The 72089-nt window shown below is 37.8% G+C and overlaps 5 protein-coding genes across 5 annotated transcripts; all 5 read right to left on the bottom strand.

Annotated features, from left to right (window-relative positions):
• Positions 1 to 9024: 9024 nt before the first annotated feature.
• LOC110214581 (olfactory receptor 13C8-like) lies at positions 9025 to 9974 on the bottom strand. Its single transcript, XM_020995567.2, is given in 2 exon segments — positions 9025 to 9672; positions 9675 to 9974. Coding segments are annotated over 2 exon segments (948 nt in total).
• A 6956-nt stretch (positions 9975 to 16930) lies between these two features.
• On the bottom strand, positions 16931 to 17893 carry LOC110214574 (olfactory receptor 13C7-like). The gene has a single exon (XM_020995560.1). It carries the CDS (start codon positions 17891 to 17893, stop codon positions 16931 to 16933), a length of 963 nt encoding a protein of 320 aa, XP_020851219.1.
• Positions 17894 to 38444: 20551 nt separating this feature from the next.
• On the bottom strand, positions 38445 to 39401 carry LOC110214573 (olfactory receptor 13C3). The gene has a single exon (XM_020995559.1). It carries the CDS (start codon positions 39399 to 39401, stop codon positions 38445 to 38447), a length of 957 nt encoding a protein of 318 aa, XP_020851218.1.
• An 8564-nt stretch (positions 39402 to 47965) lies between these two features.
• Positions 47966 to 48907, bottom strand: LOC110214570 (olfactory receptor 13C9-like). Its single transcript, XM_078151920.1, is given in 3 exon segments — positions 47966 to 48147; positions 48150 to 48469; positions 48471 to 48907. Coding segments are annotated over 3 exon segments (939 nt in total).
• Positions 48908 to 60324: 11417 nt separating this feature from the next.
• Positions 60325 to 61408, bottom strand: LOC110214568 (olfactory receptor 13C2-like). The gene is given in 2 exon segments (XM_020995552.2): positions 60325 to 60806; positions 60809 to 61408. Coding segments are annotated over 2 exon segments (930 nt in total). The 5' UTR covers positions 61337 to 61408; the 3' UTR covers positions 60325 to 60404.
• Between the last annotated feature and the right edge of the window lie 10681 nt (positions 61409 to 72089).

Below are 72089 nucleotides of genomic sequence, written 5' to 3'. Positions count from 1 at the left end.
GTCTGGAAACCACCACAGCTGCCTACGATTCAGTCCTCTGAGGCCTGCTCCAGGTTTGCTGCGTCCTGCGCGCCCATGCCATGCTGCGCTGCGCTCCCAGCCCGGCGCGATACACCTTTCTGATCAATCTTCCAGGTTGTCTTGGGCTGGAAATTTGTTTCACTCTGTCTTTTTGTGGGTTCTGCTGCTTCAGAATTTGTTTAGAGCCATTTTTTATGAGTATTTGGAGGGGTTTGGGGAGAGCTCAAGCAAGTCACTGCTTTCACTCCGTCATCTTGGCTCCGCCCCCCTTGAATAGCCTTGTTTAAAATATGCCTATCTGTCTATGGAGTGGATGGCAGTTTGTACTGCAGGATTAAATGTCGTATTTTTGAGAAATGTTCTACTGTCATGAGTTTGGTGATATGCCACTACAAGGGGATTAAATCTGTTGTCATCGATTCTTGACCACAGCACATTGTTCCAATAGTTGTAGGAGCCATATCTTTTGTCATGGGTACTTGTGTCAGGGTCTTTTTATATCCTGCCACCTATTACAGTCTTAAACATGATACTTGACATCCTTTGTCTAGTCAGGATTCCAGTAATGCTATTGGATTAAATTCTTGGTCTTTGTTCATTTTGGCTACTCCATCAACTGGTATTCTAATAAGTCCACAAGATCTCCTTTCAGTAGTGGTGTAGTTTTCCAATAGATAAACCCTTGGAGCAGATGATGTACAAACCCCAAGGACAAATAAACTCTTACTTGAGACCTTTTCCTTCTCAAGTTTCAAATTTTGTGTTGATATTGAGGGTGTTCCTTATTCCAGGCACATGAACTACATAGAGGGAGAAAACTAAAAACAAATAATACCTTTTAGACTTTTTCTGGCAAGATCCAGACTTCTTTAGAGTCAATTACATTCCTGTAGTTTATAAAAGTCATGATGGGGTACATGGTTTCTCAAATGTCCCATCAATTCTGTAGGGAAGATATTTTATATATAGGAGGCAACTACAGGTCCGTGATTGTGTGATTTTTCTCCACTGAAGCAAACTCGTAAGAACAATGTTCAATTGGAAAGTGTACAGTCTTGGGCACTTATCCATTCTACCTTTCCTATAGTTTTTAAGTCAGGAGGTCATAATGGTGACCCCTGAGATATCTGTCTCCATAAGGAATGAGAAATGTGGGTTCAGATGTCATAGCAAAGATGCTGTCATGAAAACTTTCTTCAATGCTAAGATAACTCCCTCTTGCTTGGCCTGTTACACATATGACATCTTTATCCCTAACATCCCCATGATGAACTATTGGTCAGTCTGCCATCTCTAAGAAACTTCCAGGACTTGACCTCCTAGTTATGAATTCTAGTCCTATTATGGCTAGTTTTGCTGTATATAGAGTGGCTTCATTTGTAAACTTTCTGGACTCAGCACAAATTCTGGAAAGGTCCTTTGGCTTTGGGTAAGATATGCTTCTCATATGAAATTTTGCCACATGATGGGCTGAGTACTTCTTAAGTCTCTGTGACATGCTTTTGTACACAAAGGGAATGTTGAGTGAATGGGACACGACCTGCTGATTAGAAGATATGCCAATCCTTCATTTCTGGAATATTGCAAATCCATGAGAAAACATGAAAATTATGATAAAATATTAATGATGCTCAAACTATGTTAGACAGAGTTTCTTTACCAATCCCTAGTTAAACTTAAGAGTGAGCTATGGGTCCTTTACTAATCCAACTGGATGTACCTTCACACTCCATAGATCTGAAGCCCTAAACTCTCAAATATTGGAAGGAAGTAATAGTTATGGATGGTGATTTTATTCAGGCCTAAATAGTCAATCATTGGGCCTGCCCAGGTAGTTCTTGCATGAGATGTCTACAGAAACCTGAGCACCATTCTATACTGGAATTATATTGTCTGAGCCACAGGCACCAAAATATGGCAGCTCCAGTCATGCCTACTAACAGTAAATCCACCTGCCCTTTATAAGTTTCTTTCTGCCTGCTATCTATGGGAGTTAATTGCAAACTTTACCACCCTCACTTAATCCCCAAAGGTTGGTCTTTCACCATAATCACTTTCTTGGATATGGCTGTATGTTGATGGAACTCCCTATATTCTGATTTGTTTTTATGAAATATGGTTGCCCTTGCCCCCTAGTCAATAAACCCTTTGATCCTCCCTCTTTCCCCGTGGAGAAGACATACACTACACTTACACCAAGGATAAACATGACAGGGAAGTATTTCTTCCTCTTCTGCTTCTGTTCTAATTTCCAAAGGGACTCTGCCTCTGGACTATAATTTCGTAACTCATCATCTCATTCCTCTCTATCCCCATCTCTCTCCATTTCCTAAAGTTTAACGATTTTCCTGTTTGAAAGTTTCAAGTCTCTAGTGATTGAACAAAGGCCAAGATGGAGCTAGTGATCCTATAGCCTGGAAACCATAGACCATTTCTTATCTGTATTGAATTGGTTCAGAACTCTATTATCCAACAACTACTTCTTCTCTATTTTCCCCAAAACAAGTCTATGTCTTACTTTTTTCTTATTGTATTGTACTTATGAACTGATGAAAATGATTACTTTGGCTATCTCCAAAAAAAAAGTAAATGCTATCTGAGTCCAAATCCTGATTCTAATATTTGCTACCTGCAGGCATAGGATCTCCAATTAAGAAAAGGGAACAGAGCTGTGTTTAATTGAGCAGTTACTCTGATGAAAGAAAAAGGCTACCTGTTGAAAGATTATAGGGCATAGATTTAGGGCTAGAAGGAAGTGTGAAGGTCATTAGGTCCAACTTCCTCATTTTACAGATGAGGAACTGAGGCCCAGAGAGATAAAATAACTTTGTCTAAGTTTATGCAGGTAGCAAATATTAGAATAAGGATTTGGACTCAGATCTTCTGACTAAATCCAACACTCTTTTCATTACACTACCCCAGATGCTTTATGGGCAAAATTCAAAGAGGTGTTTTGGTATAGCTATCACAAAAATAATGCAGTTACTGCACTGTTCAAATCACAACAATGGAAAGTCTTGCATGTTGTCCACATCAGTGAACTTCTTGAATTAGGAAAGAAGCATTCTGAGTTTAGAAAAGGCAATTGTAGTAGAAATATTCATGAAAGGAAAGAGTTCTGAATCTGGAATCAGAGGACTTAGGTTCAAATATTGGTTCTGCTATTTACTACCTTTATGATCTTGGGAAAGTCACTCAATCATCTGTAATGTGAAGGGTTGCACTAGATGACCTCCAAGGTCACTACCAGCCCTCATTTGATGATCCCATGAACTAGTCAAAAATATTATGAGTGATGCTATGTAACTACTCTTGAGGGTGATGGGACAGACTGTCAGGAAGTATCACATCAGAGATATGGCCTGGGTTGTGTCAGTAAGGCCTTATTATAAAAATTCACCTACTGAAGGCTGGTCCACAGGCAACAGTGAGGTACCAAGTGTAGACATAGCATACAGAATGCCTAGAGGAAAGGGAACATGATATACATGTGACTTCTCTTCAAAAGTTGGCACCCTGGCTGAGATAAATAAGATGCCATTTATGTTTGAAAGGGTTCCTGGGAATGTTGACAATGCAGTTCGACCCTTTTTGAATTTTGGAGCTTCACATGGGTTTGAAATCTTTTCCAAACATAGCAGACACCACTATGAGTCTCACCATAAGTGGCTAGCTTATTCTTTACCTGTAGTAATAAATTAGCGATAATAAATGTGTGCCTGCAGATAACAGACAGATGAGTTGTCAATGTGTTAAAGTTCAAAGAAGTGTCTACACTCTGTTGTCCCTCTATTTGACTAAAGATGTTTCCCTGAAGAATGAGAGAAACAACTTGCTATTGGTTGGCAAAAGAGTGGCCAATACCAGGACCTTAGAGGTTACCTAATCCAAAGTATTTGTCAGTCTGGGGAAGTCTGTGGATCACTTCTCAAAATGATGTTTTTAAATGCATAAGCTTACAGAGGAAACAAATCATATTAGCATAAATGTTTATTTCTTTACCTGCATAAATTCATGTCCTCTTCACCCCCTGAAATCTGTCTGCGGACTCCTTGGACATCCACAGACTCCAAGTTAAGAGTCCATGTCTTCACTGAGTAGGCTTTTGTGCCTGGCTGGCATGAGACCCTTATAATGGGTAGGGGCAGAGTCATAATCCTCTGAATATGCCCTCCACTTATATTATGTACATCTTTTATGTTCATAGTTGTTTGCATTTTGTATCCCCAATGTCAATGTGAGTTCCTTGAAGGTACGGACCATATTTTTGGCTTTTTTATATCCCCAGTACTTAGTGCCATGTCTGACATATATTAATATTTAAAAAATTATTGTTGAGTGATTGACTATATGCTTCCTCCAAGTGCTTTGTAAAAAGCAAGGGTGGAGAAAGTGGCAGGTGGGTGAGCATGGCAATGGGAAAGGCTAGAAAGACAGTGGTGCCATGTGGGAGTGGTGCAGAACTCTGGAGGTAGCGGTATCATGAGACATGGACTGATAGGAGACCATGGCACATGAAAATTATGGATTAGACAACTACTACAGAGAGAGAATATATTGCCTCACACCCTGCCTATACCTTTAGGCCAGCTCTAGTCCCCCTGTCCTGGTTATTTTCTGCTCTGGGATTACTGGTGAACATGTCAGTAAAATTCTCATTTGGACCACAGAACTGTTTGTGATGGGAGACCCTTTTGTGATCCCACTTCTATTGCTACATGGATAGAAATGACAGTTCATTTAGGGGGTTGTTTTCTTACAAAATCCTAGTGACATTTTATTTCTGGACTTTTGGCCACAAGAACATGAAATATAGTGATTACTCTTTGTTGGGTTATATCTCAAACATCGGACATCACTTCTTTCTGTAAGGCTAGTCATGGGTATTTATTTGTATGTATGTTGATCCTATAGAGATCCATAATTTCATCAGTATGGATACAAAACCTTTGGAGGGACCAGGGTGTTATATGATCATGTTAACTTAGAATTTATAAGGAGAGAAAGAAAAGATTTTAAGAAACAAGTTTATATGGTAAACCAGTATTTCCCTTGGTTGCTATATTTCTCTTCTTGATAAAGAGTTCAGGTATTTGTCGGTAGAAGCAATTTCTAGGTTCTTTTGGTCTCAGTGTGGCAACTTGTTTACATTAGTTGGGCTTTGTTAGGAAATGGAGAGCAGGCTGTGATGATAAATAACAAATTCTTTTTTTTCTATTTCCTATTTTCCAACATCAATACTTTGCTTAAGCTTATTAAGTTAGATTAGAGTTGTTTTAACTGTATGCCATAGCTTCTTATTTTGATTCTTTAGTCTAACTTGGTATTGATTTTGATTTTGTTCTAAGAAGTTGGCGGCTGATCTCTTTGGTAGATGTTTTGTAAAAATATGGGTTAATCAATGAAGTTCACTATGTATTAACATTGGTCTCTTTAGATACTTCCCTCTTTTTTCCTATTTGGAATTATCTTTGTTTATATAATTAAAAATTTATTCTTAAGATTCTCTCACATCTCTTAACCTAATTTTCAGTGTAGAATTTCATACCATGGTACCCTGTCTACCTTCTTCTGAACTCTTGGAAATATAGGAGGCCTGTCAGACTGTGTTCAGCTTTCCCCTCCTTTGATTCTTTGATGAGTTTATTATCTCATCGTTGTGAGCCATTCTTAGGATGTCTGCCCAATATTTTTGGGAGGGCCCTTCCTCTAAATAAGGAGGTAGTGAGTTTCTTGTCACTGGAGGTTGTACAGCAAATGCTGCATGACTATTTGGTAGAGATATTATAGAATAATATGGCAGCCAAAAAAAGCTAATGTGATTTTGAGCTACATCATTAGAAGTATAATACCCATACATAATACATGAGGTGATAGTACCTCTGTGTACTCAGATCATAACTGGAATATTGTTTATAGTATTAGGTACCTAACTTTAGAAATGACAATAACAGCCTGGAATCTGGCTGCTACAGTAGAAAAATATACTTGATTTGAATTCAGAGTACCTGGCTTCATATCCTGGCTCTGCTACTTACTCCCTGTGTAGTCTTAGAAAACTAACTTCACTTCCATAGGCTTCAGTTTTCTCATCTGTAAAATGAGAATATTCAGTTCGATTCTTTTCTAGGGTTCCTTCCAGGTCTGGATTTATAGTCATATTAGAGTGATCAGAATGGTGACCACAGTTGAAACCATGCAGTATGAGCATATGGTAAAGAAGCCATTGAATTTTGTCTTGGAGAAGAGAAGACAAGACTTGGGTCAGAGGAAGCTTAACTGTAGTTTTCAAATATTTGAAGGACTATTACAGTTATCCCCTCCACATTGAGGGGTTTAGGATTACGGTGCCCCAGCGATCTGGAAAATTCAAGTGAAATGTAGTAGCCCTTGTGTTTCATCTGCTGGCTTTTGCATTCTTTTCACAAACTTTAACAGTTTACTTATTTTAACTTTAAGAAAGAAATTGTGTATATTTATGGTATTAAAAGACAAAATATGTTGATATTATACCATACTATATATACATTTTATGCATTTCTTAGTTTCTAAGCTTTGTCTGTATCATCTGCTGGCCCTTGTGTATTTTCTGTGGCTTCTGCAAAATTCCCCCCAAACTCCTCTTTAACTTCTTATGGCAACCTATGATATGTCAAAACTGCATTGGGGTTAAGTCGCAATGTGGAAGGGACAACTGCATATGCATGAGGAATTAGCTTTGTCATACTTGACTTCAGAGGATTGTTGTAAATTGCAAAGAGCAAGACTTTAACTCAATATGTGGGAAAGGTTCCTAATGACTAGAGTTTGTCATAATGCAAGTCCCATGTCTTATATATTCCTCAAACTTCAAGACAGGGCGACTACTTGTTGGAGATACTGTAAAGAAAACTCATGTTTTGGGTATAGCCAGACTAAATTATCTCTGAGTTACACTCAAACTTTTTGATTATATAAATTTTAAAAGCTAGTCTAAAAACGTTTCATAGAACATTTTGCACTTTATGTTCTCCATCAGACTAGGCTTTTAAATTCAGGGAGCTTCTGTTGTTGGCAATTGGCAGATAACATTCTATAAACTGCACATGCAGATTTCTTCTTGAAAACAAGAGTAGGTATTTATCAAATACATAGGCCAGAACACATATTTATAATTTGAGGGACATTTATCTCCCTACACAAACAAAATACTGAGACACTAAATAATTTTTTTTTGCATTCGGTATTTTAATGCTAACACAAAATCCCAATTATCCACCCATGTGCAAATGAGCATAAGAAGGAGATGAGATGGATGGGAATAATACTTTTTCAAGTTCCCCAATAGATTTTTATCTAACTTGGGAACAAGCAGCTTAGAGAATATTTAGCCACAATGACTCAGCATGTAGTCTGCTATAGCAGCTTCGGAAATAAGCTCTTAGGGAGATTGAAACCATTTACCATGAGTATCTGTTGAAGGAGTCATGGCATTTTATCCTGGGGGAGAGAAGACTTGGGATGGCTATTTATTAGAGATTTTGTAAAGAGCAATATGGCAGCTAGAAAAGCTAATGCAATTTTGGGTTTCATTGATAGAAACATAATGCCCATAATAGATGAGGTGATAGTCCCCCTGTACTCTGCCATACTGACTACACCTTGAATATTATTTATTGCACTAGGTGCCACACTTTAGAAAGGACAATGATAGGCTGTAATGTGGCTGATACAAAGAAAAGTATTTTTCCCTTGGGGGAAAAAAACCTTCCTCTATTCTATACTTCTTTCTTCCATACAGGGGTCTTCTTTCTCTGGATTAATAGGTTGTGGATTCCTTGTCATTGGCTTTCTCATGGTGAGGGCTTTATGTCCAGTTACTGGAGATGTTGAGTGGGAAATGATATCCACCAAATTTAATGCCATTTTGGACTGAGTTAATAGAAGTATAATATCCACAATGAAGGAGGTGATAATCCCACTGTATTTTGCCATCATCAGAATACAGCTGGCATGTTTCTAGATCTAGGTGCCGTGCTTTATAAGGAACATTAATAAGACAAAATCATTCTCTTCCTGTCCAGTGCTCCTACTATTTCCAGCCTGGTTATACTCTTTTGGGATATCAAAGAGTATTCTTCTCCCCAAAGCTTTTGTTTCAACAAAGGTTTCTGTCTCAACAATTCCTTCCTCTGTCTTATGATTTCATTGAGGGATGTCAAGGAGAGAAATAGAGGAGACAAGGATGGATAGTATGGGTCCTCCATTTCTTTTACTCTTCTTATCACTAGATGCTAAATATTTTTCATTTCCTTTTTTATTTCCACATCTTCCTTAAAGAATTGGGGGATAAGTACTTGCCTTTTTTCTTTCTGGCCTCCAATTCATCAGGTTTGGAATAACATTGTTAATTTAAAGGGTTAAGGGTAAGAGGAACCAGAGAAACCTTCTTCCTCCTCAAAATCTCCTCCTGCCTTTGGCAAGCCACTTCTCTAGTTCAATCAAACTACCAAGGATCCCTATCTTGAGAACTTTACTCTGATGCTAACCCAATGTGTGTCTTGCCACTCACCTGAAGTGCAAGATATTAATCAATTACTTTATGGTTCCACTAGTGGCAAAAGGATTGCTAACATTTCTGCCTGGATAACTGCCTTTACCTAAAAAAATAAAAATAGCTGGCACTTATATATTGCTTTAATGTTTGCAAAGCTCTTTATAAATCTTTACTAATTTTATTCTCATGACAGCCCAGGGAGGTAGATGCTATTATTATCCTCATTTTACAGATGAGGAAAGAGCTAGACATCTGAATTTCTACATTCAAATGATAGATGATTCTTTCCACACATGAATTTTGGATAAGTAGTTATAAATTTAATCATTCAACACCCCAAATTTTGAAGAGAGAGTTTAAATACCTATCCACAATATGATTCTAAATGCTAACAGTTTTTAAAGAAAATTTAACCATTAGCAAATATATATTTTCTGGTGTAAGTCATTACACTGTATCCTGTAGACTCAGTGAAATGGTTTTTGACTTAAAATATTCTTTACAGCTGCCTTAACATCCTTGTTCCTCAAGCTATAAATGATGGGATTGAGCATGGGAGTCACCACACTATAGAACAACGTGATAAATTTGTCTATGATGTCACTATCTGCTCTAACAGAGCCCTTAGATTTGGGTTTTGCATACATGAAGAAGATTGTTCCATAGAATATAATCACCACAGTCAGGTGGGCTGAGCAGGTGGAAAAGGCTTTCTGTCTTCCTTTTGTAGAAGGAATCCTGAGGATTGCAACAAGTATGAAAATGTAAGAGATGGAAATTGATATCAGAGGAATAACTAGAAAGATGAAGTTTGATCCTGCCATGCTAAGTACATTGATGGAAATGTCTCCACAGGCCAATTTTAGGACAGCCAGGATCTCACAAATAAAATGATCAATGACATCCAAGCAAAATATTAACTGAACTACAAGAGATGTTTGTACTATTGAGTCAAGAACCCCAGCTGCCCAGGACGCAGATGCCATTGACACATAAGTACCCTTGCTCATGATGACAGGATATCTCAGGGGCTTGCAGAAGGCCACGTAACGGTCAAATGCCATCATGCTCAGGAGCACACATTCAGTTGCACCCGTGGCAAAGGATAGAAACATATTTGCATTGCACAGCTGGAGAAGGAAATGGCTTTCCTTGGAGTGAGGAAGCTGTCTAGAGTTAGGGGCACAGTAGAAGTTGCGTAGCAAATGTCCAGGAAGGAGAGATTACCTAGAAAGAAGTACATGGGTGTGTGGAGGTGGGAGTCATAAATGGCTACTATGATCAGTACTCCATTGACCACCAGGATTACCAGGTACATCCACAGGACCAGCACAAAGAAAATGGTCTCTAGCTTTGGATAGTCAGAAAGTCCCAGGAGGACAAATTCTGTCACAACGGTTTGATTGGTTCCTTCCATTTTAATGTTCTCTTTTAATTGTGTGAATTCTGAGGAAAACAGAACATAGTTTTGTTGTGTCAGTGCCAGGAAATACTTACCTTTTCCCAAGATTACATCTCCAGTAAACTGTTAGCTTTTTTTGAATATGGAAATATATTGCAATATAAGAGACCAAGATCCATTTCTCAGTGGTCAAAAAATAAGAAAAATAATTTTTCCAATAGAATTGTGATTATTAACAACCATATTGAACAGTGCACCAGATCATTATTTATGTGGAAAAGGCAAATCAAAACAACTTTGAGGTTTCATAGCATATCCAACTAACTGGCAAAAATGTTAAATGATGGGGGTATGCATTGCTTGAGGGGAAGAGGGAAGGTAGGGTAGTAGAGTTTCATAGTAGTCTAACCTTCTGGAAAGTAATTTGGAATTATGCTAAAAAAGTGAAGCAGAACTCTGACCTGGAGTTTCCATTACACTCCCAAGGAGGTCATAGAGAGAAAGAAAAGATTCATATACACCTAAATATCCACAGCAGACTTTCTGCAAAAACAAAGAACTGAAAACAGTGGCTACTTGTGAATTTCATTGTTGTTCAATAGTGTCTGACTCTTCATGACCCCATTTTGGGGTTTTCTTTGCAAAGAGACTGGACTGGTTTGCCATTTCCTTCTCGGGTTCATTTTACAGATGAGACAAATGGGGTTAAGTGGCTTGCCCAGCGTCACAGCTACTAAGTGTCTGCGGCCACATTTGAACTCAGGAAGATAAAAGTCCTCTTGACTTCAGATCCAGTACTCTGTCCACTGAGCCATCTAGCTGTCCCACTTGTGGATTAGGGAATGGTTAATCACATAGAGGTATATGAATATAACAAAATCTTACTACAGACTAACAAATGATCAATACGATAATTTCAGAGAAGTATGAGATGTGAACTGATGCAAAGAGAAATAATGATTGGAAAAAGAATATGCACAATGAATACAACAATGCAAATATAAGGAACCACAGTCTTCAGCAGAAGCTGAATCCTTTGTATTTATAATGTCTTTGCTTAGGCAGTGAAAGAGATAGAAAAACACAACTGTCTCTCTTCTTTGCAGAAGTGGGTATGGAACACTGGATTTACACATATACTTTCAAACTCATTTTATGTGTTGCCTAGTTTCACTGACCTGCTTTTTTTCTTTTTCTTTTAAAATCCTTATTATAAGGGATAGTTCACTGAACCGAGGATAGTAAAGGGATATATTCAGAAAAGAAAGTGACATAAAAACAAACGATATTAAGAAGATTGAAAATTTAAAAATACTGTAGCACAAAGCATGTTTGTTGTGATGATAACTAGCATCAGAAGATCCACTTAGAAATCCTAGAACAGAGATTTCAGATCTAAGACAATACCTCATTATTGGAGGGCCAGATTAAAGCTCACACATAATTGGGTTGAAGTAATGATTCACATATGTATTTGATTGATATTTTGGATGTAACTTCATTAATGAAGCTTAGACAATTAAGCAATTCAGGGCGAATAGATCGTTTAATAAAGACAGCCTAGATTTTGGAAGCAGAGAAGATCTAGATTCAAATTCTGGCTGTGTGACCATGGGAAAAATAAAATTAACTTCTTTGGATCTTATTTTTCTCATTTGTAAAGTGTAAAGTTTGTTTCAATAATCTCCAAGGATCCTTCTAAGTCATATGATTTATGATTATAAAGTATGTAAAAGTGTCAGCCAAACAAATTGGTTGACTGTCATAAACATTCAGACCACATCATATCCCACACCTTGAGAACAAAGGAGACTATTTCTAGCTATAGGAGATCATATAACCATTGATATTTGCATCAATCGTAGAATCATAGTCTTTCTTCCCTAGTTATTGAAATAGAATAAAATCCATGCCTATCTCTGCAGGATACATAGTGGTCCCAAGATTTGATTGGCTTTAAAGAGACATAAATAAATCAGAGTTCTGGCTCTGCCAAGAACTATGATCATGACCTAGATTGGATTCAATTGCTTTTGCTTCTCCGAACTTTAGTTTCACACACTTAGAGATAAAACAGGATGTATAAAACTTGTAAGGCTAAAAGGAATCATGGTTGTACATACTTAATAAGCCGTAAAGTGCTATGTAAGTAGAAGTGATTATGGCCAATGGCCTTAGTTTATGTATTGAATAAGAATCTATCATGAGATTAGCCTTTATAAGTAACACTTGTTTTTATTAGCTTCTTCTGTGCAAAATTCTGTAGAAAATTGAGGTACATTTGGAAGCCATTAGTATATTTTCCAAAGAAGAGTAACTCAGAATATCACTAATATTGGGCAGGTAGCTGGCACAGTGGATAGAGTGCAAGGCCTGGAGTCAGGAAGACCTGAGTTCAAATTTGACTTCAGACACCAGCTATGTGACTCTGTGTAAGTCACTTAACCCTGTTTGCCTCAATTTACTCATCTATAAAATGACTTAGAGAAGGAAATGGCAAACCACTCCAGTATTTTTGCTGAGAAAACCCCAAATAGTATCACAAAGAATTGGACACGATTGAAACAACTGAGCAATAAAAATCACTAACATTTGTGAAACAAGGCACCATTTTTGATAATTGTGACCTCACTAATTCATTGTAGCTAAGTAATTGTTGTGACTATAAATATTTTTTGTTACCATAAATATTAAATGCACTCTTAAAAATACGTAGCAGAAGAGGACTGGATACCGGAATATTCTGGCTCAACAACTCAAATAAAGTATATCCTCTCTATTTCTAAATGTTTAAAATTGAGTAACAGGGATGTCCATTTACCTCTAAGTCTGAGAAATAGTATCCTCCTTGCTCAGAAAGAAGTTTCTATCTGACTTCCAGTGGCTCAGATATTCTGAGTCAGAAAAATCCTTCCCCCAGCATACGGAGTGGTGATCACTATGATGTGGACAGATACATGTGACAGTTATTTTTGTCAAGTTTCACTTAGAGAGTATTTATCAGAAAGTTGAAAAAGTGGCTGCAGAGGAAGCCATGGGAAATTTTCATATTTTCAGCATCATGAATTTTCTGTCTTCATTTTCTGTTAGTCAATGAAATAAAGAAATGTCAGTGTGGCAATAAGTGGGTGCCAGATACAGAACAGAGCCCTTGATCGATACAGATCTCTACTAGACCTGAGCTAATTTCCTAGAAGAAACAAAACTTTCAAATCCAGTTCTTTACAGCGTTTCTGTCCATTTCAAGTTCTGGATCCATTCTCCAAAGGATCAACTATTGGAACCAAAGGTAATTTAAATCCCTTGATGCTTTAAGGGAAAGTTCTAATCCCTGAGGCAATTTAAAGTTTAGAGAAAGGGAAAGGTAGGGAACCCAATTAGAGCAAAGTTACTACTTTGTTTTAATTGAAGTTGAACTTGCATAGTAAGAAACTATTTCTGTGGCTATGGAGTCATTTCAAAGTGGAAGCATTGTCCCCTGACCTCTGGATGAGTGCCAGACCTAGCACATTGGGACTTTGTCTTAGATGAGGATACTGACACAGGGATGGGAGCATTTTCTCCTTCTGGGATATCAAATATTAGACTGATCCACTCACTCATTTGGCCCCTGGGGTCATCAGGTGCTGTGACCAACTAGCCCTATCCTTGGCCCGACTTCTGACTTTGGCTCATTGTCCCTGACATTGGGAATACTGGATCAGCATGGAGTGGGGCTGAGGGGCAGGTTGGTCAGGAAGGATCTACCGTGGAGGCAGTATGCAACGATTGTTGTTTCTCCCCTCCCAATAATATACTCAGCCCTGGGCCTCCCCTTCATCTCTCCTTCTCTGCCTTCCTCTTCCATGGTGCTCTCTGGAATTCTCCTCTACTGGTAACAAGAAGGGGAGCATGATGTGACAGAGTATTAGATTTAGAGTTAGAAGAATGAGAAAGGGGCAACTAGGGGGCACAGTGGATAGAGCACTAGCTCTGGAGTCAGGAGGACTTGAATTCCAACCTAGCCTCAGACACTTAGTAGCTGTGTGACCCTGGGCAAGCCATTTAACCCCAATTGCCAGAAGAATCAGAGGACTTTGGATCAAATCCTGGTGCTATTGTTTACAACTTGTGTGAGCAATCATTCAGACATCTGTGGGTCTCATCTTCAGTACCTGTGGGATCCATTTATATCTTCTCAAGCTGCTTTCCTTACACACACAGGCACTAGCAGGTCAGTCTCCCAAGCAAGGTGACTGTCACTCTACTTCCTCTCAGGATTCTAGGACTGTGTGGTTTATTTAATGCTGATATCAAGGCTCCATATAGTAAGTTCTCTTAAAGCTTTGCCATGGGCTGGGGTTGGGGAGACATACTTGCTCTCTAGAGAAGTTCTCTGGCCCATCACCTCCATGCCTCATGGTCCTCCACCAGTCCATGTCGAGTCCATGTTATTGCTCTTGGAGAGATGGCCTTCCCATTGCTGTGATACTCACCTATCTGCCACTTTCCCAGGGGTGTGCTGTAGCCAGCTTGTGCTGGCTTATTTTAACTAATTGTACACTTTTCAGTGTGAACTTAGAATTTGGCAAATGCTACATATCACAGCCTTATTTACTATTTTGTTTGATTTATAGACTTAAGAAAGTGATAAGAAAATATCTATAATACAGATTAAACTTAAAAGTGTGTTATTTGTAGCCCCAATCCCACTCTCTACTCTCCCGAGATTACAGATTAACTTCTATAAAATTTCTAGTCACTTTTGTACTACAGTACAGTTTGTGGGGAGAGACCCTCCTGGTATTTCACTTCTGTTATTATATGTAATGAAATGGCAGTTTCTTTATGGAGTTGTTTTCTCATAAAAATCCTTAGTGACCTTTTTGTTCTAGGATATTGTTCCTCTGTGTATTAAATGCCCACTGATCAATATCCCCATGAGATTAACCATGGGGATTTATTTTTGTTAATGTTAATGCTGTAAATATTTATGATTTCAATGGGAAAAATAATTGATGGTTTTCTATCAATACATGGACTATGCATTTGTGAAAAAGTTGGAAAGAAGCAACCTAGCTACATTATAATTTATAATGAGAAAGGAGAGAGAAAAAAAATATTAAAAAAAAAGTTTATATTGTAAATCAATATTGTCCTTGGCTTCTGTGGACCTCTCTGCTTGTTAAGGCAGCTGAGTATTTACTGGCTGAAGCTATTTTTATGTTATTTTGCACTGTGTTCATCATGGCATTGATTTACATCAGTTCAACTTCTATAGCAAGTAATCGTACAGAGTGAATGTTGATACATAAACAAATTCTGTATTACCTTTTTTAGCATCTATAATTCATTTAAATAGGTCATATTAGAGTTATTTTAATTATATGACAGATCTCATGTAATTATTTCTTCTACTATGTTATTGATGTTCATCTTTATTCTAACAAGTTCATGACAGATTCTATGTGGATGATTGATTTATAAAGTACTCCCAAATTTGCTTCCTACTTATATATGCATTTTCTCATGTAATTATTTCTTTTTTTTGTTATCAACTTTCCTCTTTATTCTAACAAGTTGGTAACTGTCAGTATTTGGATAATTTATTTAGAAAGGGCTACCACATCTTGCTTCCTACTCATGAATTAAAGTATAAGCTGGTCATGAATATTCCCTCAGTGTCCACTTTGGTCTCTTTAGACAGCTTACTGGTTTGTTTGTTTTTTTTAAATCCCATTTTAATAGTTTCCATTTCTGTCATCAGAATTTAATTCTTAAAGGCATCTATCTCATCTCTTGGAGTAATTTCCATTTCAGAATTTTGAAGGAACCACTCATGGAAGAGCGATTAGCTTTACTTTGCTTAACTCTAGAGGATCAGGAATTAAAAAGTACAGAGAGGCATGTTTTGGGTTAGAGATAGTCTCCTAATGATTAGAGATATCTGAAATGTAAGTTTTCTATCAATCAAAACTTTAATTGAAGTCTATTTGCTGATATTGTAGAAAGGAATTACAAAAATGTGCATGTATGGGGAAGGTAGGTTGGGAGTGGGGATGGCAGTAGTTTCTTGGACCTGATGGAACTATAAGAGAATTCTATCAAACCTTTAAAGACAAATTAATACTAATACTACATAAATCATTTTCAATAATTGAGAATACTATACCAAACTAATTTTGTGAAATATATATAGTCTAGATGCCAGAGAACTATAGAGCAAAGAAGGAGAATTATACACCAATATCATTAATGAACATAGATTTAAAGATTTTAAATAGAACCCTGTCAAACACACTTCATATTCTTTTTTTTTTTTTTGGCAATTGGGGTTAAGTGACTTGCCCAGGGTCACACAACTAGTAAGTGTCAAGTGTTTGGTCTGAGGCCGGTTTTGAACTCAAATCCTCCTGACTTCAGGGCCAGTGCTCTATCCACTGTGTCACCTAGCTGCCTCTCAAATACACTTCAGCAATTCATTCAGGAAATCATTCACTAAAAACCAAGTTGGGTTTGTACCAGGGATGCCAGGATGGTTTAGCATTAGGAAATCAAGCAAAAACACCTGAAATCACATAATTATCCCACTAGATGCAGGACAAGCCTTTAACAAAGTATATGGTTCATTTGTGCTAGAAACCCTATGAAGCGAATGTTGCAAAAATTACAAAGAACAGGCATATACTCAAAGACAAGATAAGAGACGACACTTTCCCCACTGGGAGATGGCAGAGATAGGAGGTCCATGGGTGTAGAGCACTGCATATATTTTTAGATATTTTTCATTGCACTGATGATTTTTGCTATTTTTCTCTTCCTCTTTTTCATTTTTTCTTTGAAAATATTCTTTGTTATATGGTATTGCTGTCTGGGTGAGGGTGTTGGAAAAGGGAGTATTCAGGGAGATATTTAGGAAAAACAAAAAATATCAATACTTTAAAAAAATTCAATGAATGCGTCTTCTCAGGTAAAAGTTATCACTGGGTCTTTCACATTTTCTCAAGGAAGTATTTTTGAGTCAACATATTCTTTATGGCTGTCTTTACATCTTTGTTCCTCAGGCTATAAATGACGGGATTGAGCATGGGTGTCACCACACCATAGAACAGGGAAATGAGTTTGTCTATAATATCTTGTTTGTCTGCATTAATTGAATCTTTGTCTTTGGGTTTTGCATACATGAAGAGGATTGTTCCATAGAATATAATCACCACAGTCAGGTGGGCTGAGCAGGTAGAAAAGGCTTTATGTCTCCCCTCTGCTGAAGGAATCCTTAGAATGGTGGCAAGGATGAAAATATAAGAGATGGAAATTGATATCAGAGGAATGACTAGAAAAATGAGGTTTGATCCCATCATACTAAGCACATTAATGGTAATATCTCCACAGGCCAATTTCAGGACAGCCAGAATCTCACAGACAAAATGGTCAATGACATTAGCACCACAAAATGGCAACTGGACTGCAAGGGATGTTTGCACTATGGAATCAATAGCCCCTGCTGTCCAAGACAAAGCAGCCATTGACACATATGCAGTCTTATTCATGATGACAGGGTATCTCAGGGGGTTGCAGATGGCCACATAACGGTCAAATGCCATCATGCTAAGGAGCATACACTCAGTTGCTCCCATGGCAAAAGACAGAAACATCTGTATTGAACAGCTGGAGAAGGAAATAGTTTTCCTTGGAGTGAGGAAACTGTCTAGAATTAGGGGTACAGAGGAAGTTGTGTAGCAAATATCCAGGAAAGAGAGATTACTGAGAAAAAAGTACATGGGTGTGTGTAGGTGGGAGTCATAGATGGTTACTGTGATGAGGACTCCATTTCCCAGCAAGATTACCAGGTACATCCACAGGATCAGTACAAACAAAATGGTCTCCAGCTTCGGGTGGCCAGAAAGGCCCAGCAGGATGAATTCTTTCACAGTGGTTAGATTGGTCTCATTCATTTTTGAGGTTCTCTTTCCGTTGCTGGGATTCTGACGCAAACAGAGAATAGCATATTTTATTCCATAGGTGTTAGTAAGTATGTCTCTCTAAAGATACATCAAGTAAACTATAATTCTGTGTGTGTAAATATGAGAACTTATTACAATGTATAAGATCAAGAGCCATTCTATAGTGGATTGTCAAAAGACACGAATAAATATTTATCAAAAGAATAATTGGCAAACTATTCAATATAGAAGATTTCCTCAAATCACTAATTATAAGAGAAATGCAAGCCCAAACAGCTTTGAGGTTTCACTTTACATCCAATAAATTGTCAAATGTGATGAAAGATGGGAGTATTCATTGCTTGAGGGTGCAAATGGTGGAAGGGAGAATTTGACCAATCATTCTAGAAGGCAATTTGGAATTATATTTAAAAAATGAAAAAATTCCTTATTCAATGCCATATCAATCAAACTATCAATAAAAAAAAACAAAATTCATATGGAAAGGAAAATGTTCAGGAATTTCAAGAAAATAATGAAAAGAAATAGTATTAAAGGGTGACTACCAGTGCCAAATCTCAAACTACATTATAGCAGTAATTATTAAAACAATTTGCTACTGGTTAAAAAATTGAGAGATTGATCAATGGAACAGATTAGCTATTTATCAAACAGAAGAAAATAAATCTAATACTTTAGTGCAGGGGTGGGGAACCTGTGGCCTCGAGGCTACATGTGGCCTTTTAGGTCCTTAGGTTTTTGACTGAGTCCAAGTTTTACAGAACAAATCCTTTTATTAAGGGGATTTGTTCTGTGAAGTTTGGATTCAGTCAGTGGACCACACTTGAGGACGTAAAGGGCCATGCATGGCCTTGAGGCTGCAGGTTCCGGACCCCTGTCCTAGTGCTGATAAATATAAAGATCTTAATTCGTTATTTGGCAAAAACATCTGGGAAATCTGGACAGTAGCATGAGAAAAATTAGATTTAGATTACATCTTATACAAAGATAAGCTCCCAATGGGTATATGACCTAAATATAAGAGGTCACATCATAAAGAAATTAGAGAAAAGTAGAAAGCAACACTTATGAGATCTATGAGGAGAAAAGTTCATGACCAAAAAAGGAATAAAGAGGACCACAGGTGACAAAATACACAATTTTGATTACAAAAAATTTAAGAATTTTTTTTTCACAAACAAATCTAACAAACCTAAGATCAAAAGGGAAATAATTACCTGGGAAAAATCTTTGCAGTAAGTTTCTCTTATAAATGTCTCATTTCCAAGATATATGAGGAATGAATTCAAATTTATAAGAATAAGAACCATTCTCTAATGGATACATTGTCTAAGGATATGAACAAACAGTTCCCAAGGGAGAAACCTAGGCTACAGCCATCTGAAAAAAATGCTCCAAATCATTACCGATTAGTGAAATTAAAATGAAAGCTTTTCTGAGATTTTTGCCTCGCACGCATCAGAATGGCAAAGATAACAAAAAAAGAAAATGATAAATGTTGGAAGGGATGTGGGAAAACAGACACACTAAATGCATTGTTGGTGGAACTGAATAGGTACAACTATTCTGGAAAGCAATTTGGAATTATACAGAAAAATTACTGAACAATGCATGCTCTTTGACTCAGCTATATAACTGCTAGGCCTATACACCCGCCTGCCCCCAAATAAAAGAAATATTGAAAGGTGTGCTATGGACAAAAATATTTATAGCAGCCTTTTTTTGCAGGGGCAATAGAACTGGAAATTAAGGGGATACCCATCAAGTGAGGAATAACTGAATAAGCTGTGGTTTAAGGATATCATGGCACACTAATGCTGTAAGAAATGAAGAAATAGATTATTTCAAAGAGATATGGAAAGTTATATAAACTGATACAAAGTGAAGTCAGCAGAACCAGAAGAACAATTTATGCTATAATATCAATATTATAACAATGCAAAATTCCAAGGACTTTTATAAACCAAAGACAATGAAATAAGCAGAACCAGGAGAATAATAACATCAACAATATAAAAATGAATTACTTTTGTAGTTGTAAGAGCTATGATTAATACAATGACCATGCATGATTCTAGAGAACCAATGATGAACCATGCCATTTATTACATGGAGTTTGGGTGAAGAATGAGACATACATATTTTTGTATACAGCCATTGGAGGAATTTGCTATGCTTGATTAAGTATTTTTGTTACAAAGAATTTTTTTATTTTCATTTTTTGTTTGTTTGCTCTTTGTATAGGCAATTGGGCTTAAGTGACTTGCCCAGGGTCACACAGCTAGTAAGTATCAAGTGTCTGAGGTCAGATTTGAACTTAGGTCCTCCAGACTCCAGGGCTGGTGCTCTCTTCACTGCACCACCTAGCTGCCCCTTTTCTTTTCTTTTTCAATGAGTTAAGGGGTAAGAAGAAGAGAAAACAGATTTCTGTTAATTTAAAAAAATAGGTATGGTTAGAACTAGTTTAAGGCTCCCATACCATTGCTGAGTTAAAATGTCACATTTACATTTTCAATTTCAATTTGATCATAATTTTGATGACAACTTGACTAATAAAGCTCAGACTAAACAAATCAGGATAGATGGAGATTCCAAGAGAGAGAACCCAGATTAGATTCAAAAGCATCTAGATCCAAGTCCTGGTTCATCTGCTTATTAGCTATTTAGCCTTGGGTAAATCAAGCCAACTTCTCTGGGCCTTATTTTCTTCCTCTATGAAGTAGAAAGTTGAATTCCATTTCAAAACTTCTATTTTTTTCTATGATAATAAAATATATAAAAGGGTAAACATCAAAAACAGCTGTAGCTGACTATTTTTTGCATTTGAGATGATAGTGTCTTCCAAATATTGATAACAGGATAGGACAGGTCTACTAACAAGAGGTCACTTTACCCCTGAGGTTCCCATTATTTAAGGAATCACAGAAACAATTCTTCAGTCAGTAAAAAAGAATATTAAGTGGCATGCTGGCCCCTGCAGGATAGTTAGTGGAAACAGGAATGAATTTGGAGTCAGGGACTTGAACCAAGAATCTGGACTCTGCCAAGTACTATGTGTGTCACCTGGATTAAATGCTTCTCTAAACCTCAGGTTCACATGTAATTATACGTAAAACAAAAATTATTAAAGAATTGACTCATTGTGAGACTCGATGAGATAATTTTGTACACACACTTTATAATCCATAAATAGAAGTAATTATGACCAACGACTTTAGTTTGCATCTTAAGTTAAAATCTGCCCCGGCAAGAATCTTTACAAGTAACATCTGTTTTTATCACTCCATTTTGTATATATATGAAAGCTAAATTGCCCTGTTTTCCAAAGGCTTATAACCCAATGCGTCACTAATATCTATGGAGAAAAGGAGCCATATCATTCCAGAGAATTGCGGTTGCCTTATTTCTTCATCAAAATCTTTTTTTTTTTTCCACACTAACCAGGTAACGATGGTGACCAGAAAGAGTTAATGTTCCTCCTTAAACATTGTAACAGAAGGAGACTTGACATCTGAGATAATCTGGCTTACATAACTCCAGCTATGTATGATCTCCCTTTGAATGCATAAGCTCAGAAAGCTCTATTTTCAAATATGGAAGATTCAGTATAACAGGGAGCTCCATTTACCTCTTTATCCTCTAAGAAATAGCTTCCTTCTTAATCAGAAGCAGATTTCTTTTTTCACTTCCAGTGGCTCTAGCATCGTGTGTCAGGAAACTGTCTTTGTCAGCATATAGAGCAGTGATCAGTATAATGTGGGTAAATATTTTTGGTATTTCCTTCAAGATTCACTGATAGAACATTCATCTAAAAAGTTGAAAATGTGGCAATAAGGGAAGCCATCTGAGATTTTTGCATACTCAGTTTTATGAATTTTCTGTCTTTGTTCTCTGTAAGTGAATGAAATAAGTACTAGTGTGGCAGGATGTACCAGCACATAATAGAACTATCCACCGATATAGATCTCTATTAGAACTGAGCCATTTCCCAGGAAACAAAAGCTCAGTTCTCTATAGCATTTCTGTCCTTTCCAAATTCCAGTTCCATTCTCCAAAGAATCAGCTATTGAAATCAAAGGTAATTTAAATCCCTCTTTGCTTTAAGGGAAAGTTCTAATCCCTGAAGCAATTTAAAGTTTATAGAAAGTGAAATAGGGAAACCTTGAAAGTTTCTGATGCTTCAGGGACAATGTCCCACACACCCAATTAGAGGAAAGTTACTACTCTACTCTAATTGAAGTCTAACTTACAGAACAAGAAACCATTTATTTATGTAATCCTTAGATAGTGGATGTATTATGTAATGTCCACTGACTTTAGGACCAAAGTCCTAGCTTGGGGTCCCTGGGCTTTGTACCAGTTAAGATGCTGACTTTGAGAGGTTTGGGGTAGGTTTCCTCTCCCTGGTGAATTTAATGTCATGGCTAGCCTTTTTCCGTACCTGAAGTCATGGGGTATTGTTGCTAACTGGTCCCTCTCCTTTCTCAACCTCCAGCTTTGGCAAATTGGCTTGATCTGGGGTCAAGCTATGTACTAGGTGAGATGCCAACAAAAATAATATACAATCCCTGTCCTTCAGGAGTTTACAATTTATAGGTAAAATCACACAAGTATGCAGGTATACATGTATGTAAACATACTCATTTATACTACAGATCCAAAAATGACATCAATTCTAGTCATTCAGGTCATAGGAGGCTTTGTATGTCAACTAAGGAATTTGGACTGTCTTCTGCAGATAATTGAGAACACTAATAGGTTCTCAAGTAAAGAAGTGAGATGATCAGGTATTAGGGAAATTAATTGGGCAGTAGCATGTATGGTGGTCTAGGCAAATCAAAGACTAGAGGTGAGGGTAGGGTGGATTACTAGGAGGTGATTGAAATTGAACAAGAGGCAAAGAGGGCCTGAACTAAAGTGGAAGCAATGGGAGTTGACAGGAAGAAATAAACATAACTGTATTGTGGAAATAGAATCATTATACCTGGCAATTGAATAGATCTAAGGGAGATAGAGGAATAAAATATGATTCTGTGGTAAAATGTCTGAAAGAATGGGAGAATAACAGCTCTACTAACAAAGAAAAGGAAGTCAGAAAGAGGAAGAGGTAGCTTGAAGGGGAAAGACTTGACTTCAAACATGCCTAAAATAGCATTCATTTCACAAAATTAACTACAGCAAACTATTATACTGGCTCATACAAAGATTGCGATCTAGTAAGCTGCTTATCCCTACAATTTTTTTCTTTTTTTTTTTTTGTGGCTAGGCAATGGGGTTAAGTGACTTGCCCATGGTCACAGAGCTAGTAAGTATTATGTGTCTGAGGTTGGATTTGAACTCAGGTCCTCCTGAATCCAGGGCTGGTGCTCTATCCTCTGCGCCACCTAGCTGCCCCTGCCCTAAATTTTTTTTTTTTGGTAGAATCATACCCCTACCATATGATATGGGCACAGTCAGGTCCACCTCTATTTTTTTTGTGTTTTTTTTTCCTGATATAAATTTGTTTATTTGTAGTTTTCAACATTCATTTCCACAAGTTTTTGAGTTCCAAATTTTCACCCCATCTCACCCCTCCCCCACCCCAAGATGGCATGCATTCTGAATATCCCTTCCCCTAGTCTGTCCTCTTTTCTTTCTCTCCCCCCTTCTCTTATCCCCTTCCCCTTCTATTTTCCTGTAGGGCAGGATAAACTTCTGTACCCCATTTCCTGTATTTCTTATTTCCCAATAGCATGTGAAAACTTTTTTTTAAACATATGTTTTTAAAACTTTAGGTTTCAAGTTCTCTCTTCCTCCCTCCCCACCCACCCTCACTGAAAAGGCAAACAACTCAATATAGGTTGTACATGTGCAGTTATTCAAAACACTTCCATAGTAGACATGTTGTGAAAAACTAACTCTATTTCCCTTAATCCTATCCTGCCCTCCCATCTATTCTATTCTTTCTTTTGACCCTGTCCCTTCTCAGAAATATTTGCTTCTGATTACACCCTTTTCCAATCTGCCCTCCTCTCTTTCATCCCCCTGCTCTCTTGTCCCCTTCTCCCCCTATTTTCTTGTAGGGTAAGACAAACTTCCATACCCAATTGAATGTGTATGTTATTCCCTCCTTAAGCCAAATCCTGTGAGAATAAGATTTACTCATTCCCTCTCACCTTCCCCTGCTTCCCCTCCACTGTAAGAGACTTTTCTTTTCTGTTTTTTCTTTGTGAGATAATTTACCCCATTCTACCTCTCCCTTTCTTCTTCTCTGAGTATAATCCTCCCTCATCCCTTAATTTTATTCTCCAGATATGACCCCTTAATCTTCAACTCACCTTGTGCCTTCTATCTATTTGTCTGTCTGTCTGTCTATCTATCTATCTATACACATACATATAATTTTTTTCCTCCAACTACCCTAATACTGACAAAGGTCTTATGAGTTATAAATATCATCTTTCCACCTGCCCTACAATTTTTAAAAAAATATTTTTATTAAGAACTTTTGTTTTTGTGTCACCTCCATGCCCAAATATATTCATCCCCCAATCCCTACCTATATAGCCACCCTTTGTAACAAAAAAAAATCAAGCCAATAAAGTTAACCAACATATTAACCAAGTCTGATAGTATATGTGATATTCAACTTCCATAGCTCCCAAGCTATTCAGAGAAGGGAAGGAGGTACATTTTCTCTTCTTTGGGGCCAAGACTGGCCACAAATTATAATCGTACAGCATTAAATTTTTTCTTTTATTTATTCCTTCTATATACATTTTGATAGTCATTTGATATGTTGTTTTTCTGGTTCTTATGATTTCATTTTGAATCAGCTGTAAATCTTCTATCTTCTGTATTCTATTCATTGTTTTTTACGGCATAAAAATATTCTACTTATTATTTCCATGTACTATAATTTATTTAGCCATTCCCCAATCAATGAGCATCTACTTTTCTCCTCAGTTCTTCGTTATTACAGAAAATGGTGTTATAAATATATTGGTATATCCAGGACCTTCCTTTTTATCACTAACTTCCTTAGGGTATATACCTAGTAGTGGAATCCCTAGATCAAAGGCCATGGGCATATTAGTTGCTATTTTAGAAGCCTTATTATAATTTTTTTTTTCTGGAATGCTTGGATCAACTCACAGCTCTATAAACAATTTATTAATACACCTGTTTTTCCACAACTCCTACAATGTGGACTATTCCTATCTTTTTCCATTTTGGCCAGTTTGCTAGAGGATGCAATAGGAGTTTAGGTAATGGTTGGAGGAAGAGGAATCTTTGTAGATTTGTAGATTCTTCTTGTAGATTAACAATTTTTCTTTGTTCAGCAAAGCATGTAGCCAAAATGTATTGAGTATCTGTGACTTGTGAATGTGGGAGATTATTCAGGCTGTATGGATGAATGAATGAATGAAAAGCATTTGTTAAGTGTTATATGCCAGTCATTGTGTTAAGTACTGGAGATATGGACTTGAAAGTCAAGATAGTCCTTGCTCTCAAGGAGCTTTTATTCAAAAAGGGGAGGAAAACATATGTAAACAAGTAGTGTCCAGAGAGGAGGCAGCGAGGTGGATAAAGTGTGGAGAGCAGATAGAGTGCTGGGTTGGAGGCAGGAAGACTCATCTTCCTGAGTTCAAATCTGGCTTCAGACTCTTCTTAGCTGTGTGACCCTGGGCAAGTCACAGCCCTGTTTATCTCAGTTTCTTCATCTCTAAAATGAACTAGAGAAAAAAAAATGGCAAACCGCTCCAGTATCTTTGCCAAGAAGACCTCCAGCAGAGTCATGAAGAGTAGAACATGACTGAAACAATTGAACAAGAGGCCAAACGGGGCTGTTGCCTTTCTCCTTTCCACTTCCTCTAGCACTTTCACGTACTCTTTGATCCAGTGGCACCTACTTGGCTGTTGTTCCTTGAACAAGATACTTCATCTCCCAAATGTGGGCATTTTTCACCAGCTGTCCCCCATACTGAGAGTGCTCTCTCTTCTTATCTCTGACTCCTTGCTTCCTTGACTTCCTTCAAGTCTTATCTAAAGTCTCACTCTCTATAGGAAGCCTTTCCTCTTAGTTACAGTTCCTTCCTTCTGTTCATTACTTCCAATTTATCCTGTAGGTCCCATGTTTGTATAGAACTGCTTTCATGTTGGCTACCTGATTAGACTCTGAACTCTTTGAGAGCAGGAACAACTTTTGCATTTTTTGTACTCCTTGTGCTTAGTGTAGTGTCTGGCGCATAGTAGGTGCTTAATAAGTGTTTACTGACTGACTGATTGATATGTCCTTTCCAGGAATGATAGTGTTAATAACTATTCCCAGAGTGAGGAAAGCAGGCATGAGTACAGCAGTATGGCAGCATGTTTGCTAGTAGTAGGTCTGGTGACACTTAAATATGGTGAATTCTTACCAATCTGAAACCCAGGGCCCCAGGGCAGAAGGTAGAGTAATGGCTGGGAGGAGGGGCTGTGGAGATCAGCAGCATGGCAGGAAGATTGCTGGAGTACATTGTGGTAGGTCCAGGGGTCGCTTGAGTATGATGAACTCTCAGCAATAAAGACTGAAGGGCAAGAACGGAGTCATACATTGACTCATTTTAATACTTTTGGGAAATATGTCCTATTGTCCCCTATTTTAAATTCAAAATGCTGCCAGTATGGATTTTAAACTTCTCAGCATGGCTGCTTGGAACTATTCCATTCATTAGTGAGGAAGACTATCCTATGTATGGGCCAGGGAGACTTTGATGATATCACTTGATTGGTGAAGAGTGCAATACCACCTGAGAAGATAAAGTTATTATATGCCCTTGCTGGATAATTAAAATAGTGCCACACTACTTTTCTGTAGTCTTAGGGAAGGCAGCATTTGAAGTATCTAGACAGCTTATAGTGCTATGTATAGTAGAGTCCATTCGTAGTACTCCAAATGTTACGAAGTATTAAGCAGATTCATACTCGAGTAACACTAAAAAAATGCTCCTGTTTAGTTTATTAATTCAAGTATTTGACTTTCAAATTCTGTTAGTTTACCCTTTGATAGTGTTTTTTTTCTATTGGCCTCATTTTAAGGGTATTAACTTATTAATTTTTGAATTAAGAAAAACAATAATCAGCTCATTTTCCCCCTCTTTTGTTAATATAAGCATTCAGGGAATACACTTGCCTCTACCACTTTAGCTACATCCCATAATTTTGTCATGTTATGTTATTTTTGTTAATATCTTTACTTATTTATTAATTTTTTGCAATTTTGTCTTTGATCCAACCATTGTTCTAAAGCAAACCATTCTTTAGTCTCCATTTTAGGGCTAGGTTTTTTGATCACATTTTCCTTATGATTACTACTATAATTAAATTATTGCCTTTAAAAGAGGTATTTAAGATTTTTGCCTTTCTGTTGTTATTTGAAAGTTCTTTAGGCTAAACATTATCATCTGTTTTTGTGAATGTCTACCTTGTTATAGGCTTAGGAAGGTTCAGGATTCCAAAGTCCAGAATAAGGAAATATGCAACACGTGAGAAAAAAATGAAGCCAGTTTTATTGAAGAAACAATTGTAATATGAAAGGGAATCACGGAAGTTGATACAAATGTCTCAGGTCCACTGAAGTCCTGGGTGGAATTGAGTGCACCTTGTTGTAAGGACCCTGGATGGAATGGAATATCCCAAAACAGTAAAGTCTGGTGGGTTTTACAGGGTTCTTATTTGTGTCTAGCAGGGCCAGGAAGGCAGCAAGGTGGTTCGGTGGAGAGAGCATTGGGTCTGGAGTCAGGAAGACCTGTGTGACCCTGCGTAGGTGACTTAATATGTCTGCCTCAGTTTCTTCATCTGTGAAAGTAGGATAATAATAGCACCTAATTTGCAGAGTAGTTCTGAGGATGAAATGAGGTAATATTTGTAAAAGGCTGAGTGTAATACCTGGCACATAGTAAGTGATATATTAATGCTACGTATTTTAAATGATAATGTTGGTTATACTATTAATATAATATTAGTATATTGAAATATTACCACATATTAGTAATATCAGCATATATTAATATGATATTTGCTATATTAATATTAATAGCTAATATTTGTACAGTACTTACTAGGTAGTATTATAACTAACATTAATAATAGCTAGCATTTATATAGAACTTTAAGTTTTGCAAAGCACCTTATAAATATTATCTTCTCATTTTATCACCACAAAAACCCTGAGAGGTAGGTAGTATTAGTATCCCTATTTTATAGATTGTGGCAATTGAGGAAGACACTGGTTAAGTGACTTACCCAGGGTCACACAGCTAGTAAGTGTCTGAGATCAGATTTGCACAAGTGTCTAAAGCTAGATTTGAACTTAGGCCTTACTTATTACATGTTCAGGGCTCTATTCATTATGATGATGCATCAGTTGTTCAGTTGTGTCCAACTCTTTGTGACCCCACATGGAGTTTTTTTTGGCAAAGATACTGGAGTGGTTTACCATTTTCTTCTCTAGCTCATTTTATAGATGAGGAACTGAGGCAAACAAGGTTAAGTGAGTTGCCCAGGGTCACACAGCTAGTGAATGTCTGAGGCTGCATTTGAAGTCAGGACTACCTGACTCCAGGCCCAGGGCTCTATCTCCTGAGCCAACTAGCTGCCTCTTACTTATAACACCATGTTGGAAAAATTAGGGCAAAATAGAGATATGATCTATTATTGTCTCTCGGGCCATCATCATATGACATGTGTATGTGGGTCTGAGGTCAAGGCTTATGCTGCTCCAGAGCTATATTTAGAGCGTACCAGAATTAAGGGAGTAAACCTTGATGAAAACTCTGGTGAAAACACAACCTAAAGTTGCTGTCTGATTTGTATTACCCATCTCCTAGCTCCAAATGAAAAGGAGTATGGAAGGCAGATGGTAGAAATAATATAGGCCTAGGTTTGGCATTGAATGAATGGGTCTAGCACAAAGGGGTAGAGGATTCAAGAACAGAGGACAGTGTGGAGTTGAATTGTTAACTATAGGGTCAAGATTGAGAAGAGAGGAAAGCAAAATCAGAGCAGGGATACCGGCCTGAGAAATGACTGAAGGGGAGGAGGGATTGAAGGTTGTGATAAGGGAAAACAATAGATATGGGAGGGGTAAGGTATAGGGTATATGGTGCAATAGCGGGTATGACCATCCATTTCTGTGTATTACTGAGGTGGAGTGAAGGAATAAATAATGAGATTTAAAGGAGATTAAGGAATTCAGAGGTTAGAAAGTATGAGGGAACTCCGCCATGGATGAGGAAATTCTCTAGTATAAGGATAGGAGTTGAGGACAAGAGGAAGGCAATGAATCAGGCACTGAACTCCACAAGAAAGGAGCAAGAATCACCTGGGGTCTGGTACATAACATCTACCATGATTTGAATATGGTAGTAAATTTTAATACAGTGAACTTCAAAGGAGTAGAGATTGTTCAAAGATGGCAGCAAAGGGAGAGTCAAAAAATTCTGAATGTTCTGAAAGTGGCAGACTAAATTGCATTAACATTCTCCTTCCAGTACTAGTGTGTTTGTGTGGTGGTGGTGGTGGTGGGGTCAGTGAAGGTAGAGCCAGAGCTGCAGAAGAAGGTGAGGAATGCAGTGATCCTGGGGGAACAGCCAGGCAAATATATATACAAAGAATATGAAAGGAAAAGATCAAGAATGGACACGTTTGTTCATCATGGAATGGGAATTCGAAAGGGCACAGTGGAGGTGTGGGAAGAGCTGGAGAGAGACATGGGTCAAGTAGGGATGAGGAGGATGGACATGAAGATGGAAGTGGGGATTGAGTCTTCAAAGCCAGGCCTTCATCTATCTTGAAAGTGTCTCTCTGCTTATCCATGTAGGAACACAGAGAAAGGTAACTGTATTTGCTAAACAGAATCTGCAGGATTAGGTAGAGAGTAGAAAGAGGATATATTATGTCATGCATGGTCATGGATGTGTGCACTTTAGAGGGAGTTGTAATGGGGAATAGCACTAATAAATCGCAATAAAAGCCTGTCTGTTTAAGGAAAATGATTGTAATAAGTGATTGTTCCAATAAATTGGATTACTCATCTTATATTGGCAACTGTAGAATAACAACTATGTAAAGTGACAAATTTGAACATATTTGCTCTGACTGCTTGTTGAATGACAGTTAAAGTTCCCAGGGTGGATTTCTAACTAATAAAGCTACGAGTCTTCATGTTCTGGGTAAATTCCAGGACAGAAGTCTCTTGTTTACCATACTTGCATCTATGGAATGACACCTCAAAATACTTGATGGGAATAACTCATTCCCTGAATTGCCTTTGTATATTGCTGCTGGACAGAAGTAACTAGTAGAGAATGAATTTTCTCCCTTCCACAAAGTGGTCACTGACAGTCTTTTGGACATTTTGTTTGTCCCACAGACATCTCAAAAGCAATATTTCTCAACCAGAAGTCATTCTATCTGTCCCCCTTCCCCAACTCTCTCCTATTATGATCTTCCCTGTTATTTTGAGGTCAACTTCACAGTCATTCGGCCAGCAAGCTTGGTATCATCTTCATTCACCTCACACTTCCAATCTGTTGACATATATTGTCCTCTCTACCTTCATAATATCTCTCCTGTATATTCTCTTCTCTTTCTGCACATGGCTACCACTTTAGTTCGGAGCCTCACTTACCTCTCACATGAACTATTGCAATAGTTTTCTAACCTGCCTCACATATCTCCCCATTCCAATCCATCTCAGCTGAGAATGTGAATTTTCTAAAGGGTGGATCTGAGCATGTCATTCGCTTCCCCCACTTCTGTTCAATGAACTCCCATACCTCCGTGTAGCCTCCAGAATTAAACTTCTGTTTCTCATTTAAAGTTCTTCATAACCTTACCGCTTCTAATTTTGCAGTCTTCTTACACTTTACTCCCTCCCATGTACTGTATGATCCAAGTACTCTGGCCTACTTACTATACCTAGAACATGATACTTCATCTCCTATCTCTGTATCTCTGTATGGCTATCCCCCATGCATAGTATACATTTCACCCTTACTTTTATCTTTTAGTTTCCCTGGCTTCCTTCAAGACTCAACTCAAATTCTGCCTTCTGCAGGAGGTGTTTTCCAGTTTCCCTGTCTGAGATCACCTTCATCTATTTTCAATCTCTCCCTGTCAAAAAAAAATATGTATGTACATACATGTGTGTATATGTATATATGTGTACATATGTATATGTATGTGTGTGTATATGTACGTATATATAGAGGGCCCTCTCCAGTCATCTTGATCTGTATCTTGCCACTGGACCCAGATGGCTCTGGAGGAGAAAGTGAGGTTGGTGACCTTGCACAGCCCTCTGTCACCTAAATCCAATTCACTTGCAAGTCATGGCATCATCTTCCTGATGTCATGATCTTCTTCAAGAACGAAACACAAACAACAACAATCTGCATATAGACATATATATGCATATGTATTTATATATACCTAATTATAGAATGTTGTAAATAGCAGTATAATGTACAATGCTGCATGTACCTAGTTATATAAAACGAATGTCTCCCCTGTTAGAATACAAGTGCCTTGAGGACAGGAAGAGGTTTTGCTTTTATTGTTTCTCTAGTGCTCAGTACAGTGCCTGGCATCCCGTAAGTACTTAATAAATGCTTGCAGACTAACTAACATGTTTTCTTAGGTAACAACTTAACCTGCTTTTATCCCTTCCTTTGATGGCAGCTAACAAATAGAAGATTATAGGAACACAGCATAAGTTCAGAGTTGGAAGAGACCTCAGAGGCCATCTAACCCCTCCCCCACTTTACAAGGGAGGTGTGGGGGTTTGCTCCAGGTCACACAGTTGGTAAGAGTCAGAGATGAGATTTGATCACAGGTTCTTGGACTCTGCAGATACCACCAATTTCTCCCTAGGAAACTTGTTGAGGGTGAAAGTTTTCCTGCGAAAAAGCTTAACAATCCCATTGTAACTTATTTTCACTTCTGTAGTAGCATGTAATAGGGGTGCCGTTTTTTAATGATGCCCTGTGAAATTAGGTTCCCTCCTATAGAATTAGCATTAGAATGTGGCTCTGTATTCCCATGGGAGGAAGTGAGACCCGGTATAATGAAGAGAAAGTAAATAATCATGGCTTTCTTGATTTGGGTGCCTGTTGGAGGCTTTTAGGTGCCACAAGTGAGTAGTTAGTTTGTATGAGAGTGGTAGTCTTTATTCTAAGTTGCAAAAATCTAGTAGAAAAAGTAGAAGTAATAAAAACCCCTCCTTTTTCTAAATATCTAGAGCTTTGAGGCTTACAAAGTACAAAACCTTTGGATGGAGGTATGCATGTCTTGTGATCCCTTATTTTTCTAGAAGAGGAAACTGAGTTTTAACTGTGTGAAAAGACACAGTCAGGATCATCAGTTTGGAGCTGGAAGGGTGATCTAGTCCAATCCCCTCATCTTATAGGTGAGGAATATGATGTTCTGAAAGATTAGGTGACCCGTTCTGTTATTCCCACATTGCTTTCCAATGTCCCATCTCTGTGCCTTTACATTGGTTGCCCATCCCCTCCACCCCACCACCATGTCTGGAAGTGTAGTCGAACACCTACCTTGTAGAATTGCTCTGTTCCTTCAAGATGCTGCTCAGCCACCACCTTTATATGAAGCCTTTCCCGATCCTTCCAAATGTCACTCCTCTCCCTCCCTAATTACTTTCTTGTCTTATATTTATTTATCATCTATTTATTCTGTATATTCTTACATATGTCCTTGCGATACCTCCTCCCCCCCTGCCCCAGTAGAATGTAAGCTCCTTCCTAGTAGGGATGGTTTTATTCTAGTACCCTCCTATCATTCTGGTCTTCTTACACCTTAATCCCTGCCATCTTCAGTCCAGTGACACTGACCTCCTTCCTATTCTAAGAACAAAGCATTCCATGTTTCAGCTCAGGAATTTTCGCTGTCTCTCCCTCATACTATAATGTGCTTGCTCCTCGTTGCTACCTATTGGCTTCATTTAAGGCCCAGCCAAAATCCCTTCTTCTAGAGGAAGCCTTTCCCAATCCCTCATCATTCCAGTGCTTCCCCTCTAGTAATTATTTCTTTTTTATCCTGTATAGACTATTTGTACATATTTGTTTGCTTATTGTCTTTTCCATTAGATTGTCAGCTCCTTGAGGGCAGGGACTGTCTTTTCCTTCTTTTTGTATCCTCAACGCTTAGCATGATATCTGGCACATAGTAGGCATTTAATAAATGCTCATTGACTGAATAGTCTTTATTTTTGTATCCCCAGTACCTAGGACAGTGGCTGGCACATAGAAAATGTTTAATAAATGGTGATTTTTTTCCCTTGACAGTTAGTGATAGAACTGCAATTTAAACTCATGTCATTGGAATTCTAATGTAGCACTCTGATGATAGAAAATTCTAAGTTACAGATATGTTTACTGTAGATCATAACATCTGAATCGGGCTTGAGGATCTCCATCATCTGACCTTGCTCCTGAATTATTGGAGAACACCACAGAAGTTTGTTGTTTGTATCCGCAGCAAATTCCTCCCATCTAACTTCAGTCGAACCTTTATGGGTGCTGTGATTCATTTTCTATTGATTCTGTACTGCATTTGCTATAGTAGGTATTCCCAACCTTTTCTACCCTCTCCTAACCTTCTAGCCCATCCCTTCTGTCTCAGCAGATGCTCTGTCCTTCTTCACGAAGGTCATGGCCACCTTGAGAAAACTCCCTGGAATTTTCTCCTCTCTCAAATAGCTCTGTTTCCATACCCTCCTCATCAACAGAAAATCACCCTGTATCTTTAGCCATTCTTTTGTTCTTTCTCTAAATTGTGATTCTTTCTTTCTGAGTTTCCTTCTTGCCATACGTAGTTGGCTTCCTCCAAGTTTTTGTATAGATTACCACCAAGGCTAACAAAACCTCTGCTATTTTTAAAAAACAATGTTTATTTATTTATTTTTTACAAGCTATTAGTATCTCTTTCACTGCCCCTACCCCAATTGAAAATAAAATTTTAAAATACCTCACAACAAACTTACACAGCCCAGCCAAGCAAATGCTCACATTGATCTTATCCAATGACGTATATATCAGTCTGGATTGTAAATGAATCACTTTTTTTGTAAGGAGGTGATATGGCATGATTCACCTTCAGGCCTCTGGACTCATGGTTTATTCTTGCATTAATCAGAATCCTAAAGACTTTCAAAGTTGTTTTTATTTCTACTATTTTTGCCATTAATGCATGTCCTCTTGATCCTATCCCTCCCTTAAACCTCTAGGACCAAGTATCCCCTTTTATTACATACTTAATCTTTTTTCCCCTCAACTTGTTTTATTCCTTCTTTCCCCTCATCATCCTATGTTTCTCCTTCGTTTTTCCTTCAGTTTTCTGAAGAGTTGTTTGTACAAAGTGCCTGACTAGAGGTCTGGCTCTGAATCCAAAGAATCTGCCATTAAATCTTGGCTTTGGCGCTGACTACCTATAGTGTGATATAGGCACATTTTTCCAGGCCCAAGGTGCTTCAGTTGTAAAATGAAGGGGTTGAAACTGCTAACTAACCTCCAATTTCCCTTCTACCCCTAAATCTATGATCCTATGGTCTCTATGCCACCAATGACTTGCTCTTTAGCTTACAATTTGCCTTCTGCCCCTATTTTGTCACCACATCTAGTCAATCAAGTCCTGTCTGTGCATCCCTCATGAGGTCTTTTGCATCTGCCCCACTCCCTGGGTCACCATTTCCATTATAATGCCAGTAGCTCATATCTCCATATAGCCATAACATTTTCAAGTAACTTTCCTCACAGCAACCCTGTTAAGCAGACTGTATAAGTATTATTGTACCCATTTTATAGATGAAGAAACTGAGGGTCAGAGACTTTTAATAGTTTCCCCACTAGTGAGAGAATTTGGACCTGAATCTAAGTATCCTGACCCTAGGTTTAGTGCTCCCGCCATATCCAACTGCCTCCATCTCCATGATTACCAATCATCAGGGACAACTAGGTGATGTATTAGATAGAAAATTGCACTTGAAGTCAGGAAGATCTGAGTTCAAATACTACCTCAGACACTTATTAGCTGTGTGACTCTGGGTAAGTCAAGTGACAATCTCCCTTAGCCTTACTTTATTCATCTATAAAATGGGGCTAATAATAGCACCTACTTCACAGGGTTGCCATGAGGATGAAATGAAATTATATAAACATGTATTCATATATAAACACTTATACAAACATACGTATACACACATGTACATATACATACATGTTATGTTATAAGTGTATGTATGTACAGGCCTGACACATTTTTGTTGTTGTTTCAGTCATGTCTGACTCTCTGTGACCCTCTTTGAGGTTTTCTTGGCAAAGATACTGGAGTGGGTTGCCATTTCCTTCTCCAGTTCATTTTACAGATGAAGAAACTGAGGTAAACAGGATTAAGTGACTTACTCAGGGTCATATGGCTAATTAGTGTCTGAATTCAGATTTGAACTCAGAAAGATGAGTCTACCTGACTCCAGGCCCATCACTGTATCCACTGTATCACCTAGCTGCCCCTGTCACCCCAAGCATATAGTAATTATTGTATCTGAACTCTTGTCCTACTAGGGTTGGTGAGGCACTGTGGTTCAGCAGAAAGAATGCTACCCATGGGGTCACAGGACCTAGGAATGAATCCTTGCTTTACCACTTTCCATGGACCACTTATACTCTCTGCACCTCAGTTTTCCCATCTTTAAAATAAGCAAATTGGACTAACTGACCCATTAAGGTCTCTTCAAGCTCTAAATTTATAATATCTCCAGGCCTGTTAATTATTCTGAATTATCCACAGCTATTGTCTGAGGTGTACTGGAGCCAGATCAAAAAGGCTACAGAGATGCGACAGGTTAATCTTCAGTGCAAGCATTTACACTTTAGCTAGGTGATGCAGTGGATAGGGCACTGGCCCTGGATTCAGGAGGACCTGAGTTCAAATCCTGCCTCACACACATAACACTTACTAGCTGTGTGACACTGGGCAAGTCACTTAAACCCCATTTCCTAGCCAAAAAAAAAAATTGGCAAATGCTACAGATCAGACTTTGATTTATTTGTTATTTTGCTGATTGTCTAGACTTAAGAAAATGAGGGCAAAAGTCTTAATAAAGCAGACTAATCTTAAAAGTGGATCCTGAGTATTTTTTTTTTTCCTGCAGAGGCCAATAAAACACCAGCACATTCCTGCTTACATGCCACAAGTAAGGGCACACAACTAGCAGGTCAGAATACTAATTATTCTTAATTTTCTTATCTGTAAAATGGAGATAAAATGTAATCTGTTATTTACCTTAATTATTTCCCCATTTTCTTATCTGTAAATGAGGATAACAAGGTAACCTGCAATTTAAAACTAATTATTCTTGATTTCCTTATCTGTGAAAGAGATAATGTGACCTGTAATCTAGAAAATGTAACGTAGTCTATCAAATGTGGATAATAATACCTTTCTTGCCTACTTTATAAGACTGTTATAAAAATCAAATGAGATAATGTACATCTTAGGAGTGATAGGACAGTATGGAAGGATGAGCTCCAAATTTAAAAGGCAACTAAGGGAATGAAAATGCTCATGATCAGAAAGAGGGAAAGTTCTGTGACAGCAATCATCTGAACGGTCAAAATTCTTCTGCAAAAGTCAGAAGGTAGACCTTGTCCATTCTCACCTTAACTTTTTATTTTAATTAGACTGAATTTCTGACTTTGAAGATTGTGATTGCACATAGGTAATTTCTATGAACATTTTGGCAGAAGGACAGAATCTTACTAGTGCTTCTTCAAAGACTCATTGTAGTAAGGAGGTGACTGTGACCTTTAAAGTTAATATGTGCAGAACAGGAGCTACGGCAGGTTCTACAAAGCTGGAAAGGCTTTAGGTCTAAGCCTTTAGCAGACTGTGCCTGTCATCTGAGAACTAGCTTAGCTAAAATCGGAGAGGGTGGTCACAAAAAAGGCTGAACAGCAGATGAATGTAAGCTCTGGCAGAAAGATAACATCTAGAATTCAGGGACTGTTTCATTTTTGCATTCACTTGTATCCTCAGGCTTTAATGCAGTGACCGACACATTAAAAAATTATCTGTGATTTCATCTGCATAGAGATGAAATCCCTGTATATAGAAGTCCCAGGGAGGAAATCTCTATCAAGGCAGTGCAGCAACCACTGCAATGTACAGTCTTAGAGACAGTCTAAATGAGTTGCCCAGTATCACCCACTCAGTGTATGTCAGAGGAAAGACTTGAATCCTTATTCTGAGGCTTTCTCTCCATCACACCATGCTGCCTCTATATAGTAGGAGTTTAATAAATGGTTGTTGAATTGAATTCATTGGCTTGAACCAGTGAAAGAATTTTTGCCCAGCAACTCATAAAACCGTCCATGAATATGTGGAGGAGTTTAACCTGAGTGACCCACATTGATGAAATTACAGGGTTTTTTTTTGATGTATTCTGAGGTAAGAAGAAGAAAGAAAACTTTAAATGGAAAAAAAAATTTAAATTAAGGATAGAGTAGTATCACAGGACTTTTGAGGAGACATGTGTCATTGAAGTAATTATTTCAATGCCCTCAATTTAGAGATGAAGAAACTGGGGCCATAATGGGTAAAGTGATCTGCCCAAAGTATTATAACTAGTAGGTGGCACAGCTGGAATGACCAACAACCCTTGCTCTTCTGACTCTACATCCAGTGATTTTCCCAGAATAATCCTTTAAGGAGAAAAATTCTTTTGGACTATTTCTTTTGGTACACTTCTTGCTACTAGTTTGCTCAAATATATCATCTACTTCAGGAGCCTAATTTTTTCCCCTGCAGATAGGACCAAATATGTTGACCTCCCGTCACCAAATGTAATCTCATCAAAGAATACCTGAGCCAGGTACAGTGAAAACTGGGTGCTTGTGTTTGTTTTTCAAGCTTAAAAAAGTCCCTAAGTACTTTTAAGGAGGGCCATTTAATTAACAAACTAGACAAGAAAGACACAATGTACTTTATTTTCTGATAGCATCAGCTGAAGTGTAGGCAGGAAGCATTATTTATTTTTTATACTCACATCAGCAAGTGTGACTTTAATTGTGTTGGGTGTGTGAGAAGTTCACATCCTTTCCTCCCCATCCTCTGAATTTAATTGAGAGAGATAGGTGGTTATGAGGTAGTAAAAATTATTTGAAGTTCTAGTCCATGTCATCTGGCCTCAACTCAGTGAGATAAACTGAAGTTTTCTGATCATGGCTTCCTCCCTGGAATTTCCTCATAGCTTTTGTTATCTTTGCTGGTGGTGTCTCTGTTGCATAAAGGAGTGGTCTCAGACTCAAAGTACATGTTTGTTTTAAGTTTATAGCACTCTTTTATTGTAGCAATACTCTGTAAGTCTTTATTCCCTTTCATAAAGACTCAGTTGAATTACATATATTTTGTCTAAACAAAGGACAGAGGTCTACATAATATGCCTGAGGGAATAGCAAAGCCCATCAATGTGAGATCCCTGACAAGGAACCATGCTACAGAGTTTTCATTGAGAAGAGGGCTTTTGACTGAGCAAATTTCTTAAAGCAGCTTTCACATCCTTGTTCCTAAGGCTATAAATGATGGGATTTAGCATGGGGGTGACGACACCATAAAACATGGAAATGAGTTTGTCTGTTGCTTGCAACTTGTCAGCTCCAAGAAGGTCCTGAGACTTGGGTTTTGCATACATGAAGAAGATGGTCCCATAAAATATGATCACTACTGTCAGGTGAGCTGAGCACGTGGAGAAGGCTTTGTGCCTTCCCTTGGCAGAGTTCATCCTCAGAATGGTATAGAGGATAAAGAGGTAGGAGAAAAAAATCACCAGCAATGGTAGAACCAGAAAGACCATGTTGGAGACCACCATGGTAATCACACTGAGGGATATATCAGCACAGGCTAATTTTAAGACTGCTAGGATCTCACAAGTGAAATGATTAATGACATTATTTCCACAGAAAGGTAACTGCATGGCAAGAACTGTTTGTACTACTGAGTTGATCCCCCCTGACAGCCAAGACACTGAAGCCATCAGCATGTACACAATCTTGTTCATGATGATGGGGTATCTTAGAGGGTTGCATATGGCCACATAACGATCAAATGCCATCATGCCCAAGAGTAAACATTCAGTTGATCCCATGGCAAAACCAAGGAACATTTGTATTGCACATCCTGTGAAGGAAATGTTTCTTTTCTTAGATAAAAAGCTTACCAGGGTTGAAGGTATTGAAGTAGTTGTGTAACAGATGTCCAGGAAGGAGAGGTTACTGAGGAAGAAGTACATAGGGGAGTGAAGATGAGAATCAAATATAGTTGCTATAATGAGGACACTATTGCCAAACAGGATTACTAAGTACATTACTAGAATTAGAATGAAGAAAATGATCTCAAGTCTTGGGTAGCCGGAAAGTCCCAGAAGAAGAAATTCTGTCACTAAAGTTTTATTTATTCTTTCCATTTATTCTCCTTGCAGGAGTTCATGGGAAGAAATAATGCAAAATGCTTTAATTCTTGACTCACATATTTTAAAGATCTCCAGCAATGATGTCACTAGGTTGTCACCACGGAGCTTGGTTTGAAATTATTTTCATTTCTGATCACAATGAAGAGCTTCTTTTCTTAGAAGAAAGAGGGATCAGAAGTGACTAAAAGATTCTATTTTCCTTCATCAATCTCTGTGATGCCAGGAGGCCCAGAAGTGCCATCTCTGCTGATGAATTCAGTCTTCAGTAATTGCAACACTCAGGCTTGCCGTGTCTTTCAAACAGCAATGTCTAATTCTGTTCCATTTGTACAGACCTAGCTAGGGCATGAATTGGATCAAGAATTGGATTTTTCAGTGATGTAAATGTATTCTCTTGCCAATTTGTAAGCTAATTCATATGAACACCACAAATTCATCACACTTTTATTAAGCACTAGCTATGGGCAAAGTACCATTCTAGGCACTGGAGATACCTACTCTCAAGAAGTTTATATTCTACTGAGTGGGTACAATATATACATAAATAAATATAGTCCAAGGAAAACTGATAAAAGGGAGAGCACTACCAATTTTGAGGGGATCTGTAAAGGCTATAAAGGAAGTGACATGAATTGAGCTTTGTGAGAAGATATGGGTTCTAAAATGTAGAGGTGAGGAAGGAATACCTTCCAGGAATGGGACGTCACATATCATTTGATACCAAATTGAAAAAAAATGTCTAGAATGAGCATAATGCTTGGTTACTGTGTTACAACTAATGTCAAATAGCAAGAATTTATGGGGCAGACCCTACGTTAGTCATTGTTAGTGGAGAAAAGAGGGAGACACAATCTCTAGCCTCAAAGAATTTGAAAACTAATTTTGGAGGCAAGAATAACAGAGACCAACTAATGTACAATTCAAGACAGTGTACAATGACATTCTGAGCAGAGGAACTAACATGAGCAAAGACTAAAAGGTAAAATGAGATTGAGGTTCTTGTGTGATAGTGAGGAGTCCAGACTTACTAGAATCAGAGGAATAAGAGGTGTGTTGGAGTCTACTGGGAAATAAAGTTGGATAGATGAGTAAAATGATGTCAGATTATACGATCCCTTGAAATCCAAGCAGAGGAATTATGACTTGGTGAAGTAGCAGTAAGGATTCACAGAAGGCTTTTGAGTAGAAAAATGAAATGTTAAAAGCTACATTTAAGGAAAATCATCATAGCTGGTCTGATACTAACTGTGGCAACCAAATCCATTATATGTCCATCCATTCATTCATTTGACTAGATAGAATGAGTGGGATTTTCCCTAAGTCAGGTGTCCCAAAGATCAAGTCCTCAAGGTCATGGAAGGTCTGCTCTAGGCAAATGGGGTTTAAGTTCAGGAAGGTCAGCCAAAGCAGGAAATGGAAGGAGCTAGGCTAGGAGACCGCTGATACTCTGTTTGGGTGAGACAGCCTTAAAATATGAACAGTTGCCTATAACAACATCCTTGCCTATTAAATAAGGAGTTCAAACTAAGTGGCCTCTAAAGAACTGTTTGTTTTAACATTCTATGAATCTATCAAATGCCTACTTTGGGCAAAGCACTGTGATCATTTGTCCTTTGCTTAAAAAATCTCTAGTCAGTTAACCCCTATTTGTGTTTATTATATGTCAGCCATCGTGGTAAATTCTGGGGATACAAAGAAAGGCAAAAAGACCATTCTTGCCCTCAAGGAGTATATACACATTCTAATGGGGGGAAATAATATGTAAATAACTAGGTTTATAAAAGATGTAAACAAAATAGATGGAGGTAATCTGAAAGGAGAAAGTAGCTGGGGGCATGTAGGGAAGACCCCTTGCAGAAGGTGGGATTTGAGCTGAATCTTGAAGGAAAAGTAAGAAGTGAAGATAAGTAGGCCAGAGCATATCAGTTGTGGGGGACAGTCAGTGAAAAGGCATGCAGCATCTCATGGGAACACCAGCACGTTGGCCAGTGTAGCTAACATTATGGAAGACGTGGAAGGCAGTAAGGTAGAGGTGAAGTGATTTGCCCAGGGCACGCTATGGTTTCAGAGGTGACATTTGAATCCAGGTATTCCGATCTCTAAGCCCATCATCCTACCAACATGCCATGCTGCCTCTGTATAAGATGCATGTAATAGACACTTTAAAAAGTATTTGTTGAATGAATGGATTGTTAGGTGCTATTTGTTATTCCATTAAAAATATAAATAAAATTGGCCAGCTAATTGGATCTACATTTTTTCCCATCCATAATCTTTTACCTTGCAATTCTGTAGCCACTTGTTCATTACGGTATCTCCTTCTGATATGCCTCTTTAGGACTTTCTCCCTTGATGAGATGTTTTGGGGCTTCTCTCACTAATGACCTTTCTCAACCCTGATCCTTCTTGATCTTTCTGTAGCATTTTATACTGTCAATCACACTCTCCTCCTCTTTCCTTTTTGCTTTCTGGGTTTTTGTGACACTGTCCCCCTAAATATGAAGGTAAGGTAATTTGTTTGCTGTGTCTCATGGCAAAAGACAACATCCCTAACATCAACCTGTGTGTGTATGACTAGTTTTGTTGTTCAGTCGTTTTTCAGTCATGTCCAACTCTTCATGACCCCATTTGAGGTTTTCTTGGAAGAGATACTGGAGTGGTTTGCCATTTCCTTCTGTATCTCATTTTACAGATAAGGAAACTGAGGCAAACAGTGTTAAGTGACTTGTCCAGGGCCACACAGCAAAGTAAGTGTCTGAGGTCAGATGTGAACTCAGGAAAATGAGTCTTTCTACCTCCAGGCCTGTCTCTCTGTCCACTGCATCACCTAGCTGCCCATATTACTGGTTACAAAGGGACAAAATGAAAGGATTTGAACCTGTGCAAATCCATTATAAACCACAAAATGCACACCCTGTTGAGAGGAGGCAGTGAAGTATAGAATCATAGAATATCAGAGACTGGCAAGGGAAAAAAGGGAAAGCTGAAAGTTCATATGATCCAACACCCTCAGGTTAAAAATTAAGTGGCTTTGACCAAGAGAGGTGTGTGTGCACTGTAGAACATCTTTTGGCAGTTTTCATGATGAGTAACCATTTCCCAAAAGACATATACTTTTCTGCTCTAAAATCCCCTCAACTTCTTCTCTACATCCCCTGCAAAGTCCCAAATGGTTGTTCAGACTTGGTGGAGAGGCCAACCATACCAAAGCTTTCTTTGTTCCCCTCTCAATCCTGGGGAAATCTCAGGCCTGGGGAATGCATTGCTCTAGAATAACCCTGGAACCAAGTTCATCCCTAGGCCTATACCCAGAAAACGGGGTATTAGATAGTGGTGAGGGATTGGGAGATAGTCAGCAAGCCATATTCTGGAACCCCCAATCCATCTTCCTGCATCTTTGGAGTAGCCCTGACTGATGAACACTTCTTATATTTCTGGGGGTGGGAGGAGGGCATGGAGAGGGATTGGTTGTCTTGCATGCTTCCAAGTCTGAAGAGAAGAATGACACTAGTTTAGTTATAGGAATATTTCCATTCATTTGTTCCTCCCCACTATAGCTATTAGAAGGGAGATGATAATCCCGTTGCATTTTTCCAAGTGCCTGTTTATCAGAACCAAGTGCGAAACCAACAGATGGATCTCGTACATTGAGAAATCCAGGCAAGGCACTTGAGTGTCCCAGGAAAATCAAACTTCCTTTCAGTTACTGGCCATCAGCATCTTTAAACCTTTACCGTCATGTATGTTATTTGATACCTCATAAAATAAATATATGCCAGGGAGAGCAGAATTCTAACAATAAGCATCTGGCCAATTATTAAAAGTCATAGTAGAGCAAATGGAAAGAAAAATCACAAAATCATTGAAAATGTGTCCTGACCATGCAATGGTCACGTTGCTAGTGGCGAGGCCAAGACTGGAACCCAGGACCACAGGCCAGGGCTCTTTCTACTACGTTCTACTACCTCTCCCATTGGCATTATCTTGTTATTGTAAGATAGTACATCTTTATTTTGCTATCCAGATTTTGGCTCTTCTGCTTTTCATCATCACAAAAAATTGAGTGATCTAACATATTTTTCTTCCCTTCAAACACCTGTATAAAGTACTTTGATGTACATTGAAATATGTTTATTGGCCAATCCTCCAAACCCATCCTTGAGCAGAACTTTTCACTCTCATATGGGGACATTTTTCAATTTCACTTAATCTGATGCGGACTGGTTATCAAATCTAGATTTAGTTTAGTGTCTGAATTGGATTAATTGCATCGTGAGTAAAGCCAGGCGCAGCCTGAACCTACTTTGGATTTAACAAAATTAATAATCTTCTCTTTCATTTTTCTAGCCTCAGTTCTTTAGCTTCTCTCTTACCTAATGGTTGGATTCTGGTTTATTAACTTCTGATTTAAGTCCAATTTAACAGAGACTTGCTGAGCACCAGCTGCCCACAAAGACCTATTTGTGCTAGATGCTGGAAGAACTGAAATATGGGTGTCTCATTTCAGGTGACTGTTGAGAGTGTGTTCTGAGTCCCTTAATTCTATTGTTAATTCTTTATACCATAATCCAGACAAATCCCACTCTACCTTATACTATAGATTTTTGTGCATTAAAAAATTTATTCCTTCTATTATATTGTAAGCTCTTTGAATTCAGAAGTTATTTCCTTCTTTTCTTCACATTCTCCTTCGGTGCCTTTCACATTTTTATTGTTATTCAGTCATTTTTCTGAAGTGTGTGATTCTTTGTGACTCCATATGGGGTTTTCTTGACAAAGATGCTGGATGGGTTTGCTATTTCTCCAGCTCATTTTACAGGTGAGGAAACCAAAGCAAATAGGGTTAAGTGACTTCCCCAGGGTCACATAGCTAGTAAGTATCAGAGGCTGGATTTAGCTCAAGAAAGTGAGTCTTCTTGACTCCAGGCCCTGCACTCCATCCGCTGGTGCCACCTTGCTGCCCCAGGCTTTTTACATAGTAGATGTTTAATAAACATTTGTTTTCTATAGCTTAGTATTTCAGTTGTACAGTATTTATAACATCTAAGTTTACTATGTTTCTTCAACTACGTGATACAGTGGATAAAACATGGAACCTGGAAACAGGAAGATATGAGCTCAAATTCTGCCTTAGAAATTTACTAGCTGTGTGAAAGTCACTTACCCTCTCCCAACCTCAGATTCCTCATCTGTAAAATCAAGATAATTAAAGCACCATTTCAAGGGGTTTCTTGTGAGGATCAAATGAGTTAACTTATGTACAGTACTTTGTAAACCTTAAAGCACTACATAAATGATAGTTATTATCACTTAAAATAATAATAATGGATATTATATTTTATATTATAGTATTGCTTGATTATATTTTAATATTTATATTATATTCATATCACAATATTATAATGATTATTGTATGTATAATAGTAATAATTGTTATTATCAGTTCCTGAGTTTTGCATGAGATTACATATTATGTGGAACAATAATGATTTCTTGCTATAAGCCTTTGTAAACAAATCACTCAGGATAGGAAATAGCTACAATTCAGGAAAAGTACCAAATGATGAGTTACTGGGTCAAGTATTAAAGTCTAAAAGCAGTTATAGATTAGAGTATAATAACTCAGGCTGTTCATAATCTATCTAACCAAATTCTGGTGTAGATATCATTACAAATTGAAAAATTCCAGTGTGGCATCTGGTCATTATATCCAAGGTTTACCTGGAGGTTTGAGGAATTATTTCCACCTCTTCAAAGAGATACCTCACTTCTTCCAAAACATCACCAAATAATTGCTGACATTAAGTTAGTCTGCATACATTTCATGAATTGCCAGATTCTGGTGGATGAATCGCAGTAAATATCTGTTAAGCAGCCATTACCCAATGCAATCAAGGCTAATCCCCAAAGCAATTTAAAGTTGAAAAGTGCCGAATTTAGAAACTTTCTGATGCTTCAGGGACAATGGCCCACAGAGCAATTAGAAAGAAGATGTTAGTGCATTCTAATTGAAGAGTAAGTCAAAGGAATAAGAAAATGTCTCTTGCTAATACAACTTTAGGGAAGGACAATTTTGAAGAATAGCCGACAAATTTAAGGCTGTGGGTCAGGCAAATTGGGTAATTAAGACAGAGGTTTTAACTATCTATCTATCTATCTATCTATCTATCTATCTATCTATCTATCTATCTACCTATCTATCTGTCTGTCTCTCTACATCTGTTTATCTGCCTACTCATCTGTCTTTCTGTCTCTATGTCTTCCTATACATACATATGTATCAGGAGATACACATGTACATATGCATACTGTTATCTTTGTTTGTCCTTAGTTCTCAAAGAGGACCAATGACATCATGAGGGTGATGTCTTGACTTTCAAATGGCGCTGGGTGCAGTGGGAGAACTTGGCATTTTTAAGCTAAGGTCTTTCCCAGGTGTCATTTTCTCTGAGGCAGCACCCATTCAGTGATTCAGGGCTAGGTTAGAATTGAGAGAAAAGACAGCCTACTTTACCTTCCCAAAAGAATTAATCTGTGAAGAGAATACTCTCAGAGTTTCTGGCTAGGGCAGAAAACAACTGAGATCAAGTGACTCTCCCAAGGCTATATGGCTAGTAAGTGACAAAAATAGGTTTTGAATCCAGATTTTCCTAAAGTAATCCCATATAGCTGTCTGGTGGAATGAAGAAATGAGCAGAGTGATTCAAACTAAAATTTTTTCCCAATAATATTTTCAGTAAAACAATTGTTTTTGTTGTGAATTAAATAAGGGAGTTGTATTAGATAATTTCCAGTTCTAATTTTGTATGAGCTTCTGTCAAACATTTTTGTTTGGCAGCCCCCTTTCTCTCCCAATTCTGTACTTAGTCAAGTTTATAAAGGAAAAAATAAACACAAATGAGTTAGGTGATTCCATCTTCAAAAGCTACTACTGAGGAACATAAATCCAGAAATGCTTTCTTTGCTCTTTGAGAGGCTCCCACCCAGAATTTTTTGTGGGCCTGAATCTTGGAGAGGAAAGAGAAGCCAATTTTGGGACTCCATGTTAACTGTTCCTGCTAGGTAGCTGAGAATGAGGTGGGTGGCCCAGGAGCTGAGCCTTGCCTATGGAGTGGGTCACTTAGTGAAGCCATTCATAGACTCAGAACAGACTGGAAGAAGCAGAGGTGGAATAGATTAGAAATGTGGACTGGATTGGCACAAAGATAGCAACTGCTGCCTAAGTGAGTTCAAGAGGCAGCTTGGTGGTGGATAGACCACTGAGCCTAACCTTAGGAAAATCTGAATTCAAATCTGGCCTTAGAAATTTACTAGTTGTGTGAGCCTGGGTAAGTCACTTAACTTCTGTCTGCCTCAGTTTCTACATCTATAAAATGGGAGCAGCTAAGTGGCACAGTGGATAGAATGCAGGCCCTGGATTTGGGAGGACTTGAGTTCAAATCAAATTTCAGATGATTACTAGCTGTGTGACACTGTGAAACTGCCTCAGTTTCTTCATCTGTAAAATAACCTGTAGAAGGAAATGGCAAGCCACTCCAGTATCTTTGCCAAGAAAACCCCAAATGGAGTCACGAAGAATGGGACATGACTAATGGACGAAACAACAACAATAAAATGGAGATAATATTATAACACCTAGGTCCCAGGGCTGCTGTGAGGATCAAATGATGTGTTTGTAAAGTGCTTTGTAAACCTTACAATGTTATAAAAATGCTATTGCTACTATTGATTCTATAATTCCTTCCCCCCATCTACTCAGAGCTCTTACTATAGAAACTCCCACTGGATTTTATATACCTAGTCCTTTTCCTTTCCATCTCTTAGATCAGCTGTAAGGAAAAGAATGGAGGAAAAGAGGAACCTATCAAATAATATTACTTTATTAGCGTTTCATCGGGGGAACATCGTTGTAGATTGAAACCCATCTACAACTTAGTAGATAATTCTGAGAGAGTTGGCCGAGTTTTAGGAGATTAAATAACTTTCATATGGTCACAGAACTAGTACATGGCAGAGGCAATATTTAAAGGCAGGCATGTGGACACTGAATGTAGATAACTGAGTCTCATTTTCTCTTATGAAAAATTCAATAAATGTAAACATGTTTTGGAGGTCATGTAGTTGCTGCTGTTTTACTGAGTTGCTGTGGCCAAAAAAACCCTCCAACCATCCCAAAAGATGATGAAAATATGAACGAACAGGCTACAACATATTACCAACCAAGGGCTTAAGTCCAAAAAGGAAAAAGTCTAAGGGACATTGTCAAATATACAGGTTCAGAAAAGGAGGCAGGAGGGCTCTATAGTGAGAATGAAACAATGGGAGGACAATCCAAGTTATATACTTTGTGTCACTCAAAAAAAGAGTAAGGCCTCAGTTGGATTGGATAGAACACCTGCTGAGAATTTATCAGAAAACATGGACCAGACTTCTATAAGATGGGACACATGGAAGGAGGGATTGTGATCTTCTTTGTATGAGAATGTACTCCAAAATGAGGAATTCAAAGTATCCAAGTAAATTGTAGCCCTGTGTAACATAGAGCCAAACCACATCTTTCACAGTTTCCATAGGGACAGATTTCTGCTCAACACTTTTTTCACTGCAGCATTCACATCCTTGTTCCTCAGACTATAGATGATAGGATTGAGCATGGGGGTAAAAATCCCATAAAACATGGCAATCAGCTTATCTGTGGTCAGTGAGGCTTTGGACTTGGGCTTCATATACATGAAGAGGACGTCCCATAGAAGATGATCACCACAGTCAGGTGGGCTGAGCAGGTAGAAAAGGCTTTGCTTCTCCCCTCAGCAGAGCGGATCTTTAAAATGGTGGAGAGGATGAAGAAATAAGAAACAACGATTAATAGAAGAGGGGTCAAGGTGAGGATTACAGTTGCTACCAGCATGATGAGTTCATTTAGAGAGATATCAGTACAGGCCAGGTGCATGACAGCCAGAATTTCACATGTGAAATGGTCAATAACATTTTTCCCACAAAAAGGCAATTGCATAGTAAGAATGGTTTGAAACAGAGAGTTAAGGCCACCTATTAGCCAACACAACTGTCAGGTGCACATAAACTGTCCTGTTCATGACAATGGGATACCTTAGAGGGTTACAGATGGCCACGTAGCGGTCATAAGCCATCACAGCCAGTAGGAGACACTCTGTAGTTCCCATGGCAAAAGAGATTGACATCTGGGCTGCACATCCTGAGAAGGACAAGGATTTTCGAGTTGAGAGGAAGTTCACCAGCATTTTGGGCACAAATGAAGATGTGTAACTGATATCTAAGAAGGAGAGATTACTGAGAAAGAAATACATGGGGGTGTGAAGATGGGAATCCAGAATGCTCAGTATGATAATGACACTATTTCCAAATAGGATGATTATATATATGGTCATGCATAGCACAAAAAAGAAAATCTCAAGTTTTGGGTATTTGGAAAGTCCAAGTAGAATGAATTCAGTTAGAACTGTCTTATTGGTCCCTTCCATTTCTTTCTCCTTTCAGCTGGAAGAAGTGAGAGGAGAATACAGAACAAAGTTCCGTTAGGATTTCAACAAATATTTGATCCTTACTATACTATTATTTATGAATTATGTTATTGGATAGAATTATAGTCTTGGAGTCAGGAGGACCTGAGTTTAAATACTGCTTCCCACCCTTATTTTGTGATGCTGGGAAAGTCATTTAACCTCTGTCTGCCTAAGATTCCTCATTTGTAAAATTGGGATAATAACAGCATCTACCTCATAGAGTTATTGTGAGGGTCGCATGAGACAACACATAAAGCATTTTGGAACACTTTGTTTCCATTAAAAATTCTATACTCTTTCTTCCATTATACCATCCAGATGAAGTGAGTATTCCATTCAAAATTGTATATTACATAATATTATATATTATTTTCTCTATAAAACCATCCATATGAAGTCACTGATTCTAAATGTTAGCCATATTTTAACCGATCAATAGCAGAAATAATTGCTAAAAACAATCTTAGATGAGTTAAGAGGCTCAGTAACTCAATTTCTATATTTAATCGAAGTCAGAAGTAATTTCACACAGGCAGAGAGAAAATATATATTTAAAGTACTTTGCAAAACTTCAAGTGCTATTGTTATATAATTCTGAGACATGTGGCATTAGAGGAAGCAGTAAGATTGTCTTATAATGAGGTTTTTTCTTCTTTTTGTACCTCCTTAACTAAGTGACTTGGAAGAGGTACAAGTTAGACCTTACCTGATACAGAGGGAAGGGTATCCAGGATACATTTCATTTGATATGGGAATTAAAGAAAATGTTTGCATTGTGTATGCTTCTAAAAATCTCTTAAATTATGGTTTTCTTCTAGGAAATCTAAGATGCTAGCAGTATCAATGAAAATAATTATTGTTAATTACAGCTCAGTAAATCCCCTTCCTCCATTTTCAAATATTCCAAATAAAATTACTTTGCTTTATTGATATTTCTGGCTATCCCTTATAGATTCATATAATAAAATTAGAGTAGGACAGGACCTAAGTGATCCTTTACCCTAGAAGAGTCTTAACTTTTTCTCTGTCATGGACCCCTTTGGCAGCCTGGTGAAGCCTAAAGACTCCTTCTCAGAATAATGTTTTTTAAATTAATAAAATAAAATGCATAGGACTATAAAAGAAACTAATTATATTGAAATATAGTTATCAAAATATTAAAAAACCAAGCTCACTGGCCTTATATTAAGAACTCCTCCTCTAATCTTTTTTCTTCCTTCCTTCCTTCTTGCTTCCTTCCTTCCTTGCTTCCTTCCTTCCTTGCTTCCTTCCTTCCTTCTTTCTCTCTCTCTCTCTCTCTCTCTCTCTCTCTCTCTCTCTCTCTTTCTTTCTCTTTCTCTCTTTTTTCCCTTTCTTCTATTCTTCTATCTATCCATCTATCTATCTATCTATCTATCTATCTATCTATCTATCTATCTATCTATCTGTCTGTCTGTCTATCTATCTGTTATCTATCTCTAGACCACTTAGATTGTTTAGAATCAATCCACAAAACAATGAACTAGGGGTCAAAGAGAATATGAATTACTATAGAACAATACAAATATTTATTGAAGAACCCATAGTATATCCATCCCTTATTTCTAAGAAATAAAGTAAAAGAATGGTCAGGAAGCTTAGGTTGATAGGGAAACAAAGTTATGTACCTCCATTTTTTCTGATGACAGAGGGCTAATTTTCTCCACTGGCCTTGGCGGTTCCATATGGGTTCATGATAGCCATATTGTTCATCTGATCTCCCTCTTATCTACTGTCACTGTGTGGAACGGGAGATAAGTTTTACTTAGACTCTTTATTACTGTATTTATCATGAAACATTTTATTTTTATTTCACCTTCATACAAGCATGTGCTTTGTATATAGTGAGAACTTAATACATGCTTTTTTCACTCACTTATTCATTCATTCCTTCATTTGTGGTAAACACCTGTAAACAAGAAGTTGCAGACAACATGCTACACTCTTCTGCTGGATGAAAGAGCTCCACTGAATTTTTAATTTCTGCTGCTCCATTTAAATTTTTTCCTTTTATGCCATTATCTTCAATGGGCACAATCTTCCCTCAAAATGCATCTACCTGTGTCTTCAACTATTTTGTTATAGAGAAGAAGCTGTTGGGGTTAATAGTAGGAAATACTTCCTAAAAGTGAAAGGTGCTGCCTTAGGGTAAGTGAATGGATTACTGAACCTAAAATTAGAGCTGGGTTCAAGTCCTGGCCATGCCACTTACTAGCTAAGTGTTTAGTGGATAGCATACTAGATCCCAAGAAAAATTAGTCAAGAAGGCTTGAATTTGAATCCTTACTAGCTTTATGACCTTGAACAAACTTCAGTTTCTTCACCCATAAAATGGGGATAATAATACCACCTACCTCATAGGGTTGTTGTCAGGATCAAATGAGATAATACATGTAAGGTACTTTTGCAAACTACAAAGCACTACATAAATCCTAACAATTACTACTATTGTTCGTGGTGTGGTTGTTAGTTATATGACCTTGAGTATATCACTTTGCTTCTCTGGGGGTCGGTTTGTAGAATTCAGTTGTTTTTCAGTTGTGTCTTATTCTTTGTGACCCCATTTGGGGTTTTCTTGGCAAAGAGACTAGAGTGGTTTGCCATTTCCTTCTCCAGCTCATTGTACAGATGAGGAAACTGAGGCAAACAAGGTTAAATGACTTGCTTAGGGTCACATAGCTAGTGAGTGTCTCAGGCTGGATTTGAACTCAGAAGGATGAGTCTTCCTGCCTCTAGGCTTGCAGTCCCTAGGCACTATGGTGCCACCTACCTGCCCTGTGAGGCAGGAGGCCATTTAACTCAGGTCAGGGGAAGAGTCAGCATTCAATACTTGAAAAGGTTGAGGTAGAGAAGCCCAATCTTCACCTATAACACAAGGGGGCTGAATTTTAAGACAGTGGTGTCAAACTCAGATAGAAAGAGGAGCTCCTAAACTGTGCATAAGTATCCCTGTGGATGTATATTGACTTAGAAAACAACATATTAATATTATCTTTATTCTATTGTATTTTTATTCATTTTGTTCAGTACATCCCAATAACATTTTAACCTGATTCAGGCCACAGTCTAGAGTGTTGTGGGCTTCATGTAGCCTGCAGGCCATGTTTTTGATACTTCTGACTAAGATCCCTTAACTTCATGGAAAAGAGAGCTGATTTTGGACCTGGAGGAGCTGTGATAATGAGAAAGTTGGTATCAATCAGCTTGAAGCTAGAGGAGGGAGGAAACATGGTCCTGTGAAAAACATACTGTGTTTGAAGTCAAAGGATCTGAGTTTCAATTCCAGCAATGCTACTTACCAGTTGTGTGATCTTGATTCCTGGACCTCAGTTTCCTCATCTGTAAAATGAGGGGGTTAGACTAGATGGACTTGAAGGTCACATTTAGTTCTAAATTTATGGTCCTTCCAACTCTAGATCTCATGATCCTATGGAATATTTTTTGTCTTAGTAACTTAGGTGCAATGATTCAGCGAATGATTCTGACAATACTTGTTACCCACTTGTATATCCTAACTCATAAGATTTTCTTCTGTGGGGTCTGCAACTTTGCTTTTTAAATCTTATATTAAAACTAAATAATTCCCATTGTTAATATCCAATTGAAGCACAATTTACACTTTTAGCGTTGAGGATTTTCTCTATGGAAAATAAATTCAGTTATGTTCTGCATATGGCTGCTCTAGTTAGAGTTTTATAACATTGTGTGTGTGTGTGTGTGTGTGTGTGTGTGTGTGTGTAATGTGGTCTCAGATTTGTGATTTCAATCATGTAGGGAACTCAGATGCAGAAAATTCTTCCATTAAAACATAGGGGCAAGTGGACTATAACTTATAGTTGCCTGGGGGGCATTTAGAGAATGACTCACGAATCCAAAAGGCAGACCATTCCATTCTTAAATTGAACCAAAACCTTCCTTTTCTTAAATCCCGTCCTTAGGTCCCAGATTTACCCTCTAGAGTCAAGCAGAAAAAGTTTTATAAAAAATAGGAAGTTTTTTCCAAATAATAATAATATTATTATCAGCAATGATGGTGATCATGATAATGATGATGATGTGACTCATCCACAGTCACACTGCTAAGAATGCATCAGAGCCAGAACTTGAATCCATGTCTTTCCAAAGGTGACCAATTTTATACCGTACCCCGTTGCCTCTTATGAATAAATAATAACCAAAATATTCATAAATCAGAAATCTCAATGTAATACCATTGCTGTTCTTTGTGTACATTTATAAAAAATCTACAGGGGCAGCTAGGTGATGCAGAGGATAGAGCTCCAGCCTTGGAGTCAAGGAGGACCTGAGTTCAAATCCGGGCCTCAGATGCTTGACCTACTTACTGACTGTGCAATCCTGGGCAAATCATTTAACCCCTATTGGCTCAAGAAAAAAGGGAAAAAAAAAGGAAAAAAATCTACAGAATGAACTAAGCGATTAGTTAAGTCCAATGGTCAAACCAAATGACATGTGTAGAGAGATCTTCATTTCTGAATATCTTAAGATACTATACTGAGAAGCAATTGTAGCTTTTATGTGTGCTCAATGTGTTAGAGATTTCTCCTTCCCTATCTCAAAATATCTGAACCTCTGATTCTTACATAGTTCAAATACCTGTGATTTCACTGGTGGGAGTGCTCATTCCACCAACATAGATGGACAAGCTCACCACAGCATACCAGATGCCCTACAAGAATTGCTGTGACCCAACAATTCATTGCCCTGTGCCAAGACCCTCTCCAGATTTAACTAGGCTATTCCTTGGATGGACAGCACTGTCTGCCCCAGGCTGCCTTGTGAAGCTTTGAGTTTCCTGTCTTTGGAAATATTCATTCAGAGGCTAGATGGTAATTTTTTGAGAATGTTATATAGAAGACGCATGCTTTCAATAAAGGTTGGACTAGGTGATTGATGAAATGCCTTTTAATCTGAGATTTTATAATTAACCTCCAATGTCATATTGTAGCCCTTGGTGGGCAACATCAGTAACCATTAAGAAGCAAGGAGAACACTGAGATGCCACTAGGGAGCAGCCCTAGTTGAAACAAATACGTGACATATAGAAAATTCACAAAATGCTAATGATGCTAGAATGAAACCACTGTCACTGAGCTTTAATTTACAAAACATTGAATCATAATTTTAATTTCTTCCTAGATGTTTCTTTCTTGTAGATCAGAATTAAGTGGTTTCTTTCCTGGTTACCCTTTTGCAGGGGTAGGGAACCTACATGTGGCCCTTTAGGTCCTCAAGTGCAGCCCTTTGACTGAATCCAAACTTCACAGAACAAATCCCCTTAATGAAAAGATTGGTTCTGTCAAATTTGGACTCAATCAAAAGGTTGCACCCAAGGACCTAAAAGGCCACATGTGGCCTCAAGACCACAGGTTTCCTACCCCTTCCTTAGAATCTCTAATTCAAGTCACGTTGATTTTTTTCATAGATATTTGAATATGAAGTTCTTTGTTTCAGAGTCCTATTTCATGATAGAAGGGCTGACATAAACCCAGCATTACAGAGAAGTTTCAAACACCTCTTTAAGAGAACACTTTTAAGAGAGATATTGGAATAGAACGTTTCTGGTACTTACCCAGCAATGATGAAATAAAATCTAGTGCCTTTCAATGAATTAAAAGGTTCAGCTTAAGAGGCAGCTGAGAGTCAGGAGATCTGGCTCCTGACTCCATCACTGATTAACCATGGGACCTTAATATACTCACTGGCTCTATTTGAGGCTATTTTCCAGTAAGAGGCTTGGATTAGACGTTTGGTCCTCTTCCAGCTCTGATGTTCTGAGATTTTATGGGCTTCCAAAGCTAAGTTTTAGGTATCACATCATTTCATATACAAACCACATGATGGGAATTTTAGTTGGTCCACAACCTCCAATTCTAATTTAAGTGCAAAAAGAATTTCTAAAAGATCAGGCACTGGGGCCAGAAGATAATTGAAATCTCTTGTGTCTTTAAGAGACTTTTTTTAATCCTAGCAGCAATTTAAAGTTTTGAAGTGTGAATGTTCAGAAGTGAAGAAATACACGCGAATGCATAAGGGATCATATCCCCTATACCTAATTATATGGATCTTAATAATAAATTGTAATTAATATAGAATTCCATGGACTCCCCCAGAAAAAACCAACCACAAAAAACTCTTCCCTCAGAGAATATAGAGAGGGGCTTTTCTTGCCAGTGGAGGAGTATTCTCTACTCAGCTCTTCTGAGAGTTTTCTCCCAGCCTTCCCTGGAAGAAACTAATAGGTTCTAAAGATACAGAACGTATTCAAAGTATGAGATAATAGATGTTTAGAAAAGAGAACATTGTGTTTACCTCTGTCATATAGGGAAGGCGTTTAGTTAACCTCATGGGAAAATTCAAGTTTGGGGTGACGAAATCTTAAGATGAAAGTGGAAATGCTTAGTGTTTTTCATTGTTAAAGGTGTCAGAAATTCAGAACACAAATTGAGCTAAGAGTCTTCAAAGGAGAATTCCAAGAGAGGCTGTATGGTGCAATGCAGAGTATGGGATTTATTTTGGGAAGATCTGGATTAAAATCCTGTCTTTGTCACTTACTAGCTACATAGTTGTGGAACAATTTACCCTCTGTACAGCCCTCAAGGTATAATATAATCTCATTTAAAACCCTCTTCAGACTCCCTCCTGCCCATCTTTTAAGACTTATTTCATATCACTCTCATTTATGTTCTCACTGAACTGGACTGTTATTTGCTGCCTGAAACCAACATTGTATCTCCTTCCTCCATGCCTTTGCAATAAGATATGCCCTATGCCTGAAAGCATCCTTCCTCCACCTTGGCTCTCAGAAACCCTGTTTCCATCAAGGATCAGCTCACGTATCCTTACCTACTGGTAGACTTTTCCGGGTCCCCAGTTATTAGTTCTGTTTGTCTCCTGGAATTACTTTGCCTTTGCTGTATACATATTGTAAGTGTTCAGTTAACTGTTCGTTCATTGAGGACAGATATTAGGTTTTGCTTTTGTATTCTCAGCACCTAGTGCAGTTCCTAGGGTATTTAGCAGAGATGTTCTGAATTTGAAATTCATTCAGGAGATGAAAAATTCTAACCTAAAAAATTCTGATGATCTTAACCAATGCATTAACTATCAACTCCAGGGTTATGCTATTGTAAATGTGAAAGTGTGTCATGTACTCCTTTCAATTGCTGACAAAGTGTTGAACAGAATAGGACCAAGTATAGAGTTGTGTAGCCCTCCACAAGGGACTTCCTTCCAGGTTGCTATTTATCCATTAATCCACACTCTTTGGATGTGGTCATTCAATCATTTCTCATTCCACCTAAGTATTGTACCAACCAATCCATTTCTTTCCATCTTGTTCTTCAAAATATTTTCTGAGATTCTCTCAGATGATTTGCTGAAATTCCTATATGGAATGCCTGTGGTATTTCTCCTGACTAGTAACCTAATTATTGGGAAATTTTTCCTTACATTGAGCCCATGGCACAATCAGAATGAGCCTAATGCCACTCAACCATGACTGCTCTTCAAAGTGATAATAGCTTTCAAGTCCTTTTTTGTGAGGCAATCGGGGTTAAGTGATTTGCCCAGAGTCCTATAGCTAGTAAGTCTTATGTGTCTGAGGCTGGATTTGAACTCAGGTCCTCCTGGCTCCAGGGCTGGTGCTCCATTCACTAGCCACCTAGCTGCCCCTTATCTTATCCTTGAGTATTTTCTTCTCCAAGCTAAAGATTCCCACTTCCTTCCACCAGTCCTTGCATGATGTGGTCTCAAGTTGGCTTACCATTCCAGATTTTTCATATCGATCAAGGATGATCATGTGCCTTGCAATACTATGAACTTAATTCTTAGTTTTTACTAATTCTTAATGGTATGTACCCCATTCATCTATATGAGTAAGATGAAACAGTAACATGCATGTATCTGGGTTTTGTAAATGCCTTATTGTCTATGAGTATATTCATCAGAAATCTCTTATTATTCTTAGATGGGACCACTGAGTATCAGAAAGACTCAGATCACATAAATAAAACAATAATGCCACATATAATCACGAATATAAAACTGGAAGGTACTTTAGAGGCCATCTAATCCAACACATTCCTTATGCAGATAAAAAAACTGAGGCCCAGAAGGATTGAGTGACTTCTCCAAGGTCACACAAGTAGTAAATACAAGATCTGAATTTTGCACTCAGGTGCTATGATTCTAAGCTCATTGCTCTTTCCGCTGTACCACATGGGAAGATGAAATGATTGTTAAATGGGGGACTGAAGGACTGACCAAGAATTTTTGAGTTGAAGTTGTCCTAGAATAGTCAGTGATATAGGGAGATCTTCTGAGGTGTGGATTTATAGGAGAATGCTCAATACCTTCGTTCTTTAAAATAGGTTTCCTGTGACCCTATGGAGAGGACTTTCCTTCTTGTATAATTTAAAATTATTCATTTGGTCAGGTTGTTGGAAATCAAACACTGGGGTAGTGATGGTAGAAATAAATAAACTTGAAATAAAGAAGATTTCTTTTAACATGTTTTCTTTCCAAAGACACCTCTTTTACTACCAAATAGTAATGTCCCAAATGCTTCAAAGGCATTAGTATTCAATGACAGTTGAGCCTCGTGGGATTCATATTAACAGACAGACCATCCAGAGGACTCGATCAATCAAAAAGCATTTGTTAAATGCCATTGTCAATAGAACAGTATCTATTTGCAAGGCAAGCATCCAAATGGGGGAGACAACAAATGCATGTATAAATATGTAAAGGACACTTATAAAGTGTGTAAATACAAGTGTATTTGAAGCAGTTTAAAAACAAGATAGTTTGGGAAGGAAGGCACTAGTAGTTGGGAGGAATAAGAAAAGGATTCGTATAGAAGTTGGTACTTGGGTGGCATCTTTAAAGAAGGAAAGGGACTCTGAGGTGGAAATATTGAAGGAATTAATTTCAAGTGGGTATGACTGCCAGAGCAAAGCATTGGGGATGGAGCATTGTTTGTGAGGAAAAGAGAGAAAGTCAGCTTAGCTGAAGTACAGAGTGGAGGAAAAGAGTCATGTTTAGTCAGGCTGGAAGGATAGATTGGGGCTAGGCTGTGAAGAAAGGCAGAGTGGTTGTGGTGGTGGGGTGCATCCCTTTCAAGTCGTAATTAGAACTGTGCAAAAGTGGAATTGACTACCTCAAGAGATAGTGTTTTCCTTCTCATTGTAAGACTTTGAGTAGAGGTTAGATGACTATTGTTGCTGGGTTATTTAAGTAATGCCTGATTCTTCACCGACCCCATTTGAGATTTTCTTGGTGAAGATACTGGAGTGGTTTGCTGTTTCCTTCTCCAGCTCATTTTACAGATGAAGAAACAGAGACAAATGAGGTTAAATGACTTGCCTGGAGTCACACACCTAGTAAATGTTTCAGGCCATGTTTTAACTCAGGAATATGTGTCCTTCTGACTCCAGACCCGACATTCTATCTACTGTGCCACCTAGCTGCCCCTAGATGAAGCACTTACTTTCAGGTAGTGTATTTTTTTTGAAAAGATAATCTTATAATCCAAAGCTTATCTGAAAGAAATTCCCTCCAAAACATGCTATAGATGACTACATCTCAGGTACTGTATTTCTTTTTGGAATTTCTTTCAGTTAAGTTTTGGATTATATAAGTACTGAGGCCTTTTCCGACCCTCAATTTCTATGATTCTGTGATTCTCCATTTGTCTGGGAGAGGTGGCTTTAAATTATAGAAACACCCAACTGGTGGGCACAAGTGCTGGAATATGAATATGAAACTTGCTAGTTGATTGATGAATACAGTTTTAACCAATTTTTGCATGGAAAAGATAAGGGACCGATGATATCCTGCCTTCTTTTTAAACATCTTTGCAGACAAGTCTAATATTTATTTTTAAGTACTTGATGCTCAAATGCAAACTTAGCGATGAGTGCTATTGACCCCATGCAATTCCTGGAGAACCATGCTTTTGGAGAGATCAAGTTACAAATGGCCCAGAGGTCTATGGGACATGTGCATGGTGTTCACAAACAATTGAAGTATATTTCCTGCGATGAGTTACATGCCAAATGCCATGTAAAGGATGCCACTGAGGTCACGTCTGACCAGGAGAAGAGGTGGGCATGTAAGGTGTAAGTAAGGATGAGCTAGAGTTAGCTTGTATCAGCTTACAAAAGGAAATAGTAAGATTTTCAGTGTGAACATTTATACCTGGGAAATCAGCAGAATACTACAAATCAGAGATTAATTTGTAGTTTTGTTGATTGTCCAGGCTGAAGAAAGTGATGGCCAAAGAGTTAACTAAGAGAGATTAAACCTAAATTTTTGTTGTGCTTATCTTTTTTTTTTGAACTAGTTGAGAAATATTTACCAGCACATCCCTGTATATAAGAAACTCACAAAATGTCCAAATTGGAAACGATTCTAAAAGTCATCTAACTTGTCTTGTTCTGACCAAGAATCTTTACAACCTCCCCCAAAAGTATTCATCCAGATTTTGCTTAAGGGCATGCCAAGAAGAAGAGCTCATTACCTCCCAGGTCAGCCTATTCAATTTTTGGATAGCCCCGATAATGATGGTATTTTTCCTTATACTGAATAAGAGTCTCTGTCTTGGCTACTTCTACCTTTTTGCTTCAGCCCACTGGAGCCAAGAAGAATCAGTCTCATTTCTCTTTCCTATCACAACTCTTCAAATATTTGATGCCTTGAGAATGAAGACAACATAGTGGTACTATGGGACCCCTGATAAATATGTATACATGCATGTGTCTGTCTATATCTACACACACATCTTTGCCTACATTTACATCTTCAGCTGTATCTGTATCTATATCTACATCTGTATCTGTATCAGTAACTATATCTACATATATGGGGCAATTTGGTGGCATACTGGATAGAGCACCAGGCCTGGAGTCAGGAAGACTCATTTTCTTGAGTTCAAATTTGGCCTCAGACACTTTTTAGCTTCGTGAGCCTGGGCAAGTCATTTAAATCTGTTTGCCTAAGTTTCCTCATCTGTAAAATGAGCTGTAGAAAAAAATGGCAAACCACTCCATTATCTTTGCCAAGAAAACCCCAAATGGAGTCATGAAGTTGGACATGACTGAACTATTCACACACACATACATATACCTATATACACATATCCATTCATATACATATCTGTGTATATATACACACACACATAAACACCAAGAAGCAGATTTGGAGTTCATTGTGCAAATCTATTTATAGGAAAATATGCAATCTACATCCGTGAACCAAGGATCGCAGAGGTCAAACTAGAAATATTTTAAAAAGCAAATTTTTTGCGTTCACAGATGAACAAAATGAAAGCTTCTTGGTAACAATGTCAGTGATTTCTGAATATATACTTTGTAATTTTCGTATGTTTGAAGTCCAACATGAAACAATGGTATATGCTTCACGTTCTGTTGGAGAACATCACCTTTTTCACTGCTGCCTTCACCTCCTTGTTCCTCAGACTGTAGATAATGGGATTCAGCATGGAAGTCACTGCACCATAGAACAAAGCAATCAGTTTGTCTGAATCTGGATCCTTTGCCTTGGGTTTCGAGTACATGAAGAGTATAGTTCCAAAGAATATGATGACCACAGTCAGATGTGCTGAACAGGTGGAGAAGGCTTTCTTCCTTCCTTCAGCTGAGTTGAGTCTCAGAATGGTGGCAAGGATAAATATATATGAGATGAGAATGAGCAGCACTGGAGTCAATGTGACCAGCGCAAGAGCTACCATCATGACAAAAGGATTGAGGGAAATGTCCACGCAGGCTAGTTTCAGGACAGCCAGGATTTCACAAAAAAAAAATGATCAATGATATTATTTCCACAAAAGGAAACCCTCAATGCAAGGACTGTTTGCAGTAATGAATTTACACTCCCAACTATCCAGCTTAGGGCTGCTAGCTGCACACACACTCTCATGTTCATGATAATAGTATATCTCAGGGGATTGCAGATGGCCACATACCGGTCATAGGCCATCATGGCCAGCAGTACACTCTCTGTTGTTCCCAGGGCAAGAGTTAGGTACATTTGTATCGCACATCCTGGGAAAGATATGGTTTTTCTGACTGATAGGAAATTGACCAACATGAAGGGACCAAAGGAGGATGTACCAAAGATGTCCATGAAGGAGAGGTTACTAAGGAAGAAATACATGGGGGTGTGAAGGTTGGAATCCAGAATACTCAACATGATGAGAGAGGAGTTCCCCAGCAAGATGATCAAATATATCCCCAGGCATAACACAAAGAGAGCAATCTCAACATTGTGATGTTTAGAAAGCCCCAGCAGAAAGAATTCCTGCACAAGAGTCTGATTTGCTCCATCCATTTTCTTATCCCTCTTTTACTTTTAGCATTAACTACTTGGAAAAGCACAAGGTAAATTCAAATATTCCTTAAAAATAAAATCCTCCTTGTATTAAGTAGCTGTTTAAAACAGGGATGACTCTTCTGGTTACATTTCATATCTTCACTTAAAGCTATACAAATGGTTTTTATTTGAACTTCGAGCATGTGTCCTAGGCTACAATTTAACCCTGCAAGACGATTCCTGTGTTTTACTTGATGCTGCTTTAATCCCACATATTAACACTTCTGTGAATGCAGTGGAATTGTGAAACAAATACTGATTTTCCCCAATCATATTGTGAAGTGTTTAGGTGTTTTCAATCTTTCTCCAAGTTCACTTGCTTATTACTGTTGGATGGCAGCTGCTGTATATTACTAGATGCTTAAGATTATGGGGGAAGAGGGGAAGAGATAATTTGGGGGGCAAGAATGAATGATTTTTCTTTTAGAAAATGACTGGCCACATAGGGGTCCCTTGACTGTATAAGGTCTTTTTTGGCTGCACATGTATTTGCTTCCATTGGGTAATTCAGATCAACCATTGTTCAGATCTTCGATATCCTCATTGTGCCATTAAGGGATGGCAGGCAAGAGAGTGTTAAGTACCATTCACAGAATTCCATATTATCTCTTTAGGAAAATGAGCACTGTCTCTGTGAAGAGAAAAGAGAAGCCATGATTTAGTTTGTTAATAGGATCAGAAGTTAATGTACCTTACCTCAATCTTCTCCTCCAGTAAGACCTGAAACACCCTAGGAATTCTTAGCATTCACTTTGTGTATGCTAAGCTTATTCCTTCTTTTGCTATGGCTCAGTTTATGATTATCGATAAATTCTGCTTATGTTATTCATAATCGTATTTGTTTCTATTCTTCCCACCGTACCATAGGCATAACTGCAATTGAGAATTATATTTATTGCTTCTATCCTGCCCCCAATCCATCTCATAAATCCTCAGTGATAACCTTTTGCCTTCTGAAAAAAGCCAGGCCTTCTATAACCTACAGCAAAACCTTTCCTTTAATTAATTAGTTAATTAAAATGGTGTTTTCCCCCCCAATTATATGTGAATACAATTTTTAACTTCCACTTTTACTAAATTTTGAGTTCTACATTTTTCTTCCTCCCTCCTAAACCTTTCTTTTTATCATTATCTCCTAACTACCCAATTCAATTACATTGAATTCAATAAGCATTTATTAAATGCTATATGCAAGGCACTATGCTACATGCTTGAAATAAAAATGAAAAAAAATAGTCTTGCTCTCCAGGAGCACACATTTGAGTACTTGCCTTCACATGTCCTAATCTCCCAAAAAAAAAACCAAACCAAAGACTAGATTACTTTTTCTGGATTTTGGGACCTTTTCCTTCTCACACCTGAATCTTTGCTCATGCTGCTCCCTCCTTTTGGAATGTTCTCTCTCCAATCCCTCAACGCTGTCTTCATTGTTCTCCTTCTAAATACTATTTGTCCTTTAAAGCTCAATTCAAATGCTGGTTCTTCAATGAAGATTTCTCTGGTTTCCCACCCACTCCTCTCCAATGAACAGCAATGTGTCATTCCTCTGAATGACTATTCTTAATTTGTACCTCTGATAATGATAACTTGCTACTCTCTGCTCTGATACCTATTACATATTGTTTTGTATAATGGAGCTATTGTTTTTTATTTGGTATGGTTGTCTTATTTCCCTAACTAGATTATTTTTAACTATCTCATCGCCAGGGATCATGTCTTACTCATTTTCAAAACTGTTCCACCTGCACTCAGGTTGACCTCTGTGTCTTTCTCCCATTAGAACATGGGCTCTTCCATTAGGACCCTGTGCTCTGATAGGTAAAATTTTGTCTTTTCTTTCCCAGAATCAGACCCTTAAGTCACCTGTTTCCAAATCATACTTTTGTGTGCATTCCCCTCCCCCTCTGCAATTTCTAGCTCTCCTTTTATATGTTGTCTTCTTGTATTAGAGTATAAGCTTCTAGAAGTCAGTCTAATCTGTATTTGTGTTTCCATAACTTAGAATAGAGCCTAGTATGTGGGAACTACTTCATAAATGCTCATTCATTTTTATGTCGTTCCTTCTCTAATCCTTCCTCTTCTACCACCACAGTGCTGACAGAATGCTTTGTTAACTTACAGGACTCACTATTTTTCCTCCCTACCTCACCCCTCTCCCCAACATTTCTGTTGAGAGCTTTCTGGTCATCTTTCTAGTCATGCAGGTTTGTACTCTCAGAGTCAACCTGGATTCTTCATTTTCTCCATATCCAAACAGTTGCCAGATCTGATCTTTTCTAGCTCCATATTATTTGTGTCATGGAAGGAATTTGGTAGGATCCATTCTTTTGCTCTTTTTGCAAATATACTGTGCATAATGTTGGAATTAATTATTTGAATATCTGATAGAATTAAGTTGTGAGTCTATCTAGTCCTCAGTTTTTTCCTTTGGGAGTATTTTTATGTCTGAGAAGGAAGGGAAGAAGGAAAGGAGGGATGGGAAGGGAAAAAGGGAAAGGGAGGAAAGGAGGAAGAAAGGAAAGGAAGAAGGAAGGGAGGAATGAAGGAAGGGATGGAAGAAGGGAAGGAAAAAGGAAAAAAGAAGGAAAGGTATAAGGAAGAAGGAATGAAGGAAAAGAGGAAGAGGGAAAGCTAGGAGAGAAAGTAAAAAAGAAAGAAAGAAGAAAGAAAAGAAAGTCTTAGAGGCTCTTGCTTTGCTCTTATTATCACTATAACCCTGCTGATTCTACCATGCCTAGCTAACATTTATATCACACTTTGAGGTTTACAATATACTTTGCCTAATTTGGTGTTCCCCCACATCCTGTAAGGTTGATATTGTTATCATCTCCATTTACAGATGAGGAAATTTAGAGAGGTTCCTTGACAAGATCACACAGTTGGTGAATATAGGAAGAGATTTGAGCCTAGGATTTCTTGGTTCCAAATCCATTGTGCTGTCTACTGTCCCCTGCTGCCTCTCATACTAACTATATCCCTTTTCAGTCTCAGTTACCTCATCTGAAAACTAGGGTACTCTTTTGACACTCTACTTCACATCGACTTATGAATGTACTTTGTAAAACTGAAAGAAAATTCAGTCCTAAAGGAATTTGAGTTAATGCAATCCTAACCGTGGTCAACAATGACATTTTCCAGCAACATAGACACACAAACTGGTTTTAAGAGGACTCTCAATTTGCTACTGATTAGTGCATGGCATTGATTCAGTCACACTTTTGTAAAAAAACCCAAACAAACCAAAAAACCCAAACTTACAGCATTTTACAGTGTTTTCTTCTTAAGCATTCCCATGACATGGGCAGTAGAAATGTTATTATTCCTATTCTACCTATGACAATACTGAGAATCAGAGAAATTGATTAATTGCTCAAGGCCACATGATTAATAATAATGACTCACATTTACTATAATATTCTATTTCTAAAGCTTGCCCTGTTACTTAATGGTACTTCTTTGAGCTTATACAAAAACTGTGTTGCGTCTTGAAAACAAGTTGAAAAGGATGCTAACATCAAGATTGCTGGAAATCAACCGGATTCAACTGTTGTGTTTTTTGAAACAGTTAACTTAGTTTGATTAGCTTCAGAGCCCAGATTCAAATCCAGGTCTTTTAACACCATGTTCTGTGCTCATTCCCCTAGGGTGTAAAATGAGGGCAGACTTCCTAAAACAGAGAGAATTTGATATGTTGGAAAGAATGCGTGAGTCAAAAAGATCTGGATTCAAATCCTGGATCTACATCAAGGAGGTCTGCAGTACACTTTCGGGAGGCTGAGCAAGGAGAGGGGAAAAAATACATTGTCTATGGAGTCAGAGGATATGGGTTCAAATTCCATCTCTTTTACTTATTACCTCCCTAGGTAGTATAGTGGATAGAGAGCAGGACTTGGAGTCAGGAAGACCTGAGTTTAAATCTGGTCTCAGACACTTACTATCTGTGTGACCCCAGGGAAATTGATTAACCCTGTTTGTCTCAGTTTCCTCATTTGTAAAATGAGCTGAAGAAGAAAATCACTTCAGTATCTCTGCCAGGAAAACTCCAAATGGGCTCACAAAGAGTCAGACACAACAGAAATGACTGATTATGGGGCAGCTAAGTGGCACAGTGGATAGAGCACTGGCCCTGAAGTCAGGAGGAACTGAGTTCAAATCTGGCCTCAGACCAAACACTTGACACTTACTAGCTGTGTGACCCTGGACAAGTCACTTAACCCCAACTGCGTAAAAAAAAATGACTGAACAATAACAAACTTGTATAGGTAACTTAGCCTCTCTGACCCTTGATCTCTTCATCTGTAAAATAAAGGAGTTGGACTAGACCACCTGCAAGCTTTCTTCCAGCAGTAGATGTATAATCCTATGACTAGTCAGTCTGAGTGGAACATAAGCATATATAGGGGGAGTACTATGCAATGAGTTAGAACATGTAGAGAGGTAAGAAAAGTAGGGGAGAGGGTGAGGAAAGGACTTTTAGAAGGCTATGTGGATGGAGATGGGGAGGGAGGAGAAGATGGGAAACACTTGGAGGGGTGAGTGAAGTGGTACGTGAGAGGGTGGGTGGAGAACATATGTTAAAAGGGATAGTGTAAAAAGAAATGTTGAGAAAGAAAATAATGAGTAAAAATAAGGTGGAGGGAAATTCACAAGCTTATGACTTGGAATGTGAATGAGATGTTTATAGCAGCTCTTTTTTTGGTGACAAAAAGCTGGAGATTGCAAGGGTTCCCATCAATTGAAGAATGACTGAATAGGTTGTGGTGTCAAGTGTTATGGAATACTACTGTGCTATGAGAAATGATGAGCTCATTAATCTTAGAATGGCATGGAAAGACTTGAATGAAATGAAATGAAATGATGAAGAGTGAAGTGAGGAGGACCAAGAGAACCTTGTATATAGTAACAGCAAAATTGTTTTAAGAATGACTTTGAGCAAATAAGTTATTTTAACTATTATAAATAACCAAATTAACTATAAAGAGCATATAAAGAAAGAACTGATAAATAGAAGTATGTATAGAATAACATATGTGTATGTGTATGTGTCTAACGGTAACCATTTCTAAGTTGGGAGAGGAAAATAAAGGAAAAAATATTACATGATAACTTTCTTGTACATTTGGAGGTAACAGCAAATTTCACAGAGTAGATTTGCAGTTTCATGTGAAATCACCTTTTTTTTTATTATACTGTGTTATGGAAATGCTTGTTTGAATTAAAAATAATATAATTTTTTAAAGAAGACAGTTTGGAGAAAAGATGCTCTGGGGATTGTGATAACTTTATCACAGGGTTAATTTGAAAATTGTATGATCATATATATTACTTTTAGGCATTGTTGTTGTTGTTATTGTTAATAATAATAATAATAATAATAATGATAATAATTATTATTATTAGAGCTACCAGAAATGATATGAGCTGCCTCAATGGGTAGTGCATTTCCCATCATCAGAGGTTTAAAGTAGAGGCTAATTGACCACTCATTCAAGAATGTTGTGTAGAAGGGATTCACTTTTTTTGAATGTTCTTTAAAAAAAAAAAAAAGCTTGAATTCAGATTACTTACCTCAATTCCTCAGCTACTCATGACCAGAGATAGCTACTGCAATCTTCAAGGTTGAACAAAAGCATTTGTAGTCATCAGGAAGAGCTACTTCCATTCACATTGGTTTTGCCTAAAGAGAAAATAGGAGAATGTGTTTGCTGAGGGTGCTAATTGTTGGATTAAAAATGCAACCATGCTGATTAGCAAGGGCTTATGCACTCACAGGCCTACGGTACACAAGAAACTAGAATAAGTCATGATGAAACAAACAAGGAAGGTAGATTTAGAGACCACTGTGAGTGAACATGACCTAGGGCTGTACAATATTTCTATTACATAGGACATTACTAGGATAAAAAATAGCTGTGGAGTAGGTTGATATCCAATTTTCAGGCTGCTCAGATTAAGCAAAGATCTCATTAAATGTGTGAAAAGTTCATCAATATGAAATAAATGATGCCTGATAATTCCATGATTATATTCACCATGCTTTGCTTATCTTAAAATAAATTCCTTTGGACTAATCATTAAAACTATTTTATTTATAACTTCTCATGCTCTTAGGGACTTCTTTAGTCCCAGAACAATTTGAAGTTGGAGTTCTGAGGTTGTAGAAAGTAACATTTTGGTGCTCTAGGATAGCGTCTCTCAGAAACCCAATTAATCTCACTTGGTTATTGGGCTATTTTTCTCTAGTACTGTAGTTATTCCTTCATACTAAGTTACTGCTCCTAGGAGGTAGGTTGGTCTTAGTTAAATGTTTTGTTATATTTACTTATTCAAGAAAAGATTTTCTAAGATTTTAGGAAAAGTGTTTCTTAAGCCTTCTCTCTTAGCCCTCCCATGATTAAATTATTCAGGGATTAAAAATGTATTTAAACACAGTATACAATTGTCAGTTGTATATTGTTCTGTGGCATTTCTTTTAAAACTGGGGAGTTGTTCTAAAGCCCTTTTTTGGTCATGAACCCCTTTGGCATTCTGGTGAGTCTTGTGGACCCCTTCCCAGAATAATGCTTTTAAATGCATAAAATAAAATACATGGAATTACAAAAGAAATCAGTCATATTGCAATAGTTATCAAAATATTTGGAGTTCACAGACGTCAGAATGAAACCCCCTCTTTTAGAATATTTAATTTAAAATACAGTTCAGTTAGTGATTTAAAGTTAGTAATGGATGAGATTAGTTCACCTTAACACTAGTGCCATTTCCTGTTTTCCCTTAATGCTAGTTCCTTCCTTCTAAGATTAACTCCAATTTATCTTATCTATCATTTGTTTCTCTATATATATGCTTGCTGTCTGCCCTATGAGACTGTTAGCTCCTTGAAAGTGGAAATGTTTTTCCCTCCTTTTTTGTTTTTGTATCCTCAACAATCAACAGCCTGGCACATAGTAAGTGTTTGATAAATGCTTGATGACTTGTCTTCATTCACATTTTCTGGATATTTTATGTTAAAAAAGGTTTTCTTTTCCATTAGTAAAATTTCAGCCTAACAGGAGTTCTGGAAGGCTCTGAGCTGGGTCACACTTTTCTGCTCCTTCTTTCCCCCCTCAGGCATAAGGCAATTGAAGTTTCTGGAATTCTAGAAGTTCTGAATCCCTCTGAAAACTGTAAATTTAGTTGTGCTTTTGAAATCACACTTGAATTGTCTCTTATTCAATGAAACAATCAAGAAGGAAGTTCTTTCAATAATCTCAAATCAGGTTTATATAATTCTTTACAAAGAATTTCCCTTACAATGCTTCCAAGAAACAGGTAATAAAAGTATTGTTATCTCCATATTGAAGATGAGGAAACTGAGACTTTGTGAATTTCCATGGTCACATGACTACCATTAACCACCCTACCACCACTCAAACCTAGATCATCCAATTCCATGTCCATGTCCAGTGGTTTCCTATGCTTTATAAACCCTTAGTTTTTTCATAAAGAAAGAGGTACAGGGCAGCTATGTGGCGCAGCGGCTAGATACTTGACACATACTAGCTGTGTGATCATGGGCAAATCACTTAACCCCAATTGTCTCACCAAAAAAAAAAAAAAAAGAAGAAGAAGAAGAAGGAGAAGAAGAAGAGAAATACTTTGTCAGGCATAGAGATTTAAACTCAGAATGGGAAATAACTTGTTTCTGATCAACACATAGTAAGTGGGAAAGAGGCACATTTCTGGAGAAAAGTAGTTTAGGCAATTTAACCCAACTTCTCCCTAACCCTACTGTTCACATCATAGATCTGATGGCTTCAAATTTTTTTGAATTGCCTCTGGTATTCCCTATTGTTCATCCCTTGAGTTCTAAGGACTGAGAAAATGAATCAGCTGTGAATAAACAAAATATAAAAGGAGGAAGCAATTGAAGTTTTACAGACACAGGGTAGCAACAAGCACTAATGGGGCTTCAAAGGGGAAGGTATGTGGTACATTACCCTTCCAGAGCAACCACATTACAAGCATGCAATTTCGTTATCACGTAGAAGACAATAGACAGACCTTAAAATATCGCAGCTATGAAGAAATCACTTGATTCCTTTGCTTCCAGTTTGTAAAATAGGGAAACAGTGTGGTATGGTGGCATCAATCATCACCAAGTTTGTTCTTAGAAAGACAAACCAAATTAGTCTGCATATGAGTGTTTATTTCTTTCAAAGCTTGCAGAACATGCATATAAATGTATGCATGGGAGCTCAACATGTAAATGAACCCAAAGATGGACAGACAAAGAGGATTTTTAAATGTTCAAAGCAATTTCCTCTCACCTCTCCCTCCCTCCCTCCCTGGCTCAGGACATCTATGTTGGCCAAAATTATAGTCTCTAGATGTTTAACCATGGTATGAGAAAGGAATTTCTTAAGTGAATAGGTTGCAAATACAATAAGACAAGAGAAGTGACAAAGTGTTAGTTGAGGTTACAATTCCAGGATATCTGTTTTCCCCCCACATAGCATACATCCATATGATATCAAGATAAGAAAAGTCCCACTATTCAAGACAATGTCTGTTCCCAGGCATCCTCTCCTTAGTGATTGCAAGCAAGAAGAATGCTCTCGGTTAGCCTCGTCTGGTCCTATGGTTGCTAACACAGGAAGGGGCATTTTTGGTTCACTCAGAGAGTAAAGCAAAGCATGTCTATTATTCCAGAGTGTGCAAAGCATTACAGTAGACTAAGCCCATAGTGGGCTGAAATGTCTCTCCTGATTGGCCAATCCAGGTTTTAGGCCTTTCTCAGGTGTTGGGCTTCAAAAATGGTTTGGGTAAATGTGTACAGTAGAAAGTGTCAGATTTACAGACAGAGGATCCAGGTTTGAATTTCAATTCTGAGTGACCTTAGGGAAGTCACCAAAGCTCTCTGGGTCTCTATCAAATGAAAGGATTGGAACAGATTACCTCCAAGTAGGAGTGTGCTAGAGCCATCTCCAACAGAGAGCTTGTTAAATTTTAAGCATGAATAGTTATTTACCCCTTGGAAATCTGCAAATCCTTCAAATCAGGGCTTGATTTATTGTTTTGCTGATTGTCTCTACATGTAAGAAAGAAATGGGAAAATGTTAATAATGTAGATTAAATTTAAAAGTGTATATGCATACATTTCCCTCAAGAAAGCCAGTTGTTAAACATTTACCAGCACATCAATGCCTCTAAAGTTCCTGCCAGTTCAAAAGTTATGAACTAATTTGTAGTGCTGGCCTCACAGGGCTATTGCAAGGAAAGGATACTGTCAATTTTTAAGTTCCCTGGAAATGTAAGCTATTACTATTATTGCCATTTTTATGAATGGCTTTGAGATGAAACCCTGTAAGCAGGGAGATGTGTTTGGAGCCCTGCAAGCAGAACCCTGTATATGTGGGTTTCTGAGAGCTGTAGTTTCAAGATAACAGTTCCTGTTCACAACTTGGAAGAGCCTAGGGATTTCTTCAGCAGTGGTGCTTGGAGACGGGCTGGGCCTTTTTGAACTTAGCTCTACAGCTTTGCTGACCCTCATGAGGAGAGAGATGAAACCCAGGAAAAAGACAGCGAGACCAAGCTTTATCAACAAGGGAAGAGTGGACACCTGTAATCAGAGTTCAGGAAATGCCAGATTATTAGTAAAAACTTTCTGCTGATTGAATTTTTTTTGCATTAAAACAGTTTATTTTCTTTATCTTTCACCTCCCCACTTCCCACTGAAAACAAACAAACCTTTGTGACAAATATTCATAGTTAAGGAAAACAAGTTTCCACATTGGTCATGTCCAAAAATGCCTTATTCTGTACTTAGAGTCCATCATTTCTTTGTCCAGAAGTGGGCAGTCATCTAGAATTGTGGCTGGTTATTGCGTTTGTCATAGTTTTAAAGTCTTTTAAATGTGTTTGCCTTTATATTGTTGTCCTTTTTGTATAATGTTGTTCTTTTGTTTAACCTCCTACTTTAGCTCACTTCATTATGCATCAGTTCATAAAAGTTTTTCCAGATTTCTCTGAAACCATCATTTTCTGATGGCGCAATAATATTCTGTTACGTTTATATGCTATACTTTGTTTACCCACTCCCCAACTGATAGACACCTCTTTAATTTTTAATTCTTCCCTATTATAAAAAGAACTACTATAAATATTTTTGTGCTTTTTGGTCTTTTTTATTTTTCTTTGATCTCATCCTCTTCCCTTTCTATTTCACACCCTATTTCACCCTATTAGGTAAGATAGATTTCTATACTAAGTATGTGTATATACACACATATGCATATATGTGTATATATACATACACACACACACATATATATGTATATATGTATATTATATATACGTCTTCCTTTAGCCAATGAGAGTGAGGTTCAAGCATTGCCTACTACTGCCTTTTCTTTTCTACTGTAAAATCTCATCCTTGTGTGCCATTTCTATTTGAGAAAATTTTCCTCTATTTCTCCCTTCCTCCTTCTCCGAGTTCATCCCTCTTTCTCTCCTTTCATTTTTTAGAAACAATTTTAATATAATTTACTCACATCTAAACCTCTGTCTTTGTAAAATCCTTTAACTGCCCTGATGACAAAAGAGTTCTTAGGAGTTAGATGATTCATCTTCCCATATGGGAATATAAAACAATTTAACATTATTGAGTCCCTTAAGATTTTTCTTTCTTTCTTTCTTTCTTTCTTTCTTTCTTTCTTTCTTTCTTTCTTTCTTT

The sequence above is a fragment of the Phascolarctos cinereus genome, unplaced genomic scaffold (genome assembly GCF_003287225.1).
Source record: "Phascolarctos cinereus isolate Bilbo 61053 unplaced genomic scaffold, phaCin_HiC Scaffold_4;HRSCAF=312, whole genome shotgun sequence".
NCBI classification, from domain to species: Eukaryota; Metazoa; Chordata; class Mammalia; order Diprotodontia; family Phascolarctidae; genus Phascolarctos; species Phascolarctos cinereus.
This window is presented reverse-complemented; position numbering and strand designations above follow the sequence as displayed.

Excerpts from the sequence above, each read along its gene's own strand:
- LOC110214574 (XM_020995560.1), bottom strand. The coding sequence starts at position 17,893 with ATGAATGAGACCAATCTAACCACTGTGAAAGAATTCATCCTGCTGGGC.
- LOC110214573 (XM_020995559.1), bottom strand. The coding sequence starts at position 39,401 with ATGGAAAGAATAAATAAAACTTTAGTGACAGAATTTCTTCTTCTGGGA.